Genomic DNA, 72,089 nt, shown 5'->3' with positions numbered 1-72,089 from the left:
CTTACGACTTCAACTGTAGGACAGACATTTCAGAACAAACATCCTTTAGAATCTTTTGTTCCATGTAGTGAATCTCTTATCCATTGCGTTTGAATGGGAAAATAGCAGTAAGGCCAAAATAAAAATGTTATCAAAACAATTTTTAAATGTTTTTTTTTATATACTTCAAGTTGTCTTCCAATTCAAAATCAAATAGCAAAATTGTCCTGTTATAGACACAAAAATATATCTTATAAATGAATCAAACCTGATCTTTTCAAGCAGTGGGAGATGCCAAGAAAATAATGCATGGAAAGTATGATGAGGAGGACTTAACTTGATGCAATATCCGCTTGACAACACAAAGTAAGATGTCAGATGCGTACTGATTGGAATGCCAGAGCACATCGAACTCGTTTTCTTACATTCCTGTTGATGCTCTATAAATAGAGTCTTAGTTGTAAAAATAGAAAGGTGAGAAGAAGTGGTTGGAAATAAATTACTTTAGCCGCAATTCTGCAAGCATTTCTGTCTTTGACAATGCTTCTCAGTCAATTTCTAGAAATGTGCTCACCTGCAATTAACTTAATAAGTGCCTTTGTTAGATTGATATGAAAGAGGAGGGACATTACCTAATTCAACAGTGTGCAAGCTATTGCAGTTAACCACTATCTGAAAATATTTGGACGGTCACTGGTCAGGTTTTGAGGGTCAACCAGTTTGTTTTCTGTAAAGATGACCCAAACCCTTTCACCTCTAATCTCTTTAAAAGCCCCTAAGTTCGTTGTCTGCACCCCGCTGAAGATCTAATTAGCATAACACAAAAATCACCATAAAAATCTGTCAGTTTAAGATAGAAATATGTTTTTTTGCATGGATTGCATCTCAATCCACAGTATCCGCCTATGTCGCACTTCCGCATCTGCTGTGAAAGCTGACAGAGCTAGAGCGGTGTTTGTCAGACCATGAGACATCCCAAAAATTGATCTTCTCACAAAATCGCCTGTAGCTTTCAAACAGTACAAACTATTATGACCCATCTATGGAAAGATGAGACCCTCACAAAGAAAATGGTGTTCTCCATTTTGCTCTACAACCCTCACAAGTGTCTTGGGACTCGCCTGAAGTCGGTACAGCCTATCTAGCAACTTCTGTCTTTAGTGTCCAAACAGTTTGGGCTACACACCAAGACTCGTCTGACGGTCATCTATGTCTAAACATGTACCAATATATTTTGAAGTGTAATTCCCCTTTAATTGCGCATCTGGCCCTATAATTACGCTTCTAGCAAGTGAGGAATGTGTCATCTAATATGCAAGAGGAGTGATGGTTTTGTACTGCTGCTGTTCTTTTCTTGGCAAAGTTTGCAAATAACAAATAATACATATTATCAATGATATACTTACTCATGATAGACTTCTGCGAGGTAAGCCTACTTGGCAGTTAACATTTAATTGCGAAGGTTTTGAGGAAATATTTCTGTCAATCCACAAGACGGATATCACATCAACTGACTTCACACAGAGTGCTAGACAAACGCACACCCCACACAGAAAGAGAATGGCAATATTGCTGGAAAGTCAAAGAAATTATCTTAGGTTTGTCTTTTTAAGCCAATAGTTGCTAACCAGGGGTGGGATAATGTCAAAGTTGTATTGATTAGATAGTAGCTGGAACCTTGCAGTGTCTGATACTTTGTTTATGACCGTTTGTGATGGAACACGTAAAAAGTTGCATTTACTTTCAGAATTGTTTGTAAAGTTACTCGTAGCTGGGCTGTGAGCTACTGGTAGCTCATGAGCGACATTTTCGAGACCCCTGATCTAGACTCAACAAATATTATCTCCTGTCTTCATATGAAAGAAAATACAGTTGTGTATATGTCCAACTGACCCAGAGTGATAATGTGGATTATCAGCGCAGCGCTCCAACCTGAATGACTGGTTCTTGCCCCACCAGCAAGATAATATAATAGCACACAAATCACCTGCCTTGGCAGTAGTGCTGCATCTTTCCATTCACCCATTGGTTTCATGCAAATGCATGGTGGATGACGTTAATGTTTGTCCTTACCCAGAAATTACAGCTACCTGTAGGTACAGTATGCCAGTGTGGCATGAACAAAGAGGTGATGGAAATCTGTGAATTTGCATATACAGGAACAAAGTTTTAAATGTTCCGTAAATACAAAGTGGTATCGTTTATATCAGTGTCATTGAATTAGTGCTCAAAGTCTAGGGTAGTCGCTAGTATTACATGTAGACAGAATGTGTTGGGATCTTGCCATTGGATGAGTGATCTCCTAATGTCCGCTCTTATTGGGTGTCCAAGGTCACACTTACAGTAGACCCAGTCCAACCTCAACCCCTAGCTGCTACCCTTTGACATCTCATAGATCTGATTGACTGAGTAGTATGAGCAATACCAGAGGGATAGCGGTAGAACTGAGATTGGCCATTCGGTTCTCTAGGATTTTGTCTGGTCAGAGACCCTGAGAAGGAACTGGGGAGCTGTTGAGGCCTTTCAAGTGGGAAGGAAAGGGGAATAGTCTTAAGACAATGTTAAGGCTTTTTACAGTTGAGCTGCAGCTTGCGTCTGGTCATCGATGACAGCCACACATGCAAGCAATCACACTGTAAGGAGAATATAAGAAAATAATCATCTTTGGCAGCGATTACAGCTGTGAAACTTTCTGCGTAACTCTGTAAGAGCTTTGCAAACCTGGATTGTTCAATATTTATACAGCGCAGCCTGAATTCCAAATTGATACAATTTAGATTTTGTGTCACTGATATACATATAATACTCCATAATGCCAAAGTGGAATTATGTTTTTAGAATGTTTTACAAATTAATAATACATTAATATCTTAAATGTTTGCGTCACTAAGTATTCAACTCCATTTTCTATGGCAAGCCTAAATAACTTCCAGAGTGAACATTTTCTTAACAAGTGAGATAATAAGTTGCATGGACTAACTCTGTGTGCAAGAGTGGTGTTTAAAACATGATTTTTGAATGACCCCACATCTGTACCCCACACATACAATTATCTGTAAGGTCCCTTACAGACATTGGATATCCCTTTGAGCATGGTGAAGTTATTAATTACACTTTGGATGATGTATCAGTACACCCAGTCACTACAAAGATGCAGGTGTCCTTCCTAACTCAGTTAACGGTGGGGAAGGAAACCGCTCGGAGATTTCACCACGAGGCCAATGGTGATTTTAAACCAGTTAAATGGCTGCGATAGGAGAAAACTGAGGATGGATCAACAACATTGTGTCACACCAGCCTTCGCTTTGGCTCCCCCTCCTGTCCTGGCTCCCCCTCCTGATTCTGCCAAACCTACTTCTGGCAAAGGCCCTTCACTCATCAACCCCGGACTTGTCTCGTCATCATTACACACACCTGCTTCCAATCCCCACTTTATCACTGTATATAGTCTCCCTCTGCCAATTGTCTTTGTAAATGTTATTTGTTTTCCTGAGAGGAATCTCTCCTACTTTTTTCTGAGTACTTTATATTTGGAAATTTGGGTTTGCCCTGTGACTTTTTGTTTGTGAAGATATATTTTGAGCACAACAAGCGTTTGGGTTTCGTCCCATGTTGATCTATGATGCTTAATTAAATGCAGTAGTTCTAAACCTGCGACTGCCTCCTTCCTACTCTCTACACCAGTGACACATTGTAGTTACTTCACAATACTAACCTAAATGACAGAGTGAAAAGAAGGAAGTCTACAGAATACAAATTCTTAAACATGCATATTTTTTTAGAATAAGGCACTAAAGTAATGCTGAAAAAATGTGGCAAAGAAATTAACTTTTTGTCCTGAATACAAAGAATTATGTTTGGGGCAAATCCAACACAACACATCACTAAGTACCACTCTTCATATTTTCAAGCATGGTGCTGGCTGCATCATGTCATGGGAGTTTTTTTAGGATCAAAGAAAAGGAATAGCGCTAAGGACAGGCAAAGTTCTAGAGGAAAACCTGGTTCAGTGTGCTTTCCAACAGACAGTGGCAGACAAATCCACCTTTCAGCAAGACAATAACCTGAAACGGAAGGTCAAATATACACTGGAGTATGACCACCTTGAATGTTCCTGAGTGGCCTAGTTCTGTTTTGGGGCGGCAGGGTAGCCTAGTGGTTAGAGCGTTGGACTAGTAACCGGAACATTGCAAGTTCACCCCCGAGCTGACAAGGTACAAATCTGTCGTTCTGCTCCTGAACAGGCAGTTAACCCACTGTTCCTAGGCCGTCATTGAAAATAAGAATTTGTTATTAACTGACTTGCCTAGTAAAATAAAAATAGTTACAGTTTTGACTTAAATCGGCTTGAAAATCTATGGCACAACCTGAAAACGGCTGTCTTGCAATGAACAACAACCAACTTGACAGAGCTTCAAAAATGTTTTCAAAGAATAATGAGCAAATATTGTACAATTAAGGTTTGCAAAGCTCTTAGAATGTTACCCAGAAAGACTCACAGCTGTAATCACTGCCAAAGGTGATAATAACATGTTCTCACTCAGGGGTTTGAATACTTATCTAATCAAAATATATGAGTGCTTTATTTTTCAAGAATATTTTGTGTAGAACGTTGACAAAAAAATGACAATTGAATCTATTTTAATCCCACTTTGTAACACAACAAAATGTGGAAAAAGTCAACGGGTGTGAATACCTTCTGAAAACACATATTATCCTGCCCAGGCATAATGTACTCAACTGATCAGATGAAAGACAGAAACCACATCCCTGTTGATTTGTTTGACTGCCATTTTGATTTTGGTGAGGGGTCTATTTTCCTTAAAATGACTGTGACATGTACATAATCCTTCCTCATACTGTATGAGTGGGTCAACTCTCACAGCTTCTATTCATCCATCCATCTTTGACAAACTTTGAGCAGAGGCCATGTATTCAACACTTTGGTATTTTTGTACTAGATCATTATTAGTACAGTACGTCTGCATCTCTGTCGTGATTCTCATTGTGAATTGGCACTAGCAGGTAAATCACCAGGCCTGCTGAGGACCACAAAACAGAGAGGGGGCTGGTCTGTTCTGTTTATTATGATGTGCAGACAGTGTGTAAGCATCGGATTGTTCAGAAGAGAATAGGGAGCAGAGCCAAGTTTCCACCTAGACTAATGTTTCCAAAAAGCTTTACGTAGTAGTAGCAGGTAATTCCCAGCACTGAACCATATTTTGTCCCCGACAGGATTCCTAAGCATCCCAGAGTCCGAAAGTACAAGTTGTGCTCCTGCAGCACGTGCGTGTTTTGTTGTGTTGTTTCTGAGGGAAAATAAAAGTGACGTTCTTCAAATTACTCGCAACGGAAGATATTCAGTACTTTTGAGGAGATGGGAAATGTTGCACAGGCTACATCAATGGTCCGAGTGGTGCATTCTGGGCGATTCTGGCACAAGGAGCACTGTCCTTCAAGGAGTGAATGGGAGTCTATTGGGCGCTAGCTCAAAAACCTAACATTAGTACGAATTTCATCAACAAGAAGTACATAAATAAAAAATATAATTCTGAGATGTGAGATAATTAACTTATTATTTGTACTATCGTATAGCTTTGGAAATGTGACATTACATACTTTTAAGGAAAATAGGCACATTTCTCAACATACAATATACACTGACATTGAGAAGGGATTGCGTTAAGATTAGTTTAGCAACTGCTTGACGCAGCATGACAACGTGAACGCGATTGGTCAACAGTCTGCTGGGTAGGGCATTATGCATTCATTGCAATGTACACAGGACTAAAGAGGCAGACAAATAGGAAAAATGTGCTAGACCCTCCATTAAATTACACATTTCTCAAGGTAGGAATATCGCAAAAATATTATCAATGGCTCATTTTGAGAGAAGACATCCTCTTGAGTTATGACATCGATGCGACCAGTATTGAAATCTGACATGTATGATAGATTTTTTTTGCGATCTAAAAGTCATATTCCTATTCACTTCCAGTGTAGGGAGAGTGACTTTGTCACGGTGCTACGCCATACCGGACGGATTTCTGACTGCTTGAATGCCAGTAACTCAGATACACATGAACACATGAATTGACCTAGGGAATCGATAGAACATCACACAGAGATGCACAAAAAACGATATAACGTTCAAAATGGGTGAACCTTCCCTTTAAAGCAACTGTGTACTGTACAACTTGGCAAACTCGGCAGTGGTCGTAATGTGCAATGCATGGGATGGAACACAATGATCACTTAAAACCCTTTAAACACATTCCAAACCACTTCAGGCAATGCAAAATAACAACATGTTTTTGGACTTTGTAAAGTAGTTTACTCGAGGGCCTCTGAAACAGTTGGTGAGGAACATAGGTGAGGGCCATACCTTGGACAGTATAAATGCTGACAAATGGAGAATTCATCATGCACAGAGACCTTGTTTGTAACATACAGCAGAGAGAAACAGCCATGAAGGTCTTTGTCAGATGAGGAGGGCCCACTGTCATTGAGATGATGAAACACCTTCGTCTGCAACTTCATGGTTCTTAATATCTCAAGGATCATAGACTCTTGCCACACATTGTTTATTTAACTTTCAATTTACTGTAATAACACATTACTTCTCATAAACCCCCTTGTCATTAAACTGAAACTCACACCTTCCCTTTTCTATGTTATTCACTATGTAGAAAAAACACCTTAGAAATAAGACACCAGATGTGTCTTTCAAATAAATAACAAAAGCATGAAAAGCAAAAGCATGAAGGAACATTAACCACAATGATGAAGAGACACACTATATTTACAGAAGTATGTGGACACCCATTCAATGAGTGAATGTGGCTATTTCAGCCACACCCATGGTGATAGTTATATAAAATTAAGCACACAGCCATGCAATCTCTATATACAAACATTGCCACTAGAATGGCCTTACTGAAGAGCTCAGTGACTTTCAACGTGGCACCGTCATAGGATGCCACCTTTCCAACAAGTCATTTAGTCAAATTTCTGCCCTGCTAGAGCTGCCCCAGTCAACTGTAAGTGCTGCTATTGTGAAGTGGAAATGTCTCGGAGCAACAACGACTCAGCCACAAAGTGGTAGGCCACAGACCACTACCGCGTTCCAAACTACCTCTGGAAGCAACGTCAGTACAATAACTGTTCATCGGGAGCTTCATGAAATCGGTTTCGATGGCCGAGCAGCCGCACACAAGCCTAAGTTCACCATGTGCAATGCCAAGCCTCGGCTGGAGTGGTGTAAAGCTCGCCGCCATTGGACTCTGGAGCAGTGGAAACGTGTACTCTGGAGTGATGAGTCATGCGTCACCATCTGGCAGTCCGATGGACGACCTCACTAATGCTCTTGTGGCTGAATGGAAGCAAGTCCCTGCAGTATTGTTCCAACATCGAGTGGAAAACCTTTCCAGAAGAGTGGATGCTGTTAAGGCAGCAAAGGGGGGACCAAATCCATATTAATGCCGATGATTTTGGAATGAGATGTTCGACAAGCAGCTGTCCACATAGTTTTGGTAATGTAGCGTATCTTGTTATTGAAAAATAGTATTTTTGTACATTCAAGACCATCAAGTGTACTCAAACTCATCATGCTGTCATGTGATTTTCTTTGTGGTCATAGCCCTCTCACTACTTCCCATGTATATCTTAAGGTGTGTCAAGGGATCAAATTTAACACGTGTCATTTATTTGTTAATACTATTGCAACACAATTGTAATTGTATACCACTTTTCATGGAATGGTTATGTTATACTTATGTTTCGCTGGTTAAACATTGTAGTAAGAAATCATGGAATCTTCATGGAAATCATGGACATTTCATCTGTACTGAGCTGTGAACTTGAACTCCTACAGTCCCACCCTGTGTGTTTTGTACTTCTAACCCCTTTAAAACATTGTGTGTTACATACTTCCAGGTTATACCAATGGTTTCATCTATTTCTTTTGCATCCATTGATACCAACCATTAGTCTGTGTGATTAAGGGGGACTGAGCTAGAGCTGTGTTTGTGAGACAAGGGTGATCCTGAAGGGGCCCAGTAAAAAAGGACATGGTTTGAGCTACAAACGATTAAAAGCTATCTATGAAAAGTGACATAATAGTTGTTAGAAGGTAAGGGGTTCTTCTACACAGAAGATCATAGGAAATCCAAGGACATAGTGTCTATAATACTCTAATAAGCTCACATAGTTGTTGTCACACTCCAAATTTCACACAAATATCACTGACTAGTTGGATATTCATTTTCCAATGAGTACACTATTTTTTGTACTTACAGCATTCATATAAATACATTTTTGCTTTGGTGAACTTTATTTTTTAAATGTACATTTATCAATTAAACTCATGAATGCAATTGTTCATGTCAAAATGTTTTGTGTTTTTACTTGTAGCCCTGGTTGTCCGGAAAAGAAAATGGTAAAACAATTCATAGTGAGTCAAATGTAGATAAATGAAAGTCAGATAAATAATGAAAAGCCAATTTTTGATATGATCTAGAGACTTTTAGGGTTAAAGCACCCCCTAGAATCGTATGATGCTCCCAAGGATCACACGGTGACGTCATTTTGAATATTGAATAGCTCCCCATGTGTTCAAGTTAGAGACTTACCGTTTCTTGTAATGGCTGCAGCTCAATCCCCTCTTTGTGCCTATTCCATAAAATGGGCTTCTGAAGCGGCCTTTTTCACATGAGAAGATCCGGACAGGACAAGTGTCACGAAATCGTCTGTAAAACCCAAACTGTGTGAGACACAAACTAATAAGTCACCACCATCAAAAGATGAGACTCACGAATACTACAGTGTCGGTTGTTTGGCATCAACAAGCTGTACTGCAGTCGTCTGAACTCTCTGTTGAGGACCACTTCATTTTGAAGAGATCACAAAACCGACTGTCCAGACCGAACCTTTGGAGCTACAAACGAATATGTCACCAATGTCAAAAAAGGAGACATCCACCTCGTAGACCAGGTGTTCTGGTCTACGACACACACATGATTCAGGGGAATCATCTCAAGGTAAACCAGTACCGGGATGTAAAATGTGCACAAAGTTCATAGAGGGTAAAATGTGCCACGAATAAAGTGACCAAACATGGGTCCCAAAAATGTTGGGATTGAGGTTTTTTTGCCTATAGAAATGCATGGAATAACACATTTGTACATGGCAAAACAAGACAGTCAAAAAATCAATCATAAGGACAAGGTTTCGAGGTTTCCTATATCTGAGAGACATAAAAAAAAGAGAAAATAGTAAACTTAAAGAAAAATCCTTGAATGAGTAGGTGGTTTCAAACTTTTGACTGCTACTGTATGTCCATAATACAATGTTGCTCTATCTTCTTAACAGCACTATCATGATTCCATATATGTTATTTCATAGTTTTGATGTCTTCACTATTATTCTACAATGTAGAAAATAGTTAAAAAAATAACAAAAACCCTGGAATGAGTAGGTGTGTCCAAACTTTGACTGGTACTGTATATATAGTATGCATACAGGGGTCCAAAACTCAAAATCAAATGGCTAAATTATAAACTTTATGACTGTCTTAAATCAATTCCATATGCTAGCCTAGTAGATATTGAGATCTAAGGGATTACACATACAGGAGCAACTGCAAAGTGAAATGTTGTTTTTTAATTTAGTTGTTAATTGAGAATAAGCCAGAAGAGAGTGATTGACAAGAAATATTTTGTCTGCAAATAATTTAATAATTTAATTTAATGTAATTTAATAATCTAATCGTGAACATTTTTACAAGCATTGCAAAAGTCAGCATCCCAACAGTGACTGTGTAATAAATAGTACAACATTCTAATCTTAATTTATCAACATTGTATTGTGCTTTCTTTGTAAGCAATCAAAAAATATTCTGCATCAGAGAAGTAGGAGTTCAAAGTTCCAGATTCAAAGTGGGACATAGGCTACTCTTCTGTCTACAATTGCACTCAGACAACTTAACCTCTACTTCAAAATAGGTAATTATTCAATGATAGACAGTGTAAGAAGTCTTTAACTGCCTTGCAAATCTAAAGATTCAACCGCCTTTCGAAAAACTGGTTTGAATTTAGAGACAAAATGTGAATATTATTAAGGACAGTATAGTATTTTGGGCCGGTATCCATTGTGTGCGTGCTCTCTCCTTTGTTTCACTCCAGACCACATACTTTAGTATTGCTAGTGAAAGTCCACCTTGCATCTCCTATCTTATCGCAGTATCATAGGCATCCTGTTGCGCACACACACACACAAACACACACACAAACACACATACACTCTCTTCTCCATCTTTTTAGGACAGGAAGCACCTCCGGTTGAGTGGGGACTGCACGGTTGCTGATGTGTTTCAGTTCGATCGTCATTCACTCGGTGATTCATTCACTGTCAAAGACGATCTAATCACGTGTGATATGTTGTCACTCCCAGAGTTACAGATAAGACAGCAGCATCCAGTGCAATCGCAGCGCTGTAGCATTCCTCATATCCTCTCTGCCTTTCCTTCTGTCTTTCTGTCTTTCTTTTTCTCTGGGCGAATCCCACTTGCAGTGTTTTAGGGTGTGGTCTTGTGTTGTGGCGACCACGGTTCGTAGGGACACAGGCCTGTCAGTCTCTCTATGCTTGGTCAGCCTTCCATCCTGTAGAATCCCAAACATTCCAGTTTCTGTTGTCACATTCTCCTGTCGTCTAATCTGCTCCTATTAGCCCTTGACGGCGTCAGCGGCGAGGGAATCCAGGAGGGATCGGTAAATGTCTGAGCGCAGGAAGCGAGGGTACGAGTCTCTCTCCATCAGCCCATAGACAATCTTCTGGGCATCGTCAAAGCACTGGAGTGTAGGATTCTTCACGGCCCTCTTGATCTGCTCCCTCGTGTGGTAGTCAATGTTTATCTGGAACAAGAGCAAGATTCATTTAGATTTACGAAGTACAGATGGATTTCATATAGCATGTTTGGAAATAAACATTTGAGGGGGGTTTATTAACCAGATGATGTTGATGAAATACATTGAAACATCAATGAGGTTACAAAGAGTTCAAATGCAGGGTCGCTTTCTGTAGAAATGTCACTGCAGGTATTTGAATCTCTAGCATGTAGCCATGTACTGTAATATATACTGTACTATAACAGTCGTACCTCTTTAGGAGCCTCAGCCTTTATGAAATGCTCATAGATTTTTTTGGCCTTCGATGACATTCTGAATGAAGACTTGATTTTCTTGTACTCCTCACACGTCAGCCAGAACTCAATGTTCTCATCGCTGAATTCAGACTTCAGAAAGGTTCTGAAGGTGGCCAGTCCATCTGTGGGGAAGAATAAAAACATACCAAGACATGAAACAATGATACAGCCCCAAGCCTGGAAACACGTGCTGTTTTTGTTCAACATTTCTATCTGGCTGTTTTCAGTTAGATATTTGATCTAATTTAGCTATTTGTCTCGAACTATTTTGATCGTCTGATAAAGTGAAACTCACATTTAGACTCGAGGAGTCTCTCCAGTGACTGAGACCATTGTTGGGTATCTTCTAAACTTAGCCTGCTAGGAAGAAAATGTGTGGTGATTACTCAACTAGAATCAAATCTGGGTAAAAATAAAACTGATATTTGATGTGAGGGCAAAAGGGCACACAGAACCAACATAATTAGGAAACAATTATAGCCGCACATGGGTGCGTGTGTGTGTGCCTATGTGCATGCCTGCTTTCTGAAGTTTAATTTGAATTCACACACACTACCACAGATGGACACTGCAACATATATGGTATTTGATTTTGAACAATACAATACATGTAATATATGTTTTATATATATATATATATATATATATATATATACATTTAAAATAATATAATAATAATAACCATTAGGATCAACACAGAGTAACAGAGTAAGAAAGGGTAAGAATCCTTACCTCTCAGAGGTAGGTGAATGTGAGAACATGCATTGCAGTCGGCACATAAAGTTCTTTCCCCTATGGAGAGAAAAAAAGAACGGTCATGATCGTCTCATAAAACAACTTATTCCATTGCTGTATAAGGACATCTCAGTATGTAGTATCTTGGTTGAAGGTATTCACAGGTTTAGTAAAACATATGCAGTGTTTATATACAATGTGTGGCCTAAAGTATGTGGTATGACGCTAAATTATTTGTACAAGCATTTGAGTATTTAGAAAGTATATGACACATCCATAGTATTACGAGAGTACATTGAATATATAGCCTAATATTGACAAAATATACATAAGCTCCACAATACATTTTCCGTAATCGCCAGCTGTTGAGAGTATAAAAAAGCTATAAGCTACACTCACAAGTTCTTGTTCCTCCTCCTGTCGTCCTGCTCCATATTGAAGTGCTGTGTTTGTATCAGTGTCTCTGTGATGATTAGGCTGGGCATGTTTTAACCCCACACTCTCTGTCCCCTGCTGCTGCTCATGCTGGGGTGAATCACTCTCTGTATAGTGGGGTCTCCCTCCACCTCAGGCCTTTATATGCAGGGCTGGAAGGTGAAACACAGACTCAGACCAGTGAACCGTAGCAAGAGAGGAAGCCCCTACGCTCTCTCTCTATCTCTCTCTCTGTGACATGCGCTCTCTGTCTTTTTGCGACACTCTCTTTCAACCTCTCTCTGTGTCATGCTCTCTCTCCCTCTCTCGTCTCTCTCTATGGATACCCTCTCTCTCTCTCTCTCTCTCTCTCTCTCTCTCTCTCTCTCTCTCTCTCTCTCTCTCTCTCTCTCTCTCTCTCTCTCTCTCTCTCTCTCTCTCTCTCTCTCTCTCTCTCTCTCTCTTTGTCCGGTTTTCCAGGCAGCCTAACTGCTCCTCGTTCAAAGTGTGCTCTTTATGTCCACCATATTTTTTAGTCTGGGCTGCTAAGATGCAAATGACATAGACAGTGACAGTGATAGGCAAATCATGACCTTCGCTTGGTGTGTGTTTCGGTACCCTGTTGAAATGTCATTGGGATGTTTAATTTCTTATACTGTGTCCAGCGGCAAGGTGTGTCTTTACTAAATGATATGAGGATTAAATCCAATATAGACAGTCAGTTGTTTAGTTTGTAGATTGTGGGTTTATAGCCTTTGCATACATTAGCCAGAGTCATATAGACACCTCATGGCCAATGTGACTATAGGCAGCAATGTCCAATGACCTGTCCCTTGTCTTTCCACACAGTAACTGATGTGGTTCTCCTCAACTTACCCAAAGATGGCCACAAGCAGTCAAGCACAACCAAGTGACACCAAAACATGTCCACTTACAGTTAATCTGCCTTGTGCCCTCAATTCCACACCACCACACAACTACCTTTACATCATACAGTAACAACTGACCAGAGGTTTAAACGAACACACCACAATCACCTGTGTGGTTGACACCATAAATATGCTTTAAAAAATGTTTTTGAATAACATTGTCCTCCAAGAGTTGCTGAATCTCCTTTCTACTTCTGCTTTACACCAACATGAACAGTATCCATTCTAGAAGTTCCTGCGTGACGGTATTGAGTAACTCAGACAGTATCAGAAATACATTGCACATTATTCACTTCCCCTCGGCTGTCATGGCAACCGTTTGGGACAAAGGAAAACAGCGTCAGACTGTGAAGGACAAAGTGGCGTGATGTTGTCGTGAGGCAAGAGGGGTGAGATCCCTGTCATCGAGCAAGAATATCCCTTCATGCCAACTCCCCCCTCCCCTTTTTTGATTTATTAAACAAAATGTTGTTTAATTGAATATATTATACCATACTATTGACTTACCGAGCAAAAAATTGCAATAGAAGTTGCTATTGTCTGGTCTTCCCTCTACCCAATAGTCCTCTTTGAAAATATCAACTCACATAAAACATTCCCTTTGAAGACTGCTTTAAGTATTTAGTATTTTATTAGGATCCCCATTAGCTGTTGCTGAAGCAGCAGCTACTCTTCCTGTGGTCTATTTATAACCCTGTATGTAGTAATAACATTGAGTTCTTCTCATAATTATTGTGCAATGCTCAATTGAAGATCATGCTGTGCTAGCCTCCAGACATTTGTCCATAGTGCGCCATGCTGATGCTAAAAGTCATCACAGAACAGTTGTTCCTTGGTGATGAGATTACTTCCCTAACAAGGGGACACATTCAGGCCAATTTGCCATGCATCAGAGCATCCACTGACTCCAATCCACTGGTGGGAGTTCTGGGTCAAACTCACACTTATTCTTAGAGCCATCCAGATGACCTTTTTAAGAGACAACTTTGAGAAATAGAGCCATCTATAGAGTGGGGTCAACGGTGACAGGGCACATTTTTTCCAGCTTCAATACAGTCGCTGGGCTGGCTCTGGGCAATTAGCTGAGACAGCTGACATGTGATCACAACAGACTTATAGTCAGGAGGCTGTGGAAAATCATTTTCTCAGATTTTCCCTGCCCACCGACCACACGCGATTACTCAGTGTCACAGGACAAATTAAAGATAACCCTTCACTCTGACAACATCAACATCCTGACTTATGGAAGTGTACTGTATATTTAAACTGACAGGGTCCATCCATGCTATATTAGTATTAAGAGTTAAATGAATAACAGTTATTCATGTTTCATATTGCTGACAGATCCATATCATGGGTGTCAAATAAGCATGAAATGAAAAAACAGATTTTTGTCTTTGCCAAAACAAATAACACTTGAATGGAATACTTAAAATACTTTTTTAGTGCTGCATTTCTGTAACCATACGTAACTAATTTCTGTAACCATACGTAACTAATTTCTGTAACCATACGTAACTCATTTCTGTAACCAACGTAACTCATTTCTGTAACCAACGTAACTCATTTCTGTAACCATACGTAACTCATTTCTGTAACCAACGTAACTCATTTCTGTAACCATACGTAACTCATTTCTGTAACCATACGTAACTCATTTCTGTAACCATACGTAACTCATTTCTGTAACCATACGTAACTCATTTCTGTAACCATACGTAACTCATTTCTGTAACCATACGTAACTCATTTCTGTAACCATACGTAACTCATTTCTGTAACCATACGTAACTCATTTCTGTAACCATACGTAACTCATTTCTGTAACCATACGTAACTCATTTCTGTAACCATACGTAACTCATTTCTGTAACCATACGTAACTCATTTCTGTAACCATACGTAACTCATTTCTGTAACCATTTGTAATGTAAGTCCTTCCATTTAGACATTCTGTACCTTCTGTTCTTACCTAAAACGATTCCCTATACACACATTTTTTTTACGCCAACGCCACTTTTGATGCATCAGTCAGTCTAGATGTTTGAATAAATGTACTGTTTAGCACTCTGAATCATTGACACTACTCATCAACACACAGCACTCATCTCTAACACTCAATGCTTCTCCATACTCTATACTCATTTCTTCTTCTTCTCCAACTCATAAGTCATTTCCTGTGGTCATTATGTGTCACTTCCTGTGGGGATCTTTCAGTTCTATCCTCAGGATCTGAAGTCTCATGTTTCCATGACTCGTTTGGAATCCTCCTTGTTTGGACTTGGTGAATCTTGATTCACAAACTCTTGACCCCTAACCTCTACCAGAAGGTCCTGGCTTTGCGTCTGAGCCCCAGGTAGGCATCTGACCTGAGGAACCTGGAATACGAGTCGTTCTCCATTAGTTTGTACACATGTCTCACTGCCTCGTCAAAGCAGCACAGAGCAGGGGCTTTCATGGACCTTTTGATCTTCTCGTGGATGTGGTAGTCAACGTTGATCTGTAGGGGGAAAACACAAACCATTACAATGAGTGCCAAGGGAAAGTTCTACGCACATTTGTGAAGCTAATGTTATGAAAAGCCTGAGCTGAGCGATATGGTCACCTTTCCACCCTAAGCTTGCCAATCCATTTATTCACTACGTGAGCTTGTTGAAATCATATCTTGCCCCAACAGGTTGTTATCTGTATTTTTGAAGGAGGGATTTTATTACGTCAGAAAGTTTCAGTGCTTGTCAAATTGTTCTAGTGATAGGCTTTGAAATAGTCCATTTCCCACATCAGCAAAGTACATGGAATTACATAATCACACCCTAAGAATTATAGCTATATCTGCTACTTTGGCTTATATTATGTTAGTATTTTGGATAATTGTATCCAGATACTGCCAAGGTGAATGCTGATGCATAGCCTGACTAACTGACCTCTCTCTGGGCCTGGGGATGGAGGAACTCCTGGTAGATCTCTGCTGCTTTCCAGAACAGGTCAGCCGGTGAGATGGTATTTCTGTAGTCTCTGCATGCTAGCCAAAATTCAATATTCTCCTCACTGAATTCGGACCGCAGGAAGGCTCGGAAGGCTGCAAGGCACCCTGGGGGATTATTAATGCTAAAGTCAGAAGGTGGTTTAATCAGACTGTACTATTGATGATAATGAATGTACTCTGGGCCAACATAGTTAAAACAGTTGTCATTACTTTCGTCCTTCAACAAGGTCTCAAGAGTTGGCTGGATTCCTCTATTGTCCTCTGGACTTAAAAAGATTGAAAAAAATGGGGGAATTATATGGGTCAATATTACTACGTAAACTATTTGACATGTTGTTGTTATGAAATAGTCTCCACTGTTGCCATACTTACTTGATTTTTGTAGAAAAGGACTCATCATTTATCTTTTGTGCCAGAATACACTGGATGTCTTTTTTTTGTCTTTTTCTGCTTAGAAGGATATCGATCCTGTGGAAGTAGTATGTATTATCATCCAATCTATTATGATAGCACAAATGTATCATGAACTGCCTATAAAGGTCCCTTTCCTAGATAGATAATTTAACTTACCTTCTTCTCTGTGTTCTTTTTTGCGGTATATCCTTCAATTCATTGATCCGAATCTTTGAAAATAATAGTGTGGGCATCTTCACATAATTGACAGCGATTCCTCCTAGGAATTAGATGTAGACCGTACGGTCTTAGTAAACTTAGGACCATTCTGGGCAGGTATTTATCATCTCAAGAGAGGTGTGTTATGGTGATGTTTGCGGTGTGCTGGTGCAGGCCCCTAGATGCCTTGGCACAGCTTACCGAAACTCCCCTAGGACGCAAGGTCTTTGACTCATGGATATTACATTCCTGTAAAATTCCTATTACAAATTTTTCCCTTTTTTTTTTTTTTTACAAATATTTCCTAAGACACATCTTATAGATTAAACACGATAATAATTCCCTCTGAAGACATTGCATGTTAAGGAGCAGTTGTTAAGAGAGAAGTGTCTGTCTGTCCACCTTAATATAATCTTCAGTGTTTACTCACAGCCACACTTTTTCACAAGTCTATTTCCTGAGAACATCTTTCATTTACTGTGAATAGTATAAAGGGAAATTACATAAGAGGGCAAATAATATGTAATGGGGAAAGGAGGCATGGCAATATATTTCCTCTCAAATATCTGAATGGGTAGGCGTAAGTTACACTGTTGTACTGTTAACATGTGCGCATAACACACATGCGGGCAGACGCACGCACACACACACACACACACACACACACACACACACACACACACACACACACACACACACACACACACACACACACACACACACACACACACACACACACACACACACACACACACACACACACACACATACACACACACACACACACATACACACACAAACTCATTCACTCGTCACTCACTCATTCATTCATTCAATCAAATGTAGTTCTGCATTTATAGCATTTTTTTACATCAGCAGATGTCACAAAGTGCTTATACAGCAACCCCAAAACCCCAAACAGCAAGCAATGCAGATGTAGAAGCACGGTGGCTGAGAAAAACTCCCTAGAAAGGCAGGAAAATAGGAAGAAACCTAGAGAGGAACCAGGCTCAGAGGGGTGGCCAGTCCTATTCACACACACACACACACACACACACACACACACACACACACACACACACACACACACACACACACACACACACACACACACACACACACACACACACACACACACACACACACACACACACATCCCCATACAACACACCAAGACTTGTAATGTCATGCAGTTTGTGGTTGTGGAAATGGAAAGATAGAACCCCAGGAGGAAAGAGTTAATATACTCACACATATGTGACCTTTTGTGGCGATTTTTGTAACTTTTGCATCAATAATGTAATAATCGGGTTATTAATGGAGTGATAATTCCATTACACATTTTTTTATGGATTACTTGTTACTCCATTTAACTGTTGATCTAATTATGGAATAGTTTGTTGTACACACATTCTTCAATTAGATGTACACTACCATTCAAAAGTTTGTGGTCACTTAGAAATGTCCTTGTTTTTGAAAGAAAAGTACATTTTTTGTCCATTAAAATAACATCAAATTGATCAGAAATACAGTGTAAACATTTGAATGTTGTAAATGACTATTGTAACTGGAAATGGCAGATTGGAATATCTACATAAACGTACAGAGGCCCATTATTAGCAACCATCACTGTGTTCCAATTGCATGTTGTGTTAGCTAATCCAAGTTTATCAGTTTAAAAGGGTAATTGATCATTAGAAAACCATTGTGCAATTATGTTAGCACAGCTGAAAAATGTTGTCCTGATTAAAGAAGCAATAAAACTGGCCTTCTTTAGATTAGTTGAGTATCTGGAGTATCAGCATTTGTGGGTTAAATTACAGGCTCAAATTGGCCAGAAACAAATAACTTTCTTCTGAAACTCGCCAGTCTATTCTTGTTCTGAGAAATGAAAGCCATTCCATGTGAGAAATTTCCAAGAAACTGAAGATCTCGTACAGTGCTGTGTACTACTCCCTTCACACAACAGCGCAAACCGGCTCTAACCAGGATAGACAGAGGAGTGGGAGGCTCCGGTGCACAACTGAGCAAGAGGACAAGTACATTAGAGTGTTTAGTTTGAGAAACAGACGGCTCACAAGTCCTCAACTGGCAGGTTTATTAAATAGTACCTGCACAACACCAGTCTCAACGTCAACAGTGAAGAGGCGACTCCAGGACGCTGGCCTCATGCAGCGCGACACATCTCCTTCTCATAGAGTGGATCAGGATGTTGATCGTGGCCTGTGGAATGTTGTCCAACTCCTCTTCAATGGCTGTGCGAAGTTGCTGGATATTGGCGGGAACCGGAACACACTGTCGTACACGTCCATCCAGAGCATCCCAAACGTGCTCAATGGGTGGCATGTCTGGTGAGTATGCAGGACATGGAAGAACTGGGACATTTTTAGTTTCCAGGAATTGTGTACAGATCCTTGTGACATGGGGCTGTGCATTATTATGCTGAAACATGAGGTGATGGCAGCGGATTAATGGCACCACAATGGTCCTCAGGTTCTTGTCATGGTATCTCTGTGCATTCAAATGCCATGGGTCCCTCTGTTCACAACATTTACATCAGCAAACTGCTTGTCCACACGACGCCATACAGGCTTTCTGCCATCTACCCGGTACAGTTGAAACTGGGATTCATCCGTGAAGAGCACACATGCCAGTGGCCATTGAAGGTGAGCATTTGCCCACTAAACTCAGTTACAATGCCGAACTGCAGTGAGGACTACGAGCATATAGATGAGCTTCCCTGTGGTGGTTTCTGACAGTTTGTGCAGATATTCTTTGGTTGTACAAACCCACATTCCATCAGCTATCTGGGTGGTTGGTTTTAGATGATCCTGCAGGTGAAGAAGCCGGATGTGGATGTCCTGGGCTGGCGAGGTTACACGTGGTCTGCGGTTGTGAGGCCGGTTGGACGTACTGCAAAATTCTCCAAAACGCTTATGGTAGAGAAATTAACATTCAATTCTTTGGCAACAGCTCTGGTGGACATTCCTGCAGTCAGCATTGCATGCTCCCTTAAAACATAAGACATCTGTGGCATTGTGTTGTGTGACAAAACCGCACATTTTAGAGTGACCTTTTATTGTCCCCTGCACAATTTAATTAGCTTCTTGATACGCCACACCTGTCAGGTGGATTGATTATCTTGGCAAAGAAGAAATGCTCACTAACAGGGATGTAAACAAATGTGTGCATTAAACTGGAGTGAAGTAAGCGTTCTATGCATATTTCTGGGATCTTTTATTTCAGCTCATAAAACATGGGACCAACACGTTTACATGTTGCTTTCATATTTTTGTTGAATATACAATATACAAAGACTGAGTGTTTTTTATTTGATTTTTTTCCCAAATCAAATCAGTTTAGCAGCTATAATAGCAGGTGCTTAATTTTGAAGATTGGGTAGCAGGGTGGAAAAGATCACTGTGGGTGATCCAGATGCTCATCCAAGGTCTATTGATGTGATTTAATGAAACAGAAGTAATTGTGCTTTCCCCTGTTAGTTTTGACATTATTCTATTTCCATTCACTCTCTTTGTCCAGGTGTATGTAATGGAACTGAAGTTGAGGACGGGAAGGAGGCCACCAACATATGGAGCATTGTGCAACATATCATCAACTAATGAACAACCCCTTTATTCACTTACTCAGGTGTTAGTGCTGTGCTGGAACAAATGCCTGCAGTCACACCGGAATTCTATAGGAGGAAAGAACACTGTATTGTAGTGTCTGTGAGGTCTGAAGGGTGGAGCTACAAGTTGTTATTATTTCATCACAGGATGTGTATCGACCAGTCAGTCATGATGTTGCGTCATAGGATGCGGACATTGGGACGTGTTGACATGTAGTCCAAAGCAAACAGGATTGAAAGTAAATGATTAATCCTGTAAATGGGTCCATCTGTATTTTTACCCTCACTTGGACTTCAGTCAAATGTTTTGATTATTTTACATTCAAAGTCAACATCTTCTTCATTGAATTATTTACTTCCCATATAAAGGTTAATTATCACAACTAATTGTCACTAAAATCACCATTATTTATATTTGTAGTCTATGACCTCAAGGTTAAACCCTGACGGGAATGATCTTACTTGTGAAAGCTGATGAGACATTCCTAAATGTATAGCGGAAATATGCTGTGCCATTGTATCTACCAGGAAAGAAAGACCCTCAATGAGCAGCTAACCCTCTTCCTGTCTCTCTCTCGCTCTCTCTCTGAAGTGGAGCCTCAGCCTATGACTCCAATTAGAAGCTCTTTAAACAGCTGGCTAATTTAATTTAGTGGTAATTCAATGATAATGAGATGGTGTGGTACCAAGAAAGAGGTCCTAGATGTGGTTGATAAAATATTATTTTGGTTTACATAAAATGCACTCAAATCAACTTGCACCTATCCACCTCTGATATGACTGCAAACATAACTTTTCTCACACTCATGAGTGAACTAACGCCTCAGGATGCCAATGTAACCATTTATTTCCTCCAATTACACTTTTTTGGCAATCCCTATTGCAAAAGTGCTACTGATTTTAACTCATTTTAGCAACATAGCATAAATTGTGAAATTCAGTATTTCAATATTCCAAACAAACAGAAAGAAGACTGTCTTGCCTCAGTTCTGAGTTATTTTGTTTCTTGAGAGGTTCTTACTGTTGTCAATAATATCTGACCAACTAGCAGGAGTTGTTGCAGTGCACTAGCACCTCGCATTTAGCAAACAAATTCTCTTTACAATAATAACTATTTACATAGTGTTAGAACAGGAGGGCAGACTACTATTGTGTTACAACATGGAGGTACAGTAGACAATATGAAGAGCCCTATTATCAGATAAGCATTGTAGCTATATTGGGAAAATGTGCAAATATGTCAAGGACAATATCATCTAAGGGGTGCCAATTATATTGTCGAACTACGCAAAGCAACATTGAAATGACTGTGTGCTGCTGATGCTTTATTGTCGTATAAAGCATGTGGACAAGCACACGCTTCCTATTCTGCTGCCTCTCATGACGTACACACCTAGGATAGTTGAGGTAATTCGAGTTTTGTGATGCAGGACAAGTGGCTTCCTGTCCTCCTTCTTTCCTTTACCTGCAATCGGAAACCTGGTGGAGTGAAAGCAATATGGTGGATGTCAGCTAATAATTTGCTTTCAGTTCATAGATGGCAGTACATATAGAGGAAAGGAGAAGAGGAAAGGAAGCAAGTTAAGACTATTGAGAAGCAGCCTCTGAGCGAAAGCTGAGAGAATGAGGAGACTGATCTCTCACATAATTTGCCTGAACTTGCCTTTCAGGAGAGAGTAATATCCTGTCTCACAGAGCTGGAGACAACAGAAGCACAAACCAGTTGGGCTTGGTTTCAGTACAACTCCTGTCTATTGAGTTGAACATGCATGGGTTTCTTAATGTTCAACTTCATTCAATTTGATTCCAAGTATGGGTTGGCGGTAAACATTAGATAATGACTGGCATCTAACCTAGAAATTGGAAAAGAGGGAGTGGTGCATGAGGAACTAAGAAGCTAAAAGTGTGCCTGTGCACGTGCGTGTGCGTATGAGTGTGTAGGGGGTGCTAGAGAGCTGGCATCCATTGTCAGGGCTTCAGAGTGTTGGATGAGGGGCACCATTCTCCACAGCTCTGAGGACAGTGTGGGAGTCTGTGTTGCAAGTAATTTAGTGAAACCCTCGTAGACTTCCTCTGAACTGAGGTGGAAGTGAAACGGCTTGGCATCCAAGGAAACACAGGGGCTTCAGGCAGAAGTCAGACTGACAGTTTCACATTGTGTGGTTTCTGAAATCCCCTCAGAGAAAAACCAGCTCAGGCATTACGGTCCAAATCCTCATCTGTGTCTGGTTGACGTGGTTGCAAGAGACTTTAATTACTTGTTCGCATAAGTGAAAGAAGTTTATGCAATGGCATTATTCAAAGATACAATTAGGTCCCTGTTCAATGTTTAGGACAAGAATCTAAATTTAAGTTGTTCCATGATTTATTTGGTCATGAAGTTGAATTTGTCTTTGAAACTTGACTTTAGATTAATCATTGTACTGAAAAGTTTGAAACATAAGATAAATTGTTGCTGCTTGTAACAGGGCAGAAATGTGCACTTGCAATGTTGTCTTTGTTGCCATCTAGTGGACTTAATAAGAAACAGAGAGATGTACTGTACATTCAGTAGCAGCGTACTGCTGAGAACAGATAACATGTGATTCACAAAAATAGACAAAAATCTAATCTAACTTTCCTCAGATACTCACTGACCAAACAAACCTGTAAACAGCTCATCATAGTAAATCCAAACAGTTCAGTAACAAAGCAGCGTATGCAGTGAGGGAATCAGAGGTGTGGTTGGTGTGTGTGTGAGCACAAGCATGTGTTCAGACTGGGGTGTTCAGAAAGAACTTGGGATAAGGCAGGGGTTGGAACCAAAATTACTTTCCAATCACTTTGTTCTGAAACACCATTTTTTTCCCATTTCGTTACACTGTTCCGACCAGCAAAAAGCAACAGTTTATATTGTTATTTTCTGTTCCTTTTTTTTTAGCCTGTGAAATCAACCATTTTTTACATTTAGCTTATTAAATTACTTCATCAATCAGTGCGGATAGAGCAGACAAGCTAGTTATTTACATGCGTGATGGATAGTCAAGTGTAGCCTATGGCGCAAGATGCGACTGAAATGTTGTGGGTGGGGGAGAGAGCCAGAGAGGGTTGGGGAGGAGGCTTGAAGTGCTGGTTATCACCATGCATTATATGAATTAGGTCCAAGGAGGAACGGCTTATATAGAGGAACATTGAATGTCCTTTGAGCTAGCTAGCTAACAAGCTTGTTTGTGCAGAACAGCACCGGACTTAAAAACACGTCTTACCCTTTTGTAGTTAATAAATCCAACTTGAAACGTGATAACTAGACCTATAGTATCCTTAACTAGCTTTGAACAAGTTAATCCATTCTTCTCAAGCTAATTAAATATCACTCTCCCTGTCTTCTGAATCAAGCTTGTAACATCAGTACAGTAGCCTATGCCTCGGAGTGGGGAGGGGCAGGTAGCCTAAATACGCACAGGAAAAAAGTGGCAGCTTGCAGGCAGACACTGGAATAAGTTTCTGCTTGAGTGAGTGAAGGCTTTGCATATAGGCGCTTTGTTGTGTTTTGTTGTGGGACTAGAAAAAAAATGCCTGGAATGTAAAATAATGGTATTAACCGGTTTCATGGTTTTAAAATAACATTTCTGTTCCTTTAAAAAGGTTGTTATTCTCCGGTTTTCTGTTCTGTTCCCTGAACCGGTACCAACCCCTGGGATAAGGTACATTCCCAGATAATGTAGGAAACCCATTTCTAAACCTTTAAAGCTTGGTTTTAGGTTGCTGGAAGCTGTACTACAGGAGCTAAACTGTGAAAGAAACCTTCCCCAGTCAGGACCAGGGACAATTTGTGGGACTCAGCAGAGTCCCAGACACCTAATCTCCCTTCCTCCGTGAGCTACTTTGCCAGACACAAAGTCCTAGGGAGTAATCTCCTCCTCTGCAGCCCAGAGTAGTCCTGCCTGCTGGGGCCATGCCACCTCCCTCCCCTCCCTGCCTGCCTCCCAACTCAGCACCCAGTCCTCACAGGGGTCCATCAGAATAGTGACGGAATGGAATAAGATTGCTGCCTTCTCACAGATAGGCAGGAGGGCGTTCGTCCTTCACACACACACGCGCACACACACACACACACACACACACACACACACACACACACACACACACACACACACACACACACACACACACACACACACACACACACACACACACACGCCGAGATAGATGGTAGCGAGCATTTCAAAACTATACTTCTTCCCAATGTCCCCAGCCCTCTTCCAATCCAGAGGGATCTGTGGTTTGTATGGCATGAAGCCTCTAGTCATGTTGTGAGATTTCACACACAATGTTGTTGTCTGTCCCTACCTGCTCTATGTTGTGTACATAAGCAGGGTATAAAGGAATAAACACAGAAAAGTGTTTTTCTGTGTAATGCCAACTTGAGCTAGGCTACCGGACATGAATTCACGATAAACTTGGAGCTTGAAGTAAGGTTTCTTTGTTTCCAGATACAGAACGCAGTGTTATTGTATTTTCTTTAGGCCCAAACAATGCCCTGTCCTATTATTGTGTTTATATGGCTTTGAGAATCGTTGTATTGGTTCAGGCACATTTGTATTGTCATCCCAGGAAAAGGAGACAGAGGAACAGATTATTTGAATGTAATAGTATGTTTGGTAGAGGCAGACACCTAAATCCCTGCTGTAGCCCTGCCTGGCGGAGTATCATGTTGATTTAATGCTGCGTTACAGGTCTCATCTCAGATTCATCACCCTACTGTCTTATTAACACTGTCTTCAAGTTTCATATCCCAAATGTCAGATGCTGTCTTGGTTGGAGAACTTTCCAGTCCTCTGTAGTGAGACAGAAACACACACACACACACACACACACACACACACACACACACACACACACACACACACACACACACACACACACACACACACACACACACACACACACACACACACACACACACACACACACACACACACACACACACACACACACACACACAGACAGACACACACACTTTCTCACAAACTCAGACAGACAGTAACAAATTGGTCACATTGTTAAACCTCCTGCCTTTTGGCAGAAACATCAGCATCAAATTCTCCCAATGTGTTCCTGGAAAGGCAACACTATTCCACATACTAATCCTAACTCTACTTACTTTCATCCATCTGTAAAACAGAAATCCACATCCCATCCCAGAGCTAATAATTACAGTACATCTGATTCAGACAGCATTGTGGAGACAGGGCTTTAATGTCTTATGACCAATTGGAAAGATGTCCATGTGCACATACAGCTGGAACAGTGATTAGATTTGTTGATATGAATGGAAAAGTATACTAAAAACTGCCACAGCTTTTGGAGAGAGGAAGATGTCAGGGGGCCATATAGGAAGACATAGTGACAGTAATAAGACTACAGTCCAGGACTTAACAGACTGTGTTAAGTCTCAGTATTCCTTGCTGTTTCCTCTCAGCATGATACAGCCTCCTGCAGAGAGTGATGTATACCAGCAACACATGCAGTAGATTTGGCCAGAAACACAATTAAAGTCCCATTTGTGTGTGGGTGCATGCATGCATGTGTAACTCACTGAGAGAACATTGATGTGTTACTCAAGTGAGCATGATATTGTATCCCAGAGCAGGTTTGTACATGCTACACTTGCATGTATCCACGTTTACTAGTGGAAGACACCAGGTGTGTATCCTTGCAGGGGGTCTGTGTGCAAAAAGGGGAATGTCATGGGTGTTATAGTGTGGTGCTTCTACAGTACATAGACTCCTGCTGGGGACTGGGGAGAGACTATACACCTGGACTGGTGTTAGACATAGCACTATATTAGATTAATGTAGACAACATGAAATCACGTTGTGCAATGTGTGAAAACAGAAGGGAGAAGCAGAGGGGGAGAAAGAGAGAGAGAGATGTTTCAAACGATGGCCCATTGGCCTGGTGGCCTAGGGAGCAGAATGTTTGGGGTTGGTCTGGTTATGAGAGATAAAGAGGAACAACATGAGGGTACGACTGAGAGACAGAGACTACGACCTCAGTTGATGCTGCACTGATTGTGTTGGCTGATTGTGTTGGCCTTTTGAATTGCAATTACACATGCACACACACACAAATGCACACACACACACACACACACACACACACACACACACACACACACACACAATTGCATTGGTTGGCCTGTTGAATTCCTGTCATAGACAGAAACACAGAAATGAACAAATCAACATAAATGTTGTCTTGTACATTAATTGCAAGTCTGACATATCCTAATTTACATAGACAGCGGGAAAATACCATAAATAATTACAGCTCATGTGCAAAGTAACAATCAATGGATAACCAATGGATAATACTAACCTTGTAAAAAATAATACAAGTTATAAAACATACATAATACGTTACACTGTAAATAAAGTCTTTATAGTATAAAATGTTTAATCATATCTATAATTGTAGCATTTTCACAAGGATAGATTATCCCGCCTTACAATAATAGAACACGATTGGGAGCCACTAAGCTAGATGATGAATTATCATTAGAGAGAGCCCTGTGTTTTGTGCTCCAGCCCAAAGTTAAACCACGCTGAACTAACACGGACAGGTAGTTAGAGAAGAGAGAGTTGAATCACTGTCAGCCCACAGCCTGATGGTTGTAGACAGATATTATTCTTCACCTGGTCCTGGAACCTCAGCTGGCGTCTGATGGTTCTAAAAGAGCCTGATAGATTTCAGATTTCAGGAATCTGGGATAACTGTCCTTTTTCATCAGCTTGTATATCACTCTCTGGGCCTTGTCGAAGCAGCTCAGGGTCGGCTGAGACATGCTGTTTGTAATCTCCTGCCTGGTCTCACAGTCGATGTTTATCTGGAATTGAGTAATGAATGAAACATTGTCTTTGTGAAACCATTATGTTGGACAGAGAAAGGGGGAAATAGAGAGACAGACAGAGACAGTTATAGGGAGAAAGAGTTAAGAAAGAAAGAAGATAAAGTTGCACCGAAAGAGATGTTCCATCTGATGTCTATATGCACCTGTCTGGGGGCGTCGACCTGTACAAACTCTGTGTAGATTCTTTTCGCTGCTTCAGCCATCTCAGTGTTGGAGGTGATGGTCTTGTATTCCTCACAGACCAGCCAGAACAAGATGTTCTCCTCGCTGTACTCTGTCTTCAGGAACTCTCTGAAGGCCAGCTGCCCTGCTACACAGTAGAGACAGAAAAAAGGAGAATGGTGTGAAATTAGAATTACAGACCGAATCACACTCACATTCACACAGGCAGGCACACACATGTGAGCATGGCCACTGCCCATGACCTGCAGGTTTAGAGAGAGAGTAGGCTGGCCCATGAAGTTGTCAAACTGGTTTAGTTTGAGTGAGTCCCTAAATGACAGAGACTTATTAAAGGAATATGTTTGCTCAAGCACAACAACAGATGTTCTGGGTTTCCATTTTTAAATGGTCCTCTACTGTTATTTTGCAACCTCCAATGCTGTTACAGTAAATTAATATACAACAGAATAAGGGTGTTAAATGTACAATGCCAAAAAAACATGACATTTGTTTTAGATGTGAGTGAGTCATTATTTCAGATGTCATATGGGAATAGTTGTCCTTTGTGTCCTGTAACCTACTGTAGCCTTCTCAAAATGCTTAGCTTACTTAAAGATCCGTGCAGCTGTGCCAATTGTTATTCGTCTTTTGGGAACACAAACATACATTACGCACACTAATTGCATTACATAAATCACAGCTGGAGAACTGACTTAAATCGACACAAGACAAAATATGTACAATGGCAGCCAACTTGTCCCCCCTATTCCAAGACTTCAGACTTATACTGGCACCACTTCTCTGCACTTGCTTTGGTAGGACTGTATCAACAGTATCAGTGGAGAAAGACAGAGAGTAAAGAAGAGTACATTGTCTTACTTTTACACTCCAGAAGTTTTTTGAGGGACTGTCGCCATGACACAACTTCATCGTTCGGGGGCTTGGGGGCCCTACAGAAACAACAAAAAAGCCTAGAGACTCTTAATTGTTTGTTGTTGATGATGAATGTGATATTGGTGATGATGATGATGATGTTCCAATGGTTTACATTTAAACAGAACATGATGTTGACTTACTTCCTGTCCATGCCCCTGTGCCTGATATTCGACCTAACATGAGAAATGGAGGATGGAAACAGCTGATCTAAAATGAGAGATAGACAGAGATATGAGAGATAGAGAGAGAGAGAGAGAGAGAGAGAGAGAAGGAGAGAGAGAGAAAGACGGGAGGAGAGAGTGACACAGAAAGAGACACAGACAGAGAGACAGAGAGAGAGGCAACAAAGCACAGGAAGCCTGTCTAGTCAAAGATGTTTTTGTGCCAAAAAATGCAGAAGCAGAACAGCAACTGGACAGTATCGCTATGAATTATGGGACAGAAAAAGAAAACCTCTAAACTTCAGCTTACAGAATCTGCTGATGTTTCAGAAGACACTGATAATCTATTATGATTATTGATTCATTAATATATCTCAAGTATTACTTCAAAATGAGTAACCAACAATTTGCTACGGAAGTAAGGAGCATTCCCCATGTCAAAATAGTTTAAAACAAGCAATAATCTGTCATGTTTGACCATTTATCAGTGATCAATGTTCTGTATCAGACTCACGATATATGAACTACTAATCACTTACAATGAAGCATAATTCCTTTGTGCTTAGAAATGCAAACAAATGCAGCAAAACAATTTAGGTCGGCCAGTTGATGTTCAGTACAGAATTAAAGGAATGTGAAAGGAACGGTCCCAACCCAAGGTTTTCTCTATTTCTCTATTCAGGAAAAGAAAAGTATAAAGCTCATACTTACAATGTATATATATATAGTTATCCAAAATCCCTTCAAAATCCCCGAAAATGAGTTTGTACTCCTGAAAAATTAGCACTGGTCGATATGCTCAACAACTGATTTTTTTCCTACTTCTAGTTGGACTTCCCTATTCTATTCCCCCGTTTGCTATTCCCCTCTGGCTAAAACACACAAGTATCCACATGTTGGGCTGGGAGGAGGATTGGCAGATGGGAGGGTTAAGAGGTGATTCAGAGATTTTACTGTGCATTTTGGAATTCCCAGGGTGGGAATCAAGGAAGCTTGAAAAATCAGAGAGAGATGTTCGACTCAGTTCAACGATAAACCATTTGCCCATCACTCTCCCATGAAGACAGGCAGCAGAGGAGGGGGTAAGAAGGAGGAAGAAAGGAAGGAGTGAGGGAGACAGGGACACACACACACACACCGTCGTCCCCCAGTTACGAGGGCTATGAAAATGACTGATGACAGAACAACTGGCAGTGTAGTGAGCAAGGGGGACAAGCGACAGCTTTGGGGACAGACGCAGCAGAGTGTCTCTACCTGTCCATCCCTCCCGGCAGATTTGTGAGCCCTCGATGAGATGCTGTGGGAGAATGAGAACAGGTGCTATAAAAACACGGCTTCTGTGGCTGCTGCAGCTGGAAACCTGACAACACAAACAAAACCTGTCAGATATGAGCCTGTGTTTCATGTTGCACAGGCTAACATTATCAATCCTTCTCAGGAGCCTCTGTGCCATGTGCCACAATGTATGCAGGCATTTCTACAGCCCAGCACTTACACACCTGACTCAACTAACCGTGGACAGTGTTTGAGACCATGTATTAGGTGGATGGTGTTGAATCAGGTATGTTACAAAAGCCTTTACACACATGCTGGCCTCCATGGTCATGATTGGCCACGCTCCTTCTATGTGGTTTCCCCCAGCCTTTCACTTGGTCTGTGTCCAGGAGCAGACATAAAACCCATCTTAGCCCTTTTCCTATTTGTCATGTATTTGTCATGCATTAATTCCCTCTGAACTATGGCCATGGCTTTGCTGTGTACAAGGGCAGGTGAAGGCCAGTTTATCCATTGGGCTCAGTGCCTCTGCCAAGCTGAATGAAACAGCCATTCATCTTCCAGCCAACCTCCCTCTATTCATCCATTCACAAGGTGAGAACACTCAGTCCTGTTGAGGCTTGTGATGAAATTGTTTCTTTGCCTTTATTTTTTGACCTTCATCCCACCAGGTTATGTATTTGAGAGGGCATTACTCCTATGCAACAATGACCAGGGGAAAGGTTGCAGTGGAAGGAGAGCAGAGATGTTGAGTAAAGGGGAAGGTCTGCACTGGAGATGAGAGGTGGTCCAGCTGGGAATTATTCTGATACATGAGTGATAAATGAGGCCTGTAAAATATACAACATCTACGCTCTTGAAGCAGACGTCTTCAGTAGATAATGATTTTTTTTTTTACAACACTGCGTCAAGTTATTCAAGATTTCTTAATGAGCTACAAAGATTTCACAAGTGTAAATGACACCTTAGGTAAACATTGTGTAAACTTCTAGATATTTGTAGAGGCAATATAGACTCCCTGAAGACGTTTGGATTAGCTCAACTCCTGATTTGAATAACCACCACTACTCTCCATGTGTACTGAATCAAACCTGTGGAGGACTTATTTATTTAAGAAGAAGAAAATAACATTCCACTGATTTTCAATAAAATCTCTCTATTCACTCAAATCCATTCTCTAGTGGGAGAAAATGAGAGATAGAGAAAGATGGAAAAGCAGAGAGAAACAGAAAGAGATGGAGAGAGTGGATACGAGATTTTAATATTGTTATTATTTCTTAAAGGTCCAATGCAGACGATTTTATCTCAATATCAAATCATTTCTGGGTAACAATGAAATACCTTACTGTGATTGTTTTCAATTAAAATTAGCAATTTCTCAAACAATAACTTTGCTAGGACTGTCTGGGAGTAATCTGAGTGGGGAGGGGAACTAGCTGTTATTGGTAGAGAGGTTTGGAACTCTCCTTCTTATTGGTTGATTAAATAATTGATGTCACCAGGCAGGCCTAAACTGCATCCCATCAAAACAGGTAGAAAGTTCATGCGGTCTTTTCAAACAGCTCTTACACTAATGCGCATTATCACAATTTCACAGTATTATTCCAACCTCATAGTGTGGAAATATATATAAAACACTGGAAAAAATTGGACTGCACTGGGACTTTAATTATCTTTTGTTATGACAGGAGAAACAGGACTGGGACATCCATTTTTAATGAATGTGATTTGCATTTTCACATGGACTCATGGTGATTACCACCCCATACTGATTGGAGACTTGATTAGCCAGCAGCCTTCCTCTTCTCCCTCCTCTGTTCTGTTCTGGTTGCTCTGTGGCAACACTACTCCCTAATTACATAGCATTTGACCACCAGGCGTACTGGAAAAAATCCCTGTTCACTTCCAATGTAACAATAACAATTTGATTTCCTTCCAAATCCTCTTTCTTTTTCTCTCTCCCTCTCGCTCTCTCTCAAAATGTAATTAAATGCAACCCTTGTCCAGCTACCACCCATGGCACACCTTCAGAGGCCTGGCCAAGTCCCAGCTGCTGCGTTTCCATTGCATCTGTAAGCAACAGGACGACTTCCAGGATGCGGTCAACACCTTGCTCGCGGCAGCGGGTCTTCCTGCAGTCGGCCAGGTGCTCGTTCCCCGTAGTGCGGTGGCGGCGGGGATCTCTGCAATATGAAGAACTCCGACCTCCGGGATCTCCTGGTGCAGAGCTATCTGAGGCTTCTTAATGAGCGGCTAGCGGGAGGTGCCGGGGGAGCACTTCTGCCAGCTGCTCAACGTCCTCTACGCCTCGACGAGGGCCATGCTTCCAATCCGCTTCCCGTCACCATGGTCCTCCACACGAAACTGCGTGTACGGCATCCACTGCTGTCTGTCAGGCGTGACGTACATAGGGGAGATGGGCGACGCGATGCAGATGAGGATGGCTCAGCTCCTGTACAACATCGCCATGCAGAGGCACACCTATATGCCGCTGGTGGGGCACTTCTTGAGGCAGCACGACCCTTCCTTCCTGTCGATGATGGGGCTGGCGCACAATCGGGGGTCCCAGGCACGGAGGTGCAAGCGGCAGCGTGTTTGGATTTCCAGACTCAGGACTGGATTGCCGAGAGGGCTCAACTCCAGGGCCTGACTCGCTCAATCGCTCGCCCTCCATCCTTCTCTCCCTTTCTCACACACAAATACAGTGGCGGGCTGGCTGGTTGAAAACTAGCTGGCTGGCAAAGGGGCTGTTTCAACCACACCCCTAGTCTCCCTCGGTGTGCTTAGGCCGAACAAATCCCTCAAAGAAGGCCAACATGGTGATGCAGAGGAACATAGCCGCGGGACGTTTCAAGGAGCTCGGGTTATGGTTGCGGCGAGGTTGCGCCAGCCACAGTGCACACAGACACATTAAAACACAGACGGACACACAGACACATGGGCAGACAGACACACTCACCCACCCACAGCGATGTGCCTCGCTCGTTCTCCGAGCAGGCAGGGGGCGCAACAAGCAATTCAAGGTGCGGCTCTCCATTGGATCATTCTGGGGGGTGTATAAATCTGGACTGGATGGATGTAGAGGCTGAATAGTCCACGCGTGGGCACTTGTTCTCCGGTACGTTGGCGGCCTGGCTGAGTTCCTTTCTCCACTGTTTCAAACATTACCATAGCGGAGGATGCATCTAACAGTTGATGCTCTACATAAAGCTCTCTCTCTCTCTCTTTCTTTCTCGCTCTCTCTCTCTCTCTTTGCCCCACAAACACAATCATACATACACTCTATGCATTTTTTTCATTTGGTGTACAGTATAGTATTTGATTGTATGCATTGCCAAATCCACAGCTGACATCCTATAACCAACATATTATCAGCCACTGTGGGGAGCTCGGTCTCTATTAGGCTTCTCTCCCTATCCTTGTCTCTCTCTCTCTCTCTCTCCCCCTCTCCTCCTCCTCTGACAGTGGGTCTGGCCAAGCACAGAGTTGCTGTGGCCGCTATTGCTCATGTTAAAAGCTCAGCTACCACTGCTCCATGGCCTAAGTGTTTGGCTCTGTGTCTCAGTGGCAGGACACACCTATTGGTTAGGGCTATGTTTAATGTTGTTGGATGTACTCATTGTGTTCAACCACAAGTAATTTCCTTATTGTTTCCCTTATTGGCACTTCCGATGGAGAGCAGCAATGTAAATACTTAGAAAGTTATAACCTTTTCTCTTTCTGGGTTTATATTTTATGTGTTTTTTTTGTCTGTCTGGGTTACTGCTGCTGTCTGGCTGTAGGTATGTAATATCTGTCAGTCTCAGTGGGTCTGTGTTTATCCTCAATAACATCAGTCTGTCTGCAGGCTCACCCCACAATAACGCTTACATTCACAGCGGCTGTACAATATCCATATTCAACACAGTCTTTGCTGTTTATGTATTTGTTCTCCTTAATCTCATTTAATCATTTCCGCTTTGTCTCTGTGGTACTGTGCTGTTTGTTGCTACTTGGATCCCTGCCAAACTTTTAATTTGTTAACCATTTAATCAAAACTCTGCATTTAACATATTTACCAAAGTCTTCGTTTTTTCCTTGTTCAACTTTTTTTGTTCAACTTTTTCACGCCAGACACTTTATCTGGACATGGTTCTACCGGAGTTCCACCAGACGAGAAAATGAATTGGAAACATTAACGCTATGCTACACTATAAACTATCACCTTATAGTGAGGATAGGTGAGTTGCCAGCCCAGCTTCAGACGCAATCGTTAGTACAATTTAAGTGTAGGAAAGGATGAAACAGCGTCTTTGCCACCAGTAAGTACAGATAGTAGTATAAATCCCCCTGCACAGTCTCCGCAGCCTGACTACTTTCTTAAGGCTTCTGGATAAAATACTGTAGGTATGCTCAACCGATGTCGCTCATTCAGCCGACAGAAACTTTCAACCGGTTCTCCCAATTAAGCAACGAATCGGAGACCGAGCCGACTCCATTACCCACAATACTAGACTTAAAAATAATCCCCAGCAATCATACATTGTTTACCAGGGGTCAGGGCTACCGACATAATCAGCAGATGGTGCTGGCTGAGACTTAAACTGGCAAGTGTAGATGGTATAGGAATAATGTTATCCACGTCAGTACCAACGATGTTAGGATGAAACAGTCAGAGGTCACCAAGTGCAACATATATTGAGTGTGTAACTTAGCTAGAAAGATGTGTTGTCATCGAGTAATTGTCCCTGGCCCCTTTTCAGTTAGGGGGAGTGATGAGCTCTATTGCAGAGTCTACCAACTCAATCGCTGGTTGAAAACTGTTTTCTGACCCTCCCAAAAGGTAGAATTTGTAGATAACTGGCCCTCTTTCTGGGACTCGCCCACAAACAGAACCAAGCCTGATGTGCTGAGGAGTGACTGACTCCATCCAAGCTGGAGGGGTGCTCTCATCTTACCTATCAACATAGACAGGGCTCTAACTCCTCTAGCTCCACAATGATATAGGGTGCAGGCCAGGCAACAGGTTGTTAGTCACTAGCACAGTCAGTGTAGTCAGCTCAGCTTTCCCCATTGAGACCATGTCTGTGCCTCGATCTAGGTTGAACAAAACTAAACATGGCAATGTTCGCCTTAGCAATCTCACTGGAATAAAGACCTCCTCCATTCCTGTCATTATTGAAAGAGATTGTGATAATACTGTACCTCACATCTCAAAATAGGACTACTTAATGTTAGATCACTCACTTCCAAGGTAATCATAGTCAATTAACTAAGCACTAATCATAACCTTGATGTGATTGGCCTGACTGAAACATTGCTAAAGATTCATGAATTTACTGTGTTAAATGAGACCTCTCCTTCTTGTTACACTAGTGATTATATCCCCCGCGCATACCACAAATGTGGAGGTGTTGCTGACATTTATAAGAGCAAATTTCAATAATTTATTTGAAAAAAGACTGCGTTTTTGTCTTTTGAGCTTCTAATCATGAAATGTTTGCAGCCTACTCAATCACTTTTTATAGCTACTGTTTACAGGTCTCCTGGGCCGAATACAGTGTTTCTCTCGGAGTTCCCTGAATTTTTATCGGATCATGTTGTCATGGCAGATAATATTCTACTTTTTGGTGACTTCAATATTCACATGGAAAAGTCCACAGACCCACTCCAAAAGGGTTTCGGAGCCATCATCGACTCAGTGTGTTTTGTCCAACATGTCTCCGGACCTACGCGTTGCTAAGGGCATACCTTGGATCTAGTTTTGTCCCATGGAATAAATATTGTGGAGCTAAATGTTTTTCCTCAAAATCTTGGACTTTCGGACCACCATCTTATTATGTTGGCAATCGCAACAAATAATCTGCTCAGACCCAAACCAAGAATTATCAAAAGCCGTGCTATAAATTCTCGGACAACTTAAATATTCCTCGATGCCCTTCCAGACTTCCTCCACCTACCCAAGGAATTCGGAGTACAAAAATCACTACGTAACTGAGGATCTAAATATAACCTTGTGTAATACCTTAGATGCAGTCGCACCCCTAAAAACAAAAAACTTTTGTCACAAGAAATTAGCTCCTTGGTATACAGAAAATCCACTACCCGAGCCCTGAAACAAGCTTCCTGAAAATTGGAATGGAAATGGTGCTTCACCAAACTGGAAGTCTTCCGAATAGCTTGAAAAGACAGCCCTTGCAATATCAAAGAGCCCTCACTGATGCTCGATCAGCCTACTTTTCCAACCTAATTGAGGAGATTAAGAACAATCCAAAATGTATTTTTGATACTGTCACAAAGCTAACTAAAAAGCAGCATTCCCCAAGAGAAGATGGCCTTTACTTCAGCAGTGATGAATTCATGAACTTCTTCGATGAGAAGATCATGATCATTATAATCATTAGAAAGAAAATTACAGACTCCTCTTTGAATCTGACTATTTCTCCAAAGCTCAGGGTCCTGAATCTGCACAGAATTGCCAGGAACTAGGATCAATGGAGACACTCGGGTGTTTTAATCCTGTATATATCGACACATTCATGAAAATAGTCATGGCCTCTAAACCTTCCAGCTGCCTACTGGACCCTATTCCAACTAAACTACTGAAAGAGCTGCTTCCTGTGCTTGGCCCTCCTATGTTGAACATAATAAATGGCTCCCTATCCTCCGGATGTTTACCACACTCACAAAAAATGGCAGTAATAAAGCCTCTCCTGAAAAAAACAAACCTTCATCCAGAAAATGTATTGAATCTCCCATTCCTCTACTTTTTGGTGATGAAGTAAAACATTTTCGAAAAAGCTGTTGTGTAGCAATTCACTGCCTTCGTGAAGACAAATAATGCGTACGAAACGCTTCAGTCTGGTTTTAGACCCTTTCATAGTACTGAGACTACACTCGTGAAGGTGGTAAATTAACTATTATTGGCGTCATACCAAGGCTCTGCATCTGTCCTCACGCTCCTAGACCTTAGTGCCGCTTTTAACACCATCGATCACCACATTCTTTTGGAGATATTTGAAACCCTAATTGTCTACACAGACAAGTTCTCGCCTGGTTTAGGTCTTATCTGTCGGAAAGATATCAGTTTGTCTCTGTAGATTTGTCCTCTGACAAATTAATTGTACGTTTCAGTGTTTCTCAATGTTCCGTTTAAGGACCACTATTGTTTTTACTGTATATTCTACCTCTTGGTGATGTCATTAGGAAAAACAATGTCAACTTTTACTGCTATGCGGACGAAATACAGCTGTACATTTCGATTAAACATGGTGAAGCCCCAAAATAAATGTGACACCCAGAATGCCTGTGCTTCAAGACAACCAAAAATGTGATCATATTACTCCAGTGCCAGCCTCTCTACACTGGCTCCCTGTTAAGGCTAGAGCTGATTTCAAAGTTTTACTGCTAACCTACAAAGAATTACATGGATTTGCTCCTACCTATCTCTTCGATTTGGTCCTGCCATACATACTTACACGTATGCTACGGTCACAAGATGCAGGCCACCTTATTGTGCCAAGTATTTCTAAGCAAAGAGCTGGAGGCAGGGCTCCATTTTTATGGAATGGTCTGCCTATCCATGTCGAGACAGAGTCTGCGTCTCTCACCTTTAACCTTTTCACAAGTACCAACATACAGGTGTGATCATTCTACAGTGGTCCTTGCAGTGTAAGCTCAAACCGGTGTGATTAGAGAGCTTACTTACTCGATTGACACAACAGTCAACATTTGAGCTAGCCACACTGTTTTTCCACAGAAACATTTGCACATACACAGTGCTTACAAAGTGGTGTCCTGAATGTGACCAGTTTATTTTTGGATGCAATGTTCAGACATTCACAGAAGTAGCAACAGCATACAATCATCCAAACCAGAAAATGTTGGCTACATTAGTCTTAGCGCTGACTGAGGAAAGATTGCGCTTCGCGTTCCTAGGAAACTATGCAGTTTTTTGTTTTTTTACGTGTTATTTCTTACACTAGTACCCCAGGTCATCTTAGGTTTCATTACATACAGCCGAGAAGAACTACTGAATATAAGATCAGCGTCAACTCACCATCAGTACGACCAAGAATATGTTTTTCGCGATGCGGATCCTGTGTTCTGCCTTACAAACAGTGTAACCGAGTGGATCACATGCAGCGACCAAAAAAAAAAAAACGACTCAGAAAAAGAGGGAAACGAAGCGGTCTTCTGGTCAGACTCCGGAGACGGGCACATCGTGCACCACTCCCTAGCATTCTTCTTGCCAATGTCCAGTCTCTTGACAACAAGGTTGATGAAATCCGAGCAAGGGTAGCATTCCAGAGGGACATCAGAGACTGTAACGTTCTCTGCTTCACGGAAACATGGCTAACTGGAGAGACGCAATCCGAAGCGGTGCAGCCAGCGGGTTTCTCCACGCATCGCGCCGACAGAAACAAACATCTTTCTGGTAAGAAGACGGGCGGGGGCGTATGCCTTATGGCCAACGTGACATGGTGTGATGAAAGAAACATTCAGGAACTCAAATCCTTCTGTTCACCTGATTTAGAATTCCTCACAATCAAATGTAGACCGCATTATCTACCAAGAGAATTCTCTTTAATTATAATCACAGCCGTATATATATCCCCCCAAGCAGACACATTGATGGCTCTGAACGAACTTTATTTAACTCTCTGCAAACTGGAAATGATTTATCCGGAGGCTGCATTCATTGTAGCTGGGGATTTTAACAAGGCTAATCTGAAAACAAGACTCCCTAAATTTTATCAGCATATCGATTGCGCAACCAGGGGTGGAAAGACCCTGGATCATTGTTACTCTAACTTCCGCGACGCATATAAGGCCCTGCCCCGCCCCCCTTTCGGAAAAGCTGACCACGACTCCATTTTGTTGATCCCTGCCTACAGACAGAAACTAAAACAAGAGGCTCCCACGTTGAGGTCTGTCCAACGCTGGTCCGACCAAGCTGACTCCACACTCCAAGACTGCTTCCATCACGTGGACTGGGAGATGTTTCGTATTGCGTCAGACAACAACATTGACGAATACGCTGATACGGTGTGCGAGTTCATTAGAACGTGCGTTGAAGATGTCGTTCCCATAGCAATGATTAAAACATTCCCTAACCAGAAACCGTGGATTGATGGCAGCATTCGTGTGAAACTGAAGGCACGAACCACTGCTTTTAATCAGGGCAAGGTGTCTGGTAACATGACTGAATACAAACAGTGCAGCTATTCCCTCCGCAAGGCTATCAAACAAGCTAAGCGCCAGTACAGAGACAAAGTAGAATCTCAATTCAACGGCTCAGACACAAGAGGCATGTGGCAGGGTCTACAGTCAATCACGGACTACAGGAAGAAACCCAGCCCAGTCACGGACCAGGATGTCTTGCTCCCAGGCAGACTAAATAACTTTTTGCCCGCTTTGAGGACAATACAGAGCCACTGACACGGCCTGCAACGGAAACATGCGGTCTCTCCTTCACTGCAGCCGAAGTGAGTAAGACATTTAAACGTGTTAACCCTCGCAAGGCTGCAGGCCCAGACGGCATCCCCAGCCGCGCCCTCAGAGCATGCGCAGACCAGCTGGCCGGTGTGTTTACGGACATATTCAATCAATCCCTATACCAGTCTGCTGTTCCCACATGCTTCAAGAGGGCCACCATTGTTCCTGTTCCCAAGAAAGCTAAGGTAACTGAGCTAAACGACTACCGCCCCGTAGCACTCACATCCGTCATCATGAAGTGCTTTGAGAGACTAGTCAAGGACCACATCACCTCCACCCTACCTGACACCCTTGACCCACTCCAATTTGCTTACCGCCCAAATAGGTCCACAGACGATGCAATCTCAACCACACTGCACACTGCCCTAACCCATCCGGACAAGAGGAATACCTATGTGAGAATGCTGTTCATCGACTACAGCTCGGCATTCAACACCATAGTACCCTCCAAGCTCGTCATCAAGCTCGAGACCCTGGGTCTCGACCCCGCCCTGTGCAACTGGGTACTGGACTTCCTGACGGGCCGCCCCCAGGTGGTGAGGGTAGGCAACAACATCTCCTCCCCGCTGATCCTCAACACTGGGGCCCCACAAGGGTGCGTTCTGAGCCCTCTCCTGTACTCCCTGTTCACCCACGACTGCGTGGCCACGCACGCCTCCAACTCAATCATCAAGTTTGCGGACGACACAACAGTGGTAGGCTTGATTACCAACAACGACGAGACGGCCTACAGGGAGGAGGTGAGGGCCCTCGGAGTGTGGTGTCAGGAAAATAACCTCACACTCAATGTCAACAAAACTAAGGAGACGATTGTGGACTTCAGGAAACAGCAGAGGGAACACCCCCCCATCCACATCGATGGAACAGTAGTGGAGAGGGTAGCAAGTTTTAAGTTCCTCAGCATACACATCACAGACAAACTGAATTGGTCCACTCACACAGACAGCATCGTGAGGAAGGCGCAGCAGCGCCTCTTCAACCTCAGGAGGCTGAAGAAATTCGGCTTGTCACCAAAAGCACTCACAAACTTCTACAGATGCACAATCGAGAGCATCCTGGCGGGCTGTATCACCGCCTGGTATGGCAACTGCACCGCCCTCAACCGTAAGGCTCTCCAGAGGGTAGTGAGGTCTGCACAACGCATCACCGGGGGCAAACTACCTGCCCTCCAGGACACCTACACCACCCGATGCTACAGGAAGGCCATAAAGATCATCAAGGACATCAACCACCCGAGCCACTGCCTGTTCACCCCGCTGTCATCCAGAAGGTGAGGTCAGTACAGGTGCATCAAAGCTGGGACCGAGAGACTGAAAAACAGCTTCTATCTCAAGGCCATCAGACTGTTAAACAGCCACCACTAACATTGAGTGGCTACTGCCAACACACTGTCAATGACACTGACTCTACTCCAGCCACTTTAATCATGGGAATTGACGGGAAATGATGTAAATATATCACTAGCCACTTTAAACAATGCTACCTTATATAATGTTACTTACCCTACATTATTCATCTCATATGCATACGTTGATACTGTACTCTATATCATCGACTGCATCCTTATGTAATACATGTATCACTAGCCACTTTAACTATGCCACTTGGTTTACATACTTATCTCATATGTATATACTGTACTCGATATCATCTACTGTATCTTGCCTATGCTGCTCTGTACCATCACTCATTCATATATCCTTATGTACATATTCTTTATCCCCTTACACTGTGTATAAGACAGTAGTTTTTTTGGAATTGTTAGTTAGATTACTTGTTCGTTATTACTGCATTGTCGGAACTAGAAGCACAAGCATTTCGCTACACTCGCATTAACATCTGCTAACCATGTGTATGTGACAAATAAAATTTGATTTGATTTGATTTGTAACACAAGCAGTCATATTTAGAGTACTCTCGGCTGACAGAAAACAGCCATTTCTATTTATAATTCATCACATCACGGGTGAGCTCAACATTGATCGAAATAATTGAGTTAAACTTTCTAGAAATCGAAGGTAATCTGACAATGGGTAGTTTGTGCGCGCCGCAATGTTTTTTTCCCGTGTCAATCAAAGCCAATAAGAGGAGACTAGATGAATTTGGTCTGTTTGCAGTATGCATGTTGAAGGGGTGTATCATCAACAATAATTCACTTCCTTTCATTCACTTCCGGAGGTTTACTCGAAAGATGAGTGAACCATTCCTTCACCTCGTTATAACATCTTTGGTCTGACAGACATTTATGTGACACCCAGAATGCAATGTATAATGTTAACAGACATGAAGCCACACATAGCTGGCAAATAGCTTAGCATTAGCTAATTATAATCAGTACAACCTTCAAAAAAGTATTTTACACACATCATAGGTGTCCATGTCAATTTATGCAATAATCAGAATGCATTATTTCTCACCAGAACTTGAAAACATGAATAAAACTGTAAATACATTATGCTCCATACATACATACAGTTGAAGACAGAAGTTTACATACACCTTAGCCAAATGCATTTAAACTCAGTTTTTCACAATTCCTGACATGTAATCCTAGTAAAAATTCCCTGTGTTAGGTCAGATAGGATAACCATGTGATAATGTTGCGTTTAGGAGGTAGGTGAAGGAGTCAGGCGCAGGAGAGCAGAGATGTCTGAGAGGCGTACTTCGTCAACAGAGAACCCGTACAAACGCACGGAGGAACAAACAAAGTTCGGACAATAACACTCTTATGAATCCGTGAAAACAAAGAATTGCATAACCTCACCGAGCACATCACAATGAAAGAATAATCCCGCACAAACCTAGGCAGGCAACAGGGTAAATATTTACACACAGATATTAAAGCAAATTAAACCAGGTGTGAAAAAGAAACAAAGACAAAACAAACTGAAAAGGAAAAAGGGAATGGTGATGGCTAGTAGACCGGCGAGGCCGCCCGCCAAGCGCCGCCCGAACAGGGAGAGGGACTGCCTTCGGTAGAAGTCGTGACAAACCATTTCATTTTAAGAATGTGAAATGTCAGAATAATAGTAGAGAGAATTATTTATTTCAGCTTTTATACCTTTCATCACATTCCCAGTGGGTCAGAAGTTTACATACACTCAATTAGTATTTGGTAGCATTGCCTTTAAATCGTTTTAACTTGGGTCAAACATTTCGGGTTTCCTTCCACAAGCTTCCCACAATAAGTTGGGTGCCCATTGCTCCTGACAGAGCTGATGTAACTGAGTCAGGTTTGTAGGCCTCCTTGCAGCACACGCTTTTTCAGTTCTGCCCGCACATTTTCAATAGGATTGGGGTCAGGGCTTTGTGATGGCTACTCCAATACCTTGACTTTGTTGTCCTTAAACCATTTTGCCACAACTCTGGAAGTATGCTTGGGGTCATTGTCCATTTGGAAGACCCATTTGCGACCAAGCTTTAACTTCCTGATCTCTTGAAATGTTGCTTCAATATATCCACATAATTTTCCATCCTCATGATGCCATCTATTTTGTGAAGTGCACGAGTCCCTTCTGCAGCAAAGCACCCCCACAACATGATGCTGCCACCCCCGTGCTACGGTTGGGATGGTGTTCTTCGGCTTGCAAGCCTCCCCCTTTTTCTTCCAAACATAACGATGGTCATTATGGCCAAACAGTTCTATTTTTGTTTTGTCAGACCAGAGGACATTTCTCCAAAATGTACGATCTTTGTCCCCATGTGGAGTTGCAACTGTAGTCTATTTTTTATGCCAGTTTTGGAGCAGTGGCTTCTGCTTTGCTGAGCGTCCTTTCAGGTTATGTCGATATAGGACTCATTTTACTGTGGATACATATACTTGTGTACCTGTTTCCTCCAGCATCTTCACAAGGTCTTTTTCTCTTGTTCTGGGATTGATTTGCAATTTTCGTACAAAAGTATGTTTATCTCTAGGAGACTGAACGCATCTCCTTCCTGAGCTGTATGATGGCTGTGTGATCCCATGATGTTTATACTGGCGTACTATTGTTTGTACAGATGAACGTGGTACCTTCAGGCTTTTGGAAATTGCTCCCAAGAATGGACCAGATTTGTGGAGGTCTACAATTTATTTTCTGAAGTCTTGGCTGATTTCTTTTGATTTTCCCATGATGTCAAGCAAAGAGGCACTGAGTTTGAAGGTAGGCCTTGAAATACATCCACAGGTACACCTCCAATTGACTCAAATGATGTCAATTAGTCTACCAGAACCTTCTAAAGCCATGACATAATTTTCTGGAATTTTCCAAGCTGTTTAAAGGCACAGTCAACTTTTGTTTACAAGTTTACATACACAATCAACTTAGTGTTTGTAAACTTCTGACCCACTGTAATTGTGAAACAGTGAATTATAAGTGAAATAATCTGCCTGTAAACAATTGTTGGAAAAATTACTTGTGTCATGCACAAAGTAGATGTCCTAATTGACATGCCGAAATTTGTGGAGTGGTTGAAAAATTAGTTTTAATGACTCCAACCTAAGTGTATGTAAACTTCCGACTTCAACTGTATATACATATGTTGCATTTGGAAAGTATTCAGACCTCTCGACTTTTTCCACATTTTGTTATGTTATAGCCTTATCCTTAAATGGATTTAATATTTTTTTTCCTCATCAATCTACACACAATACCCCATTATACATTTTTAAAATATGTTTTTAGAATTTTTTGCTTGGCGCACCTGTATTTGGGGAGTTTCTCCCATATTTTACTGCATTCTCTCAAGCTGTCAGGTTGGATGGGTAGTGTCGCTGCACAGCGATTTTCAGGTCTCTCCAGAGATGTTGGATTGGGTTCAAGTCCGGGCTCTGGCTGGGCCACTCAAGGACATTTAGAGACTTGTCCCGAAGCCACTCATGTGTTTTCTTGGCTGTGTGCTTAGGGTCATTGTCCTGTTGGAAGGGGAACCTTCACCCCTAGTCTGAGTACTCTGGAGCAAATCTTAATAAAGGATCTCTCTGTACTTTGCTCCATTCATCTTTCCCTCGATCCTGACTAGTCTCCCAATCCCTGCCCCTGAAAAACATCCCCACAGTATGATGCTGCCAGCACCATGATTCACCATAGGGATGGTGCTAGGTTTTCTTCAGAGGTATCACTTGGCATTCAGCCCAAAGAGTTCAATATTGGTTTCATCAGACCAGATAATTAAGTTTCTCATTGTCTGAGTGTCCTATAGGTGCCTTTTGGCAAACTCTAAGCTGGCTGTCATGTGCCTTTTACTGAGGAGAGGCTTCCATCTGGCCACTCTACCATAAAGACCTGATTGGTGGAGTGCTGCAAAGATAGTTGTCATTCTGGAAGGTTCTCCCATCTCCAAAGAGAACTCTAGAGCTGTCAGGTTGACCATGGAAAATGTCAAGGGGTCTGAATACTTTCCAAATCCACTGTACATACAGTACCAGTCAAAAGTTTGGACACACCTAGTCATTCAAGGTTTTTTCTTTATTTTGACTATTTTCTACATTGTAGAATAGTGAAGATATCAAAACAATGACATAACACATATGGAATCATGTAGTTACCAAAAAAAACTGTTCAATAAATCTAAATATATTTTATTTTTGAGACTCTTCAAAGTAGCCACCCTTTGCCTTGATGACAGCTTTGCACACTCTTGGGATTCTCTCAACCAGCTTCACCTGGAATGCTGTTCCAACAGTCTTGAAGGAGTTCCCACATATGCTGAGTACTTGTTTGCTGATTTTCCTTCACTCTGCGGTCCAACACATCCCAAACCATCTGAAGGGTTCAGATCCTCCGGGAGGGTTTTTTGTTTTGGCAAAGTGGGTGAGGTTATATCCTGCCTGGTTGGGGGTATCGTCGGACGGGGCCACAGTGTCACCGACCCTCCATGTCTCAGCCTCCAGTATCTATGCTGCAATAGTATATGTGCTGGGGGGCTAGGGACAGTATGTTACTGGCTGTCCCCAGTCCACCTGGCCATGCTGCTGCCCCAGTTTCAACTGATCTGCCTGTGGCTGTGTAACGCTGACCTGACGTCCAGCTTCTTTAGCAAGGCAGTGGTCGTCTTGTAGGTGTGTTTGGGGTCGTTATCATGTTGGAATACTGCCCTGCGGCCCAGTCTCCGAAGGGAGGGGACCATGCTCTGCTTCAGTATGTCACAGTACATGTTGGCATTCATGGTTCCCTCAATGAACTGTAGCTCCCCAGTGCCGGCAGCACTCATGCAGCCTCAGACCATGACACTCCCACCACCATGCTTGACTGTAGGCAAGACACACTTGTCTTTGTACTCCTCACCTGGTTGCCGCCACACACGCTTGACACCATCTGAACCAAATAAGTTTATTTTGGTCTCATCAGACCACAGGACATGGTTCCAGTAATCCATGTCCTTAGTCTGCTTGTCTTCAGCAAACTGTTTGCGGGCTCTCTTGTGCATCATCTTTAGAAGAGGCTTCCTTCTGGGACGACAGCCATGCAGACCAATTTGATGCAGTGTACGGCGTATGGTCTGAGCACTGACAGGCTGACCCCTCCACCCCTTCAACCTCGGTAGCAATGCTGGCAGCACTCATTCATCTATTTCCCAAAGACAACCTCTGGATATGATGCTGAGCACGTGCACTCAACTTCTTTGGTCGACCATGGCGAGGCCTGTTCTGAGTGGAACCTGTCCAGTTAAACCGCTGTATGGTCTTGGCCACCGTGCTGCAGCTCAGTTTCAGAGTCTTGGCAATCTTCTTATAGCCCAGGCCATCTTTATGTGGAGCAACAATTCTTTTTTTCAGATCCTCAGAGAGTTCTTTGCCATGAGGTGCCATGTTGAATTTCCAGTGACCAGTCAGTATGAGAGCGATGACACCAAATTTAACACACCTGCTCCCCATTCACACCTGAGACCTTGTTACACTAACGAGTCACATGACACCAGGGAGGGAAAATGGATAATTGGGCCCAATTTGGGCATTTTCACTTAGGGGTGTACTCACATTTGTTGCCAGCGGTTTAGACATTAATGGCTGTGTGTTGAGTTATTTTGAGGAGACAGCAAATTTACACTGTTATACAAGCTGTACACTCACTACTTTACTTTGTAGCAAAGTGTCATTTCTTCAGTGTTGTCACATGAAAAGAAACACTCATATTTATAAAAATGTGAGGGGTGTACTCACTTTTGTGATATACTGTACATGAGAAGGATGAATCTTTTACAATTTCACATGACAAGCCACCAGACATGAACAAACACAGTTGTTTCCCAGTGACTAAATTAGTGTGTTTGTTTCAGCTGTGAGAAAGAGACACACACACACAGAGACAAACACACAGAGAGAGAGAAAGATAATGTCCTGTAATCTGACTACATCCTCTCCTCCTCTCCTTTCCAGCCTGCCGCCTGAAGATGCAGATCAAGTTACGGTAATTATCTTCTGATTGAGTATTCATAAATGATTAGGCCATTGTTTGCTCTTTAATGATGCAAATTACAACTAATTACATTGGCGCTAATGGAGGCCACGAGTTGTTATGAGTTGTGGAATGGTACAATTAGCCGCCAGTTTATCTAATGGAGCCATGTGTAAATCATGTGTAAATATTAGTATGGTATAGTTTGTATAGTTTATGTCAGAGCGGCCATTACTTCCATCCTCCTCACTGAAGCTTACTAGAAATAAGAAGTTGTTCTCTGTGTGATGAATGTCTTGGTGGAAGAGAATGGGCAGAAACTCTTCATCAACAAGAGTAACTCCATTAACAATCCACATTATCAAGAACGTGAGTAATAAGTAACGGATGGGGAAATAATGAATGTCTAATGGGCTCTTTTATCCTGAAGTAAAAGCAGCAACAAATTCTGAAGGGCTCTCTAAATTTTTACAAAAGCACAGCAACAGTCAAAGATTTTTTGGCTTACTTAAAAGACAGTTGTGTTGAAATGTTCTTGCAGTAGCCACCTGCGACACATTTAGTGGGTAGTTAGGCAATATTAGGCAAATTTAGCCTCAGGGCATAGAGTTTGTTCATTTCTTGCTGTTGTAAAACAGATTGCTTGGGTCCCGCTTTACATGATGTTCAGCTTGTAAAGGCTTTAAAAAGCCTTCATAATGCCTTCATAAGCACTACATAAATGTGTTATAAAGTATCTAACCCTATGTCATGAGGTTTATAAAGGGTTCATAGATGTGCCATAACTGTGTGACATAACCCACTATGTTGAATATGATATAAACATGTGCTTTATAAAGGGTGACATTTTATTAAAGGACACCAATAATAAGAAGAGACTTGCTTGGGCCAAGAAACACGAGCAATGGACATTAGACCGGTGGAAATCTGTCCTTTGGTCTGATGAGTCCAAATTTTGGATTTTTGTTTAACGGATGATCTCCGCATATATGGTTCCCACTGTGAACCATGGAGGAGGAGGTGTGATGGTGTGGGGCTGCTATGCTGGTGACACTGTCAGAGATTTATTTAGAATTCTAGGCACACTTAACCAGCATGGCTACCACAACATTCTGTAATGACACGCCATCCCATCTGATTTGCACTTAGTGGGACTATAATTTGTTTTTCAACAGGGAATGACCGAAAACACACCTACAGGCTGTGTAAGGACTACTTAACCAAGGAGGGTGATGGAGTGCTGCATCAGATGACCTGGCTTCCACAATCACCTGACCTCAACCTAATTGGGATGGCTTGGGATGAGTTGGTCTACAGTGATGGAAAAGCAGCAAAACAAGTGCTCAGCATGTGGGAACTACTTCAAGACTTTGGAAAAGCATTCCAGGTGAGCTGGTTGATAGAAAACCAACAGGGTGCAAAGATATTGGGTGGCTACTTTGAAGTATCTAAAAGATAACATTTATTTTGATTTAACATTTTTTTTGGTTACTACATGATTCCATGTGTTATTTCATAGTTTTGATATCTTCACTATTATTCTACAATGTAGAAAATAGTACAAAAAGAAAAACCCTTGAATTAGGTGTCTCACCTTTTGACTGGTACTCTATATACTGTAGCTTAAGTACACTTAAGAGAGTGTGGAGGGAGCTAATGGTAGACTTCACATCACAAAAGCTTTGTGATCCCTTCCCTTTTGACAAGTACAAGGACTGTACTAGGGTCTAAATGGGTAATTCAGCAGACAGATGGATGAGAAAAGAAAAGATAGGACATGTGGACAATAATACATTATATTCTCTTCCATTCAGACCCTCACAGCAGGGTGTTCTGTGGTCTAACACAGACATGTGACTGACCGCCTTGATTCGGTGTTATTTGGTAAAATTCAAAATGGTGTTTCATACATTCGATAAAAGCAGAGATAGAGCTACAAAATGGTATATCAAACACTGCATTTGAGGAACAATGGGAAAGTAATTTTGCTTTGAAAATTGATCAACTTTTCATCAAAGTTCCTTTGAATGTTTTGGTACCTACTGGAGAGCTCTCCTTTGTCTATACCCATTCTGTAATGGCAGATTTCCTCTTCGTCTGAGGAGGTGTAGCAGGGATCGGACCAAAACACAGCGTGGTCAGTGTCCATATCGTTTATTATAAAACATAAACTAAACACTAAGAAATACAAAACAATAAATGTGAACATGAACGAAAACCAAACCGAAACAGTCCCGTGTGGTGACAACTACAGACACGGAAATAAACACCCACAAACCAACAGTGAAACCCAGGCTACCTAAGTATTATTCTCAATCAGAAACAACTAACAACACCTGCCTTTGTATTGCGAACCACACTTGGCCGAAACAGAAACCTAAACATAGAAACACAAAACATAGACTGCCCACCCCAACTCACGCCCTGACGATACTAACTAAAGACAAAATAAAGGTAAGAACGTGACACATTCAGCATTGTTCACACCCTCTTAAACCAGCCCCACCCATCTCTTTAAGGATTCACATGTGAGGTCATATGCTAAACAGTGAGTAGTATATTAAGATTAAAAGTGGTAGAAGTAGTAGCCTACAATAAGGAAATAATCCAGGCAAACAAAGTGTCCAGATGAAAATATTAAATGGCACTTACTCAGACACATTTTCAATAAATGCTATAACCCCCAGCCACATCTTGCTAAGTAGATCTGTCTCTACACAAGGTGTAAACGGTACAGCGAAATGATTACTTGCTTAGTAACAATATCAGAAATAGATAATGCCAATATAAAGAAAATAATATACAGTATGTACAAGAACAATATCAATAACGATATCAGTGATAGATGAGGTAGTTATATAGATACAATCAGGGGTAAAGTGGCTGAGCAGCAGGATAAAGAAATGGTGTGTGTGTTAGCTGAGATTCATTTGAATAGAGGCACTGAAGATAGTGCTGATGACTGTGGACTCGCTCCTAGTGATGAACTGGTCTGTCCAAACCACGCATGAACAAAGGAATCTATATTCGGAGAGCCTGTTTCTGTCCTGCCCTTGACTTTGGTGCAGGGCATGTGATGTCCATAGACTCTTTGTCGCAAAGCTCCCTGATCTTCTCAAAAAGATACGTTTGTCTAGCTGTGTCCAGTCCAGGTGATACTTGGGAGGAAAGATGTCAGCATTGCGCAGCAGCTGAAACCTGGTCCCGACTGACTCCGAACGCTCCTAGGCGACAATAACACCAAAAAAAAACAGGATATAACAAAGAAAATTGAGAATACATTACAACCTTGCACAACATCAATTCACCTCCCAAGTTTAGATAAGAAGAATAACCTCATACAATGCAATGAAAATGATATTCACCTGAAGTGCTGGTAATGCTTGACCTGAAGTACGGAGTCAGGTGTTGTTGCCAAACTCATCTCTCGGCATGTCCAGCCTACTCACTATCTCAGACAATCATGGCTAGCAGGAAGGTTGCTCTTATTCTGTGGCTAAACCAACTAGGCTTGTAATTTAACCATTTTATTTGTATTTACAGATGGCATACCCATTTATTATTCAAGCACATAAAATTTTAAATATTCCAGAAGGCATTTCTGCCAAAAATGCATTTATTTATTTATTTTTACCCCTTTTTCTCCCCAATTTCGTGGGATCCAATTGGTAGATACATTCTCGTCCCATCGCTGCAACTCTCGTACAGACTCTCGAGAGGCGAAGGTCAAGAGCCATGCGTCCTCTGAAACACGACCCAGCTAAGCTGCACTGCTTCTTGACACAATGACCGCTTAACCCGGAAGCCAGTCGCACCAATGTGTTGGAGGAAACACCGTACACCTGGCGACCATGTCAGCACCTGGCCCGCCACAGGAGTTTGCGCTAGAGCGCGAAGGGACAAGGACATCCTGGCCAGCCAAACCCTCCCCTAACCTGGACGATGCTGGGCCAACTGTGCGCAGCCCAATGGGTCTCCCGGTCATGGCCGGCTGCGACAGAGCCTGGACTCAAACCAGGATCTCTAGTGGCACAGCTAGTACTGCGATGCAGTGACTTAGACCACTGCACCACTCGAGAGACCCCCCCCCCCACAAACATTTAAAATAATGTTCAAATTACTCTCCTCTACTCCTGTGAAGTTGTGACTTGCGACATACACCTAGTTTCCTGAAATGAGTCACATATTAGAGGTGAATAACCATGATTCCTGATCTCTCTTGATCCTATTGGTAACCATACAGGACCTGTTAGCCTTTGCTGCAGATTTAATAATAGATATACTGTTTTCCTATACAGGATAAAACGCATGTCACTAGGTATATTTATTTTATTTCACAATTCTTTAAAGCAGGTGTGGGCAATCTTAGGCAGCGACAGCCAACATGTGTGCATGCTTTTGTTTTCAGGGTTGCCCACCTCTGCCCTACAGTGTTTAATGCAAAAACACTCAGAGCACCATGCCATGGATCTCTGACAGGCCTCCTGCATGTTGGTGTCAGAATGATGAGCAGGTGTGTGCGTCGGTCTGTAACGCACCACAGGTTGGCTTTCTGCACTCCATTGCCCTGTGCTCTCCCCACTGCACTGTGGTCCTCTGTTCGTAAGCCGTTTGACAGAGCCCTACTAATGGTATAGCGGAATGGAAGGTCAGACACACACAAACATACAGTTTTGCACACACATATTACTGATAGTGCCCAGAGGCCAAATGTATAACCTTTGTGTACATTTTACCCTAAATATCTACGTGCGTCATTTTGAAAAGACTGCATGCACAAAAATATGGAGATTTATAAACTTGCACACGTCATACATTCGCATGTTTCCCGTTATAAATCAGACCTATCGTAAAACTGTGAGCATGTGAACGAGCATTAAAACTCTGCCTGAAAAACTCCCATCATTCACCTTCTATGGCGACAATAATGCCCTTATTTGCTGTATAATTTGGAAGTATTGGAATTAGGCCAAGACATTATCTGAAGGAAATAGCAATGGCTAACTTGATCTACTGTCTTTGGAGGTGTTGGCAGAATGTTTTCTTTTGCAGTGACATTTGCAGTGACATTTGCGGTAGCCTATCTGACCATTTCTGAAAGACAGAAACAATTGCAAATTGTTGTGGACTTGTAAACAAATAGTTTGAATTCAATAATGTTGCATTTACTTTTTCCCCAACCCTAAATATGCTGCACTGCCAGCGAAATCTGAAACATTGCCTACTGTTTAAAAAAAAACTTCAGTAGGCTATACTTACAGTGGTAAGCCTACACACTTCAATGCAAAAGATCAAGTGTCTGTTCACCTGTTAAATTCTACTGTATGTTATAAACCGTGCTCCCTTTCGGAGAGCAAAATCTTGAAATTGCTATAGTCTATCTAATAGGCCCAATGAAATGAGGGATGAGGATGGTAATATCTTCTACGGCTACTTCGGGAATATGAACTCATCATGGCCATAAAATGTGAGGGATGTATTATGCAATGGTTATGATACAGTATATGTATCATGCATTATGTTTATTAAAGAAATAATGTGACCGACTGGTTCGACTCGGTCTTATGTAGCAACCTTTTTTTTTTAAACTTTTTTTTTTTACATTGGATAAAAGTAGAGACTCAGAGCTAGAAAATGATACACTGTATCATACACTACAGTTGAGGAACAATGGGAAGGTAATTCTGCTTTGAAAGTTGATAAACTTGTAACCTCACTTATAGGAAAATGTTTTGGGAAGCGTACTGGAGAGCCCTTCTTTGTCTACACCCATTCAGCCTTAGCCCCACCCATCTCTTTAAGCATTCACATGTGAGGCCATGGACCAAACAACCAAAGACTAAAGGCTGGTTTATACTACGTCTATCGACAGTTGTTGCATTGACATCATGAACATTCTAATGTCATCCGACATCAAACTTGTCATTATGAGAAAGTATGAACACAAAAACTGCAGGTTGCATGACATCAGCAGCCTGGTCATCCAAAATAGCATAACTAGTGTATTTTAACACCAATAAACCCACCCGTTTAAAAATGAATATAGTATATGTCAATTTATACAAACCAGGCAACTAAAAGAACTTTCTAAACAATGTTTTGTTTAGTTTCTAACTTGTTAGCTAACCAGCTAATGTTAACTTAGCTGGCTAGCCAGTTCAAATAATGACCATATTATATAGCTGACAACGTCTTCACCTTAGCTAATTTGTCATCATTATTACAGGAAAATAAACTCACAACAAGATCATTATTTACAAGTTAATGGCGAGCCAGTTACATAAAATACCTTATGGTTGTGAGTGTGATCAAATAAAAGGAGATCAAATAACTTGGACACTATCTTGTTGGCCTAACGTTATATTCTAATTTGACTTTCGTGCTCATCATGTTCTTCACATTACCATTTCTGGTAAATAAATATTATATCAAATAAAATCAAAGTTCATTTGTCACATGCACACAATACAGAAGGTGTAGTTAAATGGTTACTTTCATAGTGGAGTGTTTTGTTTAGACATCTAGTTAGCTAAACAATGAACCATAATCCCAACTCATAATGTTACTACCCTGCATGAATCTGCAGGTAGCTAACTAACCGGGGGTTCAATGTTAGCTAGCTAGCTAACATTAAGCTATAACTAACAATGCAAATGGCTTTGAGATACAAATAATATTACTACACAGATCATACACAACTTTAGCTAGATAGCTAACAGTACACTTTAACTTGAAATGAACAGGGCTTTCTGATAAAATTATAAAAGTATTACATTTTGAAAATGTAGCTAGCTAGACTATCTTACCCATATACATCGATGGATGCTTTTCCCTCTCCGTCACGGATGCCACGGTTGCCCTTAGTTTGAAGATGTAATCCGGAGATAGGTGTGTTCTCTTTTCAAACGCAATAATTTTCTCTATCCCCTGAGCTATAATTTAATATTTGTATTCGTATTTACAGATGGCATACACATTTATTGTTAAGGCACATGAAAGTTCACATGTTCCAGAAGGCATTTCTGCCTCCAAATGATTTTTTATGTTCAAATGCCTCTCCTATGAAGTAGTGACACGCGGCATACGCCTAGTTTCCTGAAACTAGTCACATATTGGCTACTTGAGAAATGTGTATTACAATATTCAGATGTAGTATACAAACGTCAATGGACAAGGTGAACCGTCTGTTCTACCGTTAAACTGCGATTCGGATCGGATCGCATAGAGCAAATAGCTTATCTATTTACTAGGCTACTGTGAATGGGTTGAGTCTTAATGAGAGATGGAACGAATGGTAGCCTATCCTAACTTTTTGTAGGCCTATAGGCTATTTTGCGATGATGAAACCATTACAATAAATAATAGTAAATAGATGCCTTTTTCGAATTATTTTAAAATGTAAAGAGAAAATAAATAGATTTTTAGCTGTACTCTCTAATGGCAAATTATTGCATCTTGTTATTATACATGTATATAGCTACCTGTTTTTTTGTTGTGAATAAGAGTGTCATCATATATTCCCCATTTGCACAAGGCTACTACTAGGTTTTTGCTTACATGCCATGCAGTACTTCAACCAGTAGAGACGGTGCGTACGCTTAGTCAAATGGATAAGCACATTCTCATGTCAAGTAACATTTAAACAAATGAAAACTTTTGCGTGAAAACGGTCGCACAAATATTTTGTCGGTATATTTGGTGCATATGCAACATTTATAAATGAGGCCCCAGGTCTGCAGAGGCCAGAGTTCTTCCAAGCAAACCATTCCACAGCAGAATGAGAATAACAAGGCCAGGCTATCTAACAAAGTAAACAAAAACCACATTTAATGAAATGTTTGCTCAGCCTGCAAGCAGGCATACACTTTGGTCCTTTAGCAGACGCTATTATCCAGAGTGAATTATAGGAGCAATTAGGGTTAAGTGCCTTGCTCAAGGGCATATTGACAGATTTTCCTTCTAGTCAGTTCAGGGATTCGAAACAGTGACCTTTCGGTTATTGGCCCAACACTTTTAACCGCTAGGCTACTTACAACACACACACATACACGTTTCATAGCGGTTTCAAGATTTGGTAACATGTTTGCAGGCTGTGATCACTGGAGCTTAAACGTCTGCATATTTATATGTGAGAGGTTGATGCATTTCCCAGTGTTTGTTTGTGAAATTGGTGAATTGGCCAACCTTTAGGTACGCTGCATAATTCCCAGAATGTAAAACCAAGAAGAATGGGTGATATCTCACCCTGTAATATAAACTCTGCTATGTATTTATTTGGACAGTGCAGCTAAAATGTTGCGTTTGGTCTATACTCCAGGATTTTGGATTTGAGATCAAATATTTGAGGTGACAGTAGAAAAGGTCACCTTTCATTTGATGGTGTTTTCAAATCTAATTTCTCATTTACATATGAAAGCACTTTATGTATCTAGTCCCCCCATTTCAAATCAAATTGTATTTGTCACATGCGCTGAATACAACAGGTATACCTTATAGTGCTTGAATACTTAAATGCTTGAATCTGTCATAAGTATTTGGACCACATTGTAGTATTTGGTCCCATAGCACGCAATGACCACATCAAACTTGTTGGATGCATTTGCATTGGTTGTGTGATTTGGATGTTTTGCTGTGCCGAAAAAAAATTAACTAAATAATGTATTGTGTCATTTTGGAGTCATAATACTTATTTTCCACCATAATTTGCAAATACATTCATTAAAAATCCTATAATGTGGTTTTCTGGATTTTTTTTCTCATTTTGTCTGTCATAGTTGAAGTGTACCTATGATGAAAATTACAGGCCTCTCTCTTCTTTTTAAGTGGGAGAACTTGCGCAATTGGTGGCTGACTAAATAGTTTTTTGACCCACTGTATATAGCCCTTCGTACATCAGCTGATATCTCAAAGTGCTGTACAGAAACCCAGCCTAAAACCCCAAGAACTCCCTAGAACAGACAAAACCTTGGAGGAAACCTAGAGAGGAACCAGGCTATGAGGGGTGGCCAGTCCTCTTCTGGCTAATAATAAGAATCACAGGCAGAACAGTTGAAACTGGAGCAGCAGCACAGCCAGGTGGACTGGGGACAGCAAGGAGTCATCATGCCAGGTAGTCCTGAGGCATTGTACTAGGGCTCAGGTCCTCTGAGAGAAAGAGAGAATTATAGAGAGCATACTTAAATTCACACAGGACACCGGATAAGACAGGAGAAGTACTCCAGATATAACTAACTGACCCTAGCCCCCCGACACATATACTACTGCAGCATAAATACTGGAGGCTGAGACAGGAGGGGTCAGGAGACACTGTGGCCCCATCCGATGATACCCCCGGGCAGGGCCAAACTGGAAGGATATAACCCCACCCACTTTGCCAAAGCACAGCCCCCACAACACTAGAGGGATATCTTCAACCACCAACTTACCATCCTGAGACAAGGCTGAGTATAGCCCACAAAGATCTCCGCCATGGCACAACCCAAGGGGGGGGTGACGCACCCCTCCTAGGGACGGCATGAAAGAGCACCAGTAAGCCAGTGACTAAGCCCCTGTAATGGGGTTAGAGGCAGAGAATCCCAGTGGAAAGAGGGGAACCCCTTTGGGTTGTGCCGTGGCAGAGATTTTTGTGGGCTATACTCAGCCTTGTCTCAGGATAGTAAGTTGGTGGTTGAAGGGACAATTAGGAGGCCTGTGTCTTGTGACCGTAGCGTACGTGTAGGTATGTACGGCAGGACCAAATCAGAGAGATAGGTAGGAGCAAGCCCATGTAATGCTTTGTAGGTTAGCAGTAAAACCTTGAAATCAGCCCTTGCCTTGACAGGAAGCCAGTGTCAGGAGGCTAGTACTGGAGATGATAAAACTGATACATTTTTTTTGGTTCTAGTCAGGATTCTAGCAGCCGTATTTAGCACTAACTGAAGTTTATTTAGTGCTTTATCCGGGTAGCCGGAAAGTAGAGCATTGCAGTAGTCTAACCTAGAAGTAACAAAAGCATGGATGAATTTTTCTGCATCATTTTTGGACAAAGTTTCTGATTTTTGCAATGTTACGTAGATGGAAAAAAGCTGTCCTTGAAACAGTCTTGATATGTTCGTCAAAAGAGAGATCAGGGTCCAGAGTAATGCCGAGGTCCTTCACAGTTTTATTTGAGACGACTGTACAACCATTAAGATTAATTGTCAGATTCAACAGAAGATCTCTTTGTTTCTTGGGACCTAGAACAAGCATCTCTGTTTTGTCCGAGTTTAAAAGTGTAAAGTTTGCAGCCATCCGCTTCCTTATGTCTGAAACACAGGCTTCTAGCGAGGGCAATTTTGGGGCTTCACCATGTTTCATTGAAATGTACAGCTGTGTGTCATCCGCATAGCAGTGAAACATTATGTTTTCGAATGACATCCCCAAGGGGTAAAATATATAGTGAAAACAATAGTGGTCCTAAAACGGAACCTTGAGGAACACCAACATTTACAGTTGATTTGTCAGAGGACAAACCATTCACAGAGACAAACTGATATCATTCCGACAGATGAGCTCTAAACCAGGCAAGAACTTGTCCGTGTAGAACAATTTGGGTTTCCAATCTCTCCAAATGTATGTGGTGATCGATGGTATCAAAAGCAGCACTAAGGTCTAGGAGCACGAGGACAGATGTAAAGCCTCGGTCTGATGCCATTAAAAGGTAATTTACCACCTTCACAAGTGCAGGCTCAGTGCTATGATGGGGTCTAAAACCAGTTTATTTATAACTGGTAGTTTACTGTTTAGTTTATTTATTTATATTTTCTGGGTCAAGGTTTGGCTTTTTCAAGAGAGGCTTTATTATAGCCACATTTAGTGAGTTTGGTACACATCCGGTGGATAGAGAGCCGTTTATTATGCTCAACATAGGAGGGCCAAGTACAGGAAGCGGCTCTTTCAGTAGTTTAGTTGGAATAGGGTCCAGTATGCAGCTTGAAGGTTTAGAGGCCATGATTATTTTCATCATTGTGTCAAGAGATATCATACTAAACACTTGAGTGTCTCTCTTGATTCTAGGTCCTGGCAGAGTTGTGCAGACTCAGGACAACTGAGCTTGGAAGGAATACGCAGATTTAAAGAGCAGTCCGTAATTAGCTTTCTAATAATCATGATCTTTTCCTCAAAGAAGTTCATGAATTTCATGAATTTATTACTGTTGAGGTGAATGCTTGGGGAATGCTGCTTTTTAGTTAGCTTTGCGACAGTATCAATGAGGAATTTCGGATTGTTCTTATTTTCCTCAATTAAGTTGGAAAAATAGGATGATCGAGCAGTAGTAAGGGTTTCTTCGATACTGCACGGTACTGTCTTTCCAAGCTAGTCGGAAGACTTCCAGTCTGGTGTGGGTCCATTTCCGTTCCAATTGTTTTGGAAGCTTGCTTCAGAGCTCGGGTATTTTCTGTATACCAGGGAGCTAGTTTCTTATGACAAATATTTTTTAGTTTTTAGGGGTGCAAATGCATCTAGGGTATTGCGCAAGGTTAAATTGAGTTCCTCAGTTAGGTGGTTAACAGATTTTTGTCCTCTGACGTCCTTGGGTAGATAGAGGGAGTCTGGAAGGACATCAAGGAATCTTTGTGTTGTCTGTGAATTTATAGCACAACTTTTGTTGTTCCTTGGTTGGGGTCTGAGCAGATTATTTGTTGCAATTGCAAATGTAATAAAATGGTGGTCCGAAGGTCCAGGATTATGAGGAAAAACATTAAGATCCACAACATTTATTCCATGGGACAAAACTAGGTCCAGTGTATGACTGTGACAGTGAGTAGGTCCAGAGACATGTTGGACAAAACCCACTGAGTCGATGATGGCTCCGAAAGCCTTTTGGAGTGGGTCTGTGGACTTTTCCATGTGAATATTAAAGTCACCAAAAATTGGAATATTATCTGCTATGACTACAAGGTCCGATAGGAATTCAGGGAACTCAATGAGGAATGCTGTATATGGCCCAGGAGGCCTGTAACAGTAGCTATAAAAAGTGATTGCGTAGGCTGCATAGATTTCATGACTAGAAGCTCAAAAGACGAAAACGTCATTTTTTTGTGTAAATTTAAATTCGCTGTTGTAAATGTTAGCAACACCTCCGCCTTTGCGGGATGCACGGGGGATATGGTCACTAGTGTAGCCAGGAGGTGAGGCCTCATTTAACACAGTAAATTCATCAGGCTTAAGCCATGTTTCAGTCAGGCCAATCACATCAAGATTATGATCAGGGATTAGTTCATTGACTATAATTGCCTTTGAAGTTATGGATCTAACATTAAGTAGCCCTATTTTGACATTTCACAATCTCTTTCAATAATGACAGGAATAGAGGTGGTCTTTATCCTAGTGAGATTGCTAAGGCGAACACCGCCATGTTTAGTTTTGCCCAACCTAGGTCGAGGCACAGACACGGTCTCAATGGGGATAGCTGAGCTGACTACACTGACTGTGCTAGTGGCAGACTCCACTATGCTGGCAGGCTGGCTAACAGCCTGCTGCCTGGCCTGCACCCTATTTCATTGTGGAGCTAGAGGAGTTAGAGCCCTGTCTATGTTGTTAGATAAGATGAGAGCACCCCTCCAGCTAGGATGGAGTCCATCACTCCTCAGCAGGTCAGGCTTTGTCCTGTTTGTGGGTGAGTCCCAGAAAGAGGGCCAATTATCTACAAATTCTATCTTTTGGGAGGGGCAGAAAACAGTTTTCAACCAGCGATTAAGTTGTGAGACTGCTGTAGAGCTCATCACTCCCCCTAACTGGGAGGGGGCCAGAGACAATTACTCGATGCCGACACATCTTTCTAGCTGATTTACATGCTGAAGCTATGTTGCGCTTGGTGACCTCTGACTGTTTCATCCTAAGTGTTCAGAAATTTTATTCCTATTTACAGTAAAAGTGACTCCAAAATGACACACTACATTATTTACCATTCATTTCTATTGGGCACAATATAATTGTAAACACAGCCAAAACAAACTTCAAATACACACAAGCTTGATGTAATCATTGTGTGCTAGAAATATGAGACCAAATACAAAACTTTCGACAAAATGCCAGTGAATTTGTCCAAATACAAATAGGGGGATACATAAAGTGCATTAATTTCCAAATGGTTAAATAGAAAATTATGAAAATACCATCAAATAAAAGGTGATATTCTGTACTGCCACCTCATATAAAACATTGTTTGGAGTAAAGAGACAAATTAAAAGTTTTAGCTTCACTGTACAAATACATTTATTTGTATTTTATTTAACCTTTATTTAACTAGGCAGCAGTTGGGGAGAGGATCTGAACATACCAGCATGGTTGATTGACAGAGCTCGTAAGGGGCTCTTATTTTTCTGATCAGTAAAGTAATTACGGAGGAAGCCTCATGGGTTAGCCCCATGTAATCTACTCATGGTGGGCTGATCATCATCTGATAGAGAGATTGTGGATGCCTCTCAGATAGGCTCTCAGCTAGTGGGAAGTCTCCCGCACTTCATTTTGAAAGAGACTGCTGTGTGAATGCATGCATTGTATAATTGAGTATGTGTCCTTAAACAATACTTGATTGGATTTATAAAGTGTTTTTCTACCAACTGAGGTAGTCATAGTACATAGTAGGGGGAAACTCACCTCATGCACATGCACTACCAATGTGTAGCACCCACCTGGGTGATGCACGGTGACAATTGTTTTGCCAGAATGTTCACCACACATCAGCTAATAGGTGGAGGTGTGAGGAGTGATTTACAGTAAGAAATAAGGAATGAGGGGGACGATTAGGTGGCCATGATGGAATTTGTATATATTAGTGATCCCCATTAGCTCCTGCCAAGGCTGCAGCTACTCTTCCTGGGGTCTAAACACATTAAGGCACTTACTTACATTACAGCGAAAACAAAATATTAAACAGTGAATTAATTAGATTAATATTATGGTGTTTCCATTCAAGGAAAAAGGAAACCCTCTAACCAATACCGAAATAGAGATTCAGTGAAAATAAAAATCTCATTGATCTATCAAGACCAGTCCCCATACCTGTCTCAGAGCAGTGCGAAACGGTGCTTAGATAGGATTTGACGCAATAGTTGACTATCATAACAATTGGATGACTTTGGGTGTTCCAGTAAGCAACAATTTCTTGCATTCATTAGCCTACTTTATTCCAATATTTCTGTCATTCAGTGATATTTATAACCATAGTAATTCATTATGGATCCATCCAGATGACGTTAGAAAACAATGCTTTTGGTGGACTCGCTACCTCCGCCTTTGTGCAAGGAGGAGCAGGAGGAGCACTGTCAGAGCCCTGCAAAATGACCTCAAGCAGGCCACAAATGTGCATGTGTCTGCTCAAACGGTCAGAAACAGACTCCATGAGGGTGGTATGAGGGCCCGACGTCCACAGGTGGGGGTTGTGCTTACAGCCCAACACCGTGCAGGACATTTGGCAAGTTGGATCAGCCTGTAGTGTGGTTTTCCACTTTAATTTTGAGTGTGACTCCAAATCCAGACCTCCATGGGTTGATAAATTTGATTTCCATTGATAATTTTTGTGATTTTGTTGTCAGCACATTCAACTATGTAAAGAAAAAAGTATTTAATAAGAATATTTCATTCATTCAGATCTAGGATGTGCTATTTTAGTGTTCCCTTTATTTTTTTGAGCAGTGTGTGTATATATATATATATATTTAGTTTACATTTTTTTTAAATCTAGAAGTTTAAAACCTCTTGCGACGAGCAAACCCGTATCCGGGAGCGTAATCATAGCCTCAAATGCATTAGCATAACGCAGCGGACATAAATACGCAAAACAATCGCAAATGAAATGAACTAAATATATTCAAACACAAGCTTAGCCTTTTGTTTAACAACACTGTCATCTCAGATTTTCAAAATATGCATTACAGCCAATGCTAGACAAGCATTTGTGTAAGTTTATCATGGCATAATGCTATGCTCGGCTCTGCTGGCAGCAGGCAACATTTTCACGAAAATAAGAAAGGCAACCAAATTAAATAATTTACCTTTGAAGAACTTCAGATGCTTTCACTCAGGAGACTGCCAGTTAGATAGCAAATGTTCCCTTTTTCCAAAAATATTATTTTTGTAGGCGAAATAGCTCCCGTTTCTTCATCATGCTTGGCTGAGAAATCGACCGGAAAATGCTGCAACTATAACGCCAAACTTTTTTCAAAAATTTGCTCCATAATATCGACAGAAACACGGCAAACGTTGTTTAGGATCCATCCTCAAGGTGTTTTTAACATATATATTCGATAATATATCCGTCGAGGCAATTGGTTTCTCATAAGAAGCGATTGGAAAAATGGCTACCTCAGTATTTTACGTGAGATTTTCTGCGGGAGACACCATGTGACCCCATGCTATATATGGTCCCTTACAGCCATTCTTCAATGGAAATGCCTACAAAGACGTCACAATGCTGTAGACACCTTGGGGAATATGTGGAAAATGTAAGCTCATTCGTAGCTCATTCACAGCCATATAAGGAGTCATTGGCATGAGGTGGTTTCAAAAAATGCGGCACTTCCTGGTTGGATTTTTATCTGAGTTTCGCCTGTAACATCAGTTCTGTGTTACTCACAGACAATATATTTACAGTTTTGGAAACGTCAGAGTGTTTCCTTTCCAAAGCTGTCAATTATATGCATAGTCGAGCATCTTTTTGTGACAAAATATCTTGTTTAAAACGGGAACGTTTTTCATCCCAAAATTTTAATAGCGCCCCCTAATGCATAACATAACCATGTGTGTTCTCTTGCTTTGTACTGTTCTGTAGTTTTGACCCAATGATTCGTTTGACAAACAAAGATCTTTGTGTGCTGCAGGCCCAGGCATAGATCAAAGCTGGTGAGACATTCAATGACATCATCAAGAGATATGCTGGACCCTATGTCGAATAGGTGTTTTTGGGACCACATCGTGTCTATTGTCTATTGTCTTGCTAATAGCCCTTGTGAAAAACAAGTGCTTGAAAACATGTTTTCCAGGTAAGAAACTTTTCTGTCAGGAAGTTCCTTACTTTTTCCCCCTTCCACTTGCCTCTTCCATTTTTGCGGTAACATGCTGACCACACCGCTAGCGTCACGTGCGTGACCGTTGCAAAATAAATGTATACATACATGTTATTCAATCATTGCACCCACACTGCTCGCGCGACAACAAACGTCTGCGTTGCCAAGCACTAAAATAGAAGTCAGTTCTATTTGTGACGCTGAACGCGGTGCAAGTCCTGCCTCTCCCATCTTCTCATTGGTTTATAAAAGCAGATACCCACTTGCCATCTCCTCATTAGTTATATCCATGTGTGTGATTGAAAGATGAACTTCGGTCGGTCTGTCCTGGTAATACACCTGCAAAAGTTTGATGCCAATCGCCATATAATGTCCAAAGAAGAAAAAGCCTGGAAGGAGGAGAGATGACTAGAAACGATTCGGTTGATCGTTTTATGTGTGGATACATTTTGAGTAGAGGACTTTGTGCATTTCACGTAAAATAACAACTCAACATTTATGTCCCAGGACAAATTAGCTAGGAATAGCAAGCTAGCTAAATAGGACAAATTAACTAGCAACTGCAAGCTAGCTAGCTACATTTCCATAAATGTTTAATGCTTTCGACCTGTTCCCAAATTTATGTAATTGGTTCAGAGTTTGTTTTGATATTTCAACTTGCATGTCATGATCGTGTTTGGTGTGGGGGGACAAAATCAATTTGAGCACGATCGTGCACACACATGTCCAGTTTGGGTACGGTGTAATGCTGCAATTAGTTGGTTGTAATTTTGGGTAGAGCAGACATTTCCATATATTTGTGTTTGCTGCATGTGTGACATAACTCCACCAGTCCTATTTATGATATCATTTACAAAGATCATTTTTCAATAATAAAAAAAAGGTAAAGTTTTAACCAATGAATATAGTTGAGTTTAACCACAATATTTGTTGTATTATTTATATTATTGTCTTTTCTGGTGGATTAAACTGAAATTGGAACCAATTTTCTATGGTTTGTAATAAAATGTACGATAATTTTTTTCACTATTTCCTTTTCAAATAACCAAAAGTAAGCGGTTGTAATCTGAACAAAGGGAAAAGGCCATTCTTGAACATGGGGTAAGACATTCTTATTAGTTCGGATTTAAGTATAATTTTTGTATGACTGACACCTTTAGTGAGATGTTTAATGCTTTAATATTTAATCATTTCTGCCCTCTGAATTCATATTAATTATATAAATAAGCCCACGTGCACCTTCATCAGATGAACCGCAACATGTCGGCTAAAGCGATTTAATTCATGAATGCATTTGAACATTTTTAATATTGTGATAGTGAAGAGCAAAATAATCCTAACATTTCTAAATAAAATCTGATTGATTTATCAACCAGTCCACATACTATGTCATTCGGTGATATTTATTCCCATAGTAATTCGTTATGGATCCATTAATATTTTTTAAATCCCTAAACTCTGCAAGTCTCTTGTCCTGCTGATAGTTGAAATGAACATCTGCATTTTGAAAGAGTATTTTTGTTATTATTTTATTAACGAAAGCATAAAGATGTTGAAGAAATATTGTACGGTATGTTTTATCCGACATTTTGCGGTTGCATTAGGTTAAGAGTTAGAAATGTAAAACTTTAGAGTACTTAATACATTGCAAGTTGGGGGATTTTTTTCCAGTCCTAGTCGAGCTATCCTTTTGTAAAGGTTTAAGAGTCTATTGTCCTGCTAATAGCCCAACATGGGTGGATGGCATCTTTTGTGAGGAGATTGCAAGTGAGGAGTACTGGAAAGGTGTGACTCCAGGTTACAATAGGCCATAAGTATACAGCAGATTGCCGATTGTCCTCACTTTGATTATGCTGTAATAACATACACCATGTACAGTGAGGGAAAAAAGTATTTGATCCCCCGCTGATTTTGTACGTTTGCCCACTGACAAAGAAATGATCAGTCTATAATTTTAATGGTAGGTTTATTTGAACAGTGAGAGACAGAATAACAACAACAAAAACGCATGTCAAAAATGTTATAAATTGATTTGCATTTTAATGAGGGAAATAAGTATTTGACCCCCTCTCAATCAGAAAGATTTCTGGCTCCCAGGTGTCTTTTATACAGGTAACAAACTGAGATTAGGAGCACACTCTTATTTCACGTTCAGGTGGAACATGAAATTGCGTGTCAATTCATAAACCATGTGCCATGGAATTGGTACATTGTAATATTTTCCAAACTATTTTGCAATCTACATGGCACAGCTGTCAATCTTTTGGTCCTCTTAAGGATCGGATCCTTTTTTTCAATTTATTTTTGATACCATTTGAAAGGAAACATTTTGAAGTGTGTGGAAATGTGAAATTAATGTAGGAGAATATAACACATTAGATCTGGTAAAAGATAATACTATTATTAGTATTATCTATCTATTTATTTCATAATCTTTGAAATACAAGAGAAAGGCCATTATATCACTTAGGAGTCTAGGCGCAATTTAGATTTTGGCCAATAGATGGCAGCAGTGTATGTTGCAAATTTGAGACTTTACTGTTCAAAATGTTATATCAAGTCTGCCCAGGTGTGCCTAATTGGTCAATTGATACATTTTCAAGTACATAACTGTGCACTCCTCAAACAATAGCATGGAATCTTTTCACTGAAATAGCTACTGTGAATTGGACAGTGCAGTTAGATTAACAAGAATTTAGCTTTCTGCCCATATAAGACATGTCTATATCCTGGGAAATTGTATTGTTACTTACAACGTCATGCTAATCACATTTGCAGTCATTTCAGCCGCTGTAGTAGCTGACGTTTATAGTGTTTAGTCATCTGCATACATAGACATGTCGTTAGTAAAGGTTGAACAAGTAAGGGAACTAGACAGCTGCCCTGGGGAATTCCTGATTCTACCTGGATTATGTTTGAGTGGTTTCCATTAAAGAACACCCTCTGTATTCTCTTAGACAGTTAACTCTTTATCTACAATATAGCAGGGGGTGTAAAGCCATAACACAAGATTTTCCAGCAGCAGACCATGATCGATAATGTCAAAAGCTGCACTGAATCCTAACAAAACACTCCCCACAATCGTTTAATCATCAATTGCTCTCAGCCAATCATCAGTGATTTGTGTAAGTGCTGTTCTTGTTGAATGTCCTTCCCCATTAGAGTGCTGAAATTCTGTTGTCAATTTGTTTACTGTAAAATAACATTGTATCTGGTCAAATACAATTTTTTCCTAAAGGTTGATGACAGGCTAATTGGTTGGCTATTTGAGCCAGTAAAGGGGGCTTTACTATTCTTAAGTAGGGGAATGACTTCCCTCCAGGCCTGAGGGCACACACTTTCTAGTAGGCTTAAATTGAATATTTGGCAAATAGCAGTGGCAATATCGTCCACTAGCTCTTCCATACTCACTTTACGTAAATCAAAATTACAATGCTTATCTTTCATAATTTGGTCAGATATACTTGAATGTGTTGTGTCAAGCGTTTGTAGCTAGCATGTCATGCCTACGTTTGCTAATCTTGCCAATGTAAAAATATTTAAAGTACTTTTGTGATTGATTAATGAGCCATCTGATTCAATGAATGATGGAGCTGAGTTTGCCTTTTTACTCACAATTTAATTTAAGGTGCTCCAAAGCTTTTTACTATTAATCTTTATGTAATTGATCTCTGTTTCATAGTGCTGTGTCTCTGACTATGATTAAATTATATGACATGCTATTTATTTTATCAAATTGAGTACCGAACGTTTAATTAATTACATTAATTAAACCATGCAACAATTAAACCATTAATAACCTGGGGCACAGTGGAATAATTGGATTTATATAGAGCGGCTATCTGCCGAATCCAGTCTTAAAGATCTGAAGATCTTTTATATCAATTGCAGTCAATTATTAATAGTCCCCTCGATCAGTCTCATTCTGATTGTCGTAAAGTACTTGTTTATCTGCATGAACCCTGGCTGTCACGCCCTGATCATAGAGAGCCCTCGGGTTCTCTATGGTGTTTAGGTCAGAGCGTGACTAGGGGGGTGTTCTAGTTAACCTATTTCTATGTTGTTGTGCTTGGTATGGTTCCCAATTAGAGGAAGCTGATTATCGTTGCCTCTAATTGGGGATCATATTTAAGTTCTCCATTGCTCCCACCTGAGTTGTGGGATATTGTTTTGTGTTTGTGCATGTGCACCACTACTTTCACGTTTCGTTGTTGGTTTATTGTTTTGAAGTTTCACCGAAATAGAGATGTGGAACTCTACACACGCTGCGCCTTAGTCCGCTCATTATGACGATCGTGACACTGGCTAACAAGTTGAATCAGCAATACACAAATTGCCTTATTTATTTACCAAATACCTCAATAATCACACAGAATTACATATATATACACAGGATAGATCATTCATCGATTACTAATCATGTCATGAAAAGCCCCTAGTGGGCTAATCAGATATGATGGTTGGTTACACAAAGGAAGTGGGTTGGGTTTGAATGAAAGAGCGCGGAAAGACGGAGGGACAAAGGGATTGGGTCTCTATCGGACGTTGAGAAGCTATGCTACCGCAAATACAGAATCTTATGCATTCTAATAACCGCCCATTCGGAAAAGGAAAATGCAAGATATATATTTACTCTGAGCTGCGCTTCGATAGATGGGTCGAAGATGGAAGAATGGTTTGCCCAGCACAGATCGCCATTGTCCTTTGAAGAATCTTTCTGGTTGTAGTGTTGTAGAGCGCATACATTGAAATACCCTGTCGTTCTTAAGAGATTGTCTGTCCTTTCCTAGGCCACGTACATTTACGACTGCAGCTGAGAACTTGACGTCCAGGATGCATCACATCTCCTTTAGTGAATAATAGTTCAAAGTTTATATCAAGTTGCCATAATCAGCTCGTGCTGTATTCTGGCTGCTCTAGTCGAAATTCACCATTCCAGCGTGGTGATCGTCACCTCCACGTGATCTGGTCTCATGTAAATTTCTTTAGATAGAGTAGTCGTTCAACCTTTCGCAACCACAGCTCACACCGAGGTTTGCTTAGTCTAATGTGAATTGGGTCACGGGGGCTTTTGTACTGGGGAAGAGAAAGGTGTGTTTCATCGCTCTCCAACCAATGACTGTTCACTTGGGTGTGGCCACTGAGTGAGCATAAGTTTACTTATGAAAACAATTATTTAATGTATAATGAATGAAAATCACATTTCATCTTCTCACAAATAGTTTCATATTTAAACATTTAAATTGCACACTTCCATGTGAATCTGATGACTAGAATGTGTAGACTTTCCAAGATACAATTTCCGTTGTCCTGTCATCAGATATAATGTCCCAGACAACAACGGATCTGACAACATATTCTTTAAGTACCAACGGACACTTTCAACTGGTTGGGAAAGGGAAATATTGTTCCATTCCCCAACCTTTTGATGTTACCATACTTTCTGTTATCATACTGGTAATACAGGGCTGTCCAAGAGTCCATTCGGTAGACTGAAGAGAAAAGGGGGAAAGTTATTTATGGGGGGGTCATAAACCTCACCCAACAGGGCAACGTCATTACAATAGTATAGTTTCATCTTCTTTTTGTTTAGTCACATTTCTCAATTTACAGTACTTTTGTAAATAGATTGTGGTTCCAGACTTATTTGCCATATCTTTTGCCAAACAATTTTCAAATTCTTCATCAATCCATGGGGATTGAACAGTTTTTACAGTAATTTTCTTAATGGGTAAATGCTTATTAGTAACTAGAATAAGCAATTTCATAAATGTGTCAAGTGCAGTGTCTGGTTGTTCCTCATTACACGCCACAGACTGACAAATATTCTTTACATCAACAACATAAGAATAATACCACAAAACTGATTGTATGAACTCTTATACAGTACACTATATTAGAACCAGCCTTTGAAACGTTGGTTTTCCTAGATATGGCCAGTAGCGGTGCGTGGGTAAAATCACTGGGGAAGACAAGCCCACCACCCATATTACAACCAATATGTTGTGATAACTTCCATTCATGGGAAATGTTAGCTAATTAACATTTGCCTTCTACATCTAGTTACACTACCGTTCAAAGGTTTAGGGTCACTTAGAAATGTCCTGGTTTTTTAAAGAGAAACATATTTTTGTCCATTAAAATAACATCAAATTCAGAAATACAGTGTAGACATTGTTAATGTTGTAAATTACTATTGTAGCTGGAAATGGAATATCTTCATAGGTGTATAGAGGCCCATCATCCACAACCATCACTCCTGTATTCTAACGGCACGTTGTGTTAGCTAATCTGTCATGGCCGTCGTTCAAGGAAGACCAAGGTGCAGCGTTGTGAGCGTATATTCTCTTTTATTTAGTCAAATGTCGCCAACAAAAGAACAAATAACAAATGCGATCCTGAAGCTTACAAGGGCTATAGTACCCCTAACAAAGACAACTTCCCACAATGACAACAGGGAAAAAGGCTGCCTAAGTATGATTCCCAATCAGAGACCACCCATTCGGTAGACAGCTGTCCCTGATTGAGAATCCTACCTGGCCAAAACATAGAAATACCAAAACATAGAAAACAGAACATAGAATGCCCACCCAAATCACACACTGACCTAACCAAATAGAAACATAAAAAGGCTCTCTAAGGTCAGAGCGTGACATAATCCAAGATGATAATTTTAAAAGGCTAATTGATCATTACAAAACCCTTTTGCAATTATGTTAGCTGAAAACTGTTTTTCTGATTAAATAAGCAATAAAACTGGCCTTCTGTAGACTAGCTGAGTATCTGGAGCATCAGCATTTGTGGGTTTGATTACAGGCTTAAAATGGCCAGAAACAAAACATTCTTCTGAAACTCATCAGTCTATTCTTGTTCTGAGAAATGAAGGCTATTCCATGTTCGCTGGCTTTTCTTGCTTTCAATGCTACGGGTGGCAACATGTCATACTTGATTAGACCAGCCAGCATCAATTGGATGGCCTACACGTAGAGAGACAGAGGGGCACTAATTTGCTCGCTCAGCTGCTTTCTCCTGTGAGATACATTCAGCATCTTGCGAATTGAAGGAAAATGATTAAATAGAGACTACATTTTTTATTGGTAAATGTTTTTGGGAAGCCTGGCTTCACTTGGCATCCATGAATACATGCCAGTGGATATGGTTACTAAACTCAGCAAAAGATGAAACGTCCTCCCACTGTCAACTGCATTTATTTTCAGCAACATTAACATAAATAAATAATAATATGTAAATATGTCTATGAACATAACAAGATTCAACAACTGATACATGAACTGAACAAGTTCCAGAGACATGTGACTAACAGAAATGGAATAATGTGTCCCTGAACAAAGGGGGGGTCAAAATCAAAAGTAACAGTGTGGCCACCAGCTGCATTAAGTACTGCAGTGCATCTCCGCCTCATGGACTGCTCCATATATGCCAGTTCTTGCTGTGAGATATTACCCCACTCTTCCACCAAGGCAAATGCAAGTTCACAGACATTTCTGGGGGGGAATGGCCCTAGCCCTCACCCTCCGATCCAACAGGTCCCAGACGTGCTCAATGGGATTGAGATCTGGGCTCTTCGCTGGCCATAGCAGAACAATGATATTCCTGTATTGCAGGAAATCATGCATAGAACGAACACTATGGCTGGTGGCATTGTCATGATGGAAGGTCATGTCAGGATGAGCCTGCAGGAAGGGTACCACATGAGGGAGGAGGATGTCTTCCCTGTAACGCACAGCATTGAGATTTCCTGTAATGACAACAAGCTCAGTCCGATGATGCTGTGACACACTGCTCCAGACCATGAGGGCCCTCCACCTCCAAATCGATCCCGCTCCAGAGTACAGGCCTCGGTGTAACGCTCTTTCCTCTGACGATAAACGCAAATCTGACCATCACCCCTGGTGAGACAAAACCGCGACTCGTCAATGAAGAGCACTTTTTGCCAGTCCTGTCTTGTCCAGTGACGGTGGGTTTGTGCCCATAGGCAACATTGTTGCCGGTGATGTCTGGTGAGGACCTGCCTTACAACAGGCCTACAAGCCCTCAGTCCAGCCTCTCTCAGCCTATTGCGGACAGTCTGAGCACTGATGGAGGGATTGTGCGTTCCTAGTGTAACTCGGGCAGTTGTTGTTGCCGTCCAGTACCTGTCCCGCAGGTGTGATGTTCGGATGTACCGATCCTGTGCAGGTGTTGATACACGTGGTCTGCCACTGCGAGGAACATCAGCTGTCCATCATGTCTCCCTGTAGCGCTGTTTTAGGCGTCTCACAGTACGGACATTGCAATTTATTGCCCTGGCCACATCTGCAGTCCTCATGCCTCCTTGCAGTATGCCCAAGGCACATTCACGCAGATGAGCAGGGACCCTGGGCATCTTTTTGGTGTTTTTCAGAGTCAGTAGAAAGGACTTTTTAGTGTCCAAAGTTTTCATAACTGTGACCTTAATTGCCTACCGTCTGTAAACTGTTAGTCTTAACAACCGTTCCACAGGTGCATGTTCATTAATGGTTTATGATTCATTGAACAAGCATGGGAAATAGTGTTTAAGCACTTTACAATGAAGATCTGTGAAGTTATTTGGATTTTTAGGAATAATCTTTGAAAGACATGGTCCTAAAAAAGGGATGTTTCTTTTTTTGCTGAGTGTATATTGTGATCAATACATCCGATGGATTTGGTTACTGCTTTAAAGCTATTTTTGCAGCATTTGTAAAGATGTGATCAATACATGTTGATAATTTCATTCCTGTGCTGTTTGTAACAACCCTGGTAGATTGACTGACAACCTGAACCAGGTTGCAGGCAGTGGTTACAATTTGAAGCTTTTTCTTGAGTGGGCAGTTTGATGAAAGCCAGTCAATATTGAAATCACCCCCAAAAATATATCTCTCTGTTGATTTCACATACATTATCAAGCATTTCACACATATTATCCAGATACGGAGAGTTACTAGTACTAGGGCACACCACCGCAGTGCTAACAGACCTCGTGACTATGAACCAATGATTGCTGCATACAATAGCTGTGGGATCAGCAGAGGCATTTAGGGCAGTTAGAGGGACATAAATTAGATTACTTATATTGTGGTTAAGAATTTTAGTTTTTGGACAAAAAAAGATTGGACACTTATCACTCAAGCTACAGATCAGTGATTGCACAAAGAAATAAAAAAATAAAGGATGGAAGGATGGAAAGGAAGAAGTGAAGTAAGGAATGGAGGAAGGTAAAAGAAAGGAAGGATCCTTTCCAAACAGTGCCATTGTTTCAGCCACATGGGAAATCCATC

General features: G+C 41.2%; 3 protein-coding genes across 7 annotated transcripts; all 3 read right to left on the bottom strand.

Annotated features, from left to right (window-relative positions):
* Positions 1 to 9,624: 9,624 nt before the first annotated feature.
* On the bottom strand, positions 9,625 to 12,637 carry LOC112249565 (regulator of G-protein signaling 1). Of its 3 annotated transcripts, none has more exons than XM_024419374.2 (5): positions 12,314 to 12,637; positions 11,912 to 11,971; positions 11,475 to 11,536; positions 11,135 to 11,301; positions 9,625 to 10,889 (listed from the first exon to the last, which is right to left on the bottom strand). In XM_024419374.2, exons 1-5 carry the CDS (start codon positions 12,397 to 12,399, stop codon positions 10,701 to 10,703), a joined length of 564 nt encoding a protein of 187 aa, XP_024275142.1. In that variant the 5' UTR covers positions 12,400 to 12,637; the 3' UTR covers positions 9,625 to 10,700. The 3 variants fall into 3 exon arrangements, with proteins under 3 accessions (XP_024275142.1, XP_024275135.1, XP_042176520.1); XM_024419367.2 differs by having other exon boundaries at positions 11,475 to 11,539; positions 12,314 to 12,635; XM_042320586.1 differs by lacking the exon at positions 11,475 to 11,536 and having other exon boundaries at positions 12,314 to 12,393.
* A 1,887-nt stretch (positions 12,638 to 14,524) lies between these two features.
* On the bottom strand, positions 14,525 to 17,040 carry si:ch211-117l17.6 (regulator of G-protein signaling 21). The gene is made up of 5 exons (XM_024419359.2): positions 16,814 to 17,040; positions 16,616 to 16,711; positions 16,454 to 16,509; positions 16,182 to 16,348; positions 14,525 to 15,757 (listed from the first exon to the last, which is right to left on the bottom strand). Exons 1-5 carry the CDS (start codon positions 16,888 to 16,890, stop codon positions 15,578 to 15,580), a joined length of 576 nt encoding a protein of 191 aa, XP_024275127.2. The 5' UTR covers positions 16,891 to 17,040; the 3' UTR covers positions 14,525 to 15,577.
* Positions 17,041 to 25,691: 8,651 nt separating this feature from the next.
* On the bottom strand, positions 25,692 to 29,509 carry LOC112249538 (regulator of G-protein signaling 21). Of its 3 annotated transcripts, none has more exons than XM_042320571.1 (5): positions 29,346 to 29,509; positions 28,614 to 28,680; positions 28,417 to 28,508; positions 27,519 to 27,682; positions 25,692 to 27,351 (listed from the first exon to the last, which is right to left on the bottom strand). In XM_042320571.1, exons 2-5 carry the CDS (start codon positions 28,622 to 28,624, stop codon positions 27,175 to 27,177), a joined length of 444 nt encoding a protein of 147 aa, XP_042176505.1. In that variant the 5' UTR covers positions 28,625 to 28,680; positions 29,346 to 29,509; the 3' UTR covers positions 25,692 to 27,174. The 3 variants fall into 3 exon arrangements, with proteins under 3 accessions (XP_042176505.1, XP_024275118.1, XP_024275113.1); XM_024419350.2 differs by having other exon boundaries at positions 27,519 to 27,685; positions 28,417 to 28,487; positions 29,346 to 29,508; XM_024419345.2 differs by having other exon boundaries at positions 27,519 to 27,685; positions 29,346 to 29,507.
* Positions 29,510 to 72,089: the final 42,580 nt, after the last annotated feature.

Source organism: Oncorhynchus tshawytscha, linkage group LG01, assembly GCF_018296145.1.
Source record: "Oncorhynchus tshawytscha isolate Ot180627B linkage group LG01, Otsh_v2.0, whole genome shotgun sequence".
Lineage (NCBI taxonomy): Eukaryota > Metazoa > Chordata > Actinopteri > Salmoniformes > Salmonidae > Oncorhynchus > Oncorhynchus tshawytscha.
Note: the sequence above shows the minus strand (reverse complement) of the source record. Positions and strands in the feature narration are given on the sequence as shown.

What these genes read in the sequence shown, in the direction of transcription:
- LOC112249565 (XM_024419367.2), bottom strand. Translation starts at nt 12,399, where the DNA reads ATGCCCAGCCTAATCATCACAGAGACACTGATACAAACACAGCACTTC. An exon ending in AGGAGGAGGAACAAGAACTT is followed by an intron (nt 11,972 to 12,313) that starts GTGAGTGTAGCT and finishes TTCTCTCCATAG; the next exon opens with GGGAAAGAACTTTATGTGCC. An exon ending in CATTCACCTACCTCTGAGAG is followed by an intron (nt 11,540 to 11,911) that starts GTAAGGATTCTT and finishes TTTTCTTCCTAG; the next exon opens with CAGGCTAAGTTTAGAAGATA.
- si:ch211-117l17.6 (XM_024419359.2), bottom strand. Translation starts at nt 16,890, where the DNA reads ATGCCCACACTATTATTTTCAAAGATTCGGATCAATGAATTGAAGGAT. An exon ending in AAAAGAACACAGAGAAGAAG is followed by an intron (nt 16,712 to 16,813) that starts GTAAGTTAAATT and finishes CTACTTCCACAG; the next exon opens with GATCGATATCCTTCTAAGCA. An exon ending in GACCTTGTTGAAGGACGAAA is followed by an intron (nt 16,349 to 16,453) that starts GTAATGACAACT and finishes ATAATCCCCCAG; the next exon opens with GGTGCCTTGCAGCCTTCCGA.
- LOC112249538 (XM_024419345.2), bottom strand. An exon ending in AAAACTTCTGGAGTGTAAAA is followed by an intron (nt 27,686 to 28,416) that starts GTAAGACAATGT and finishes TCTACTGTGTAG; the next exon opens with CAGGGCAGCTGGCCTTCAGA. An exon ending in AGGTCGACGCCCCCAGACAG is followed by an intron (nt 27,352 to 27,518) that starts GTGCATATAGAC and finishes ACTCAATTCCAG; the next exon opens with ATAAACATCGACTGTGAGAC.